This window comes from Copidosoma floridanum, unplaced genomic scaffold (assembly GCF_036245765.1).
Source record: "Copidosoma floridanum isolate Cflo_tuat_1 unplaced genomic scaffold, Cflo_Japanese_pri ptg000030l, whole genome shotgun sequence".
NCBI lineage: Eukaryota > Metazoa > Arthropoda > Insecta > Hymenoptera > Encyrtidae > Copidosoma > Copidosoma floridanum.
In genome coordinates this window covers 25,175,010-25,247,098 of record NW_028321907.1, presented here as the reverse complement: position 1 = coordinate 25,247,098, position 72,089 = coordinate 25,175,010, and positions in this window count along the sequence as shown.

Here is a 72,089-nt window from a genome sequence, read left to right as displayed (position 1 = left end):
AACAGCACAAGCGCCGATCACCCGATAACCTAGGGTGCTTACTGGTCGCTATATTAAATAATAAAGTATTAATTAATAGTACAAGCGCCTAACACCCGATAACCCAGGGTGCTAACTGGCCACTCTGTTAAATAACAAAGTGTTAATTACTAACACAAGCACCTATCATCCAATGACCCAGGGCGCTCACTAACCTTGCTATTGAATAATAAAGTATAAATTATTAACGCTAGCACCTACCACCCAATAACCCGGGGCGCCTGCTGGTTGCTTTATTAGACGATATATATTATTAATTAATATCGCAAGCGCCTATCACCCGATGACTACGAGCACTTACTGGTCGCTATAATAAATAGTAGAGTAATAATTAATAGCAGAAGCGCCCGTCACCCGATAACCCAGGGCGCTTACTGGTCGCTATATTAAATAATAAAGTATCAACTAATAGCACAAGCGCCTATCATTCGATGACCCAGGGTGCTAACTGGCCACTCTGTTAAATAACAAAGTGTTAATTACTAACACAAGCACCTATCATCCAATGACCCAGGGCGCTTACTAACCTTGCTATTAAATAATAAAGAATAAATTATTAACGCTATAGCCTACCACCCAATGACCCGGGGCGCTTACTGGTTGCTTTATTAAACGATATATATTATTAATTAATAGCACAAGCGCCTATCACCCGATGACTACGAGCACTTACTGGTCGCTATAATAAATAGTAGAGTAATAATTAATAGCAGAAGTGCCTATCACCCGATAACCCAGGGTGCTAACTGGCCACTTTGTTAAATAACAAAGTATTAATTACTAACACAAGCACCTCTCATCCAATGACCTAGGGCGCTTACTTACCTCTATATTGAATAATAGAGTATAAATGATTAACGCAAGCGCCTATTACCCAATGACCCAGGGCGCTCACTGGTCGCTTTATTAAACAATATGTATTATTAATTAATAGCACAGCAGTCATAACGTGATAAAAGCTTGTGCTGTTAATTAATATTTTATTATTTAATAGAAAGGCCAGTAAGCACACTGGGTCATCGGCTGACAGGCTCTTGTGCCATAAATGGTCGCTTTATTAAATAACAAAGTATCAATTAATAGCACAAACGCCTATCACCCGATTACTCAGACCGCTTACTGGTCGCTATGTTGAATAGTAGAGTATTAATTAATAGCAGAAGCGCCTATCACCCGATGACCCAGGGCGCTTACTAACCTTGCTATTGAATAATAAAGTATAAATTATTAACGCTAGCGCCTACCACCCAATGACCCGGGGCGCTTACTGGTTGCTTCATTAAACGATATATATTATTAATTAATAGCACAAGCGCCTATCACCCGATGACTACGAGCACTTACTGGTCGCTATAATAAATAGTAAAGTAATAATTAATAGCAGAAGCGCCTATCACCCGATAACCCAGGGTGCTAACTGGCCACTCTGTTAAATAACAAAGTATTAATTATTAACACAAGTGCCTATCACCCAATGACCGAGGGCGCTTACTTACCTCTCTATTAAATAGGTCGCTTACTGGTCGCTTTATTAAACGATATTTATTATCAATTAATAGCACAGCGATCATCAGGTAATAGGTGCTTGTGCTGTTAATGATTATTTCATTATTTAATAGAAAGGCCAGTAAGCACCTTACGTCATTAGGTTACAGGCTCTCGTGCTATATTTGGTCACATTATTAAATAATAAAGTATTAATTAATAGTACAAGCGCCTAACACCTGATGACCCAGGGTGCTAACTGGCCACTCTGTTAAATAACAAAGTGTTAATTACTAACACAAGCACCTATCATCTAATGACCCAGGGCGCTTACTAACCTAGCTATTGAATAATAAAGTATAAATTATTAACGCTAGCGCCTACCACCCAATGACCCGGGGCGCTTACTGGTTGCTTTATTAAACGATATATATTATTTATTAATAGCACAAGCGCCTATCACCCGATAACCCAGGGTGCTAACTGGCCACTTTGTTAAATAACAAAGTATTAATTACTAACACAAGCACCTATCATGCAATGACCCAGGGCGCTTACTAACCTTGCTATTGAATACTAAAGAATAAATTATTAACGCAAGCGCCTATCACCCAATGACCCAGGGTGCTAACTGGCCACTTTGTTAAATAACAAAGTATTAATTACTAACACAAGCACCTATCATCCAATGACCCAGGGCACTTACTGGTCGCTATATTTGATAAGAAAGTATTGATTAATAGCACAAGCGCCTATCACCCGATAACCCAGGGTGTTAACTGGCCACTCTGTTAAATAACAAAGTATTTATTGTTTACACAAGCGCCTATCACCCAATGACCGAGGGCGCTTACTAACCTTTTTATCGAATAGGGCGCTTACTGGTCGCTTTATTAAACGATATATATTATTAATTAATAGCACAGCGATCATTAGGTAATAGGTGCTTGTGCTGTTAATTAATATTTTTTTATTTAGAAGAAAGGCCAGTAAGCACCCTGGGTCATCAGGTGACAGGCTCTTGAGCTATAATTGGTCACTTTATTAATAATAATGTATTAATTAATAGTTTAAGCGCCTAACACCCGATGATCCAGGGTGCTAACTGGCCACTCTGTTAAATAACAAAGTAATAATTATTAACACAAGCACCTATCACCCAATGACTTAGGGAACTTACTGGTCGCTATATTGAATAATAAAGTATCAACTAATAGCACAAGCGCCTATCACCCGTTGACCCAGGGTGCCAACTGGCCACTCTGTTAAATAACAAAGTGTTAATTACTAACACAAGCACCTATCATCCAATGACCCAGGGCGCTTACTAACCTTGCTATTGAATAATAAAGTATACATTATTAACGCTAGCGCCTACCACCCAGATACCCGGGGCGCTTACTGGTTGCTTTATTAAACAATATATATTATTAATTAATAGCACAAGCGCCTATCACCCGATAACCCAGGGTGCTAACTGGCCACTCTGTTAAATAACAAAGTATTCATTGTTTACCCAAGCGCCTATCACCCAATAACCGAGGGCGCTTACTAACCTCTCTATTGAATAGGGCGCTTACTGGTCGCTTTATTAAACGATATATATTATTAATTAATAGCACAGCGATCATTAGGTAATAGGTGCTTGTGCTGTTAATTAATATTTTTTTATTTAGAGGAAAGGCCAGTAAGCACCCTGGGTCATCAGGTGACAGGCTCTTGTGCTATAATTGGTCACTTTATCAATAATAATGTATTAATTAATAGTTTAAGCGCCTAACACCTGATGATCCAGGGTGCTAGCTGGCCACTCTGTTGAATAACAAAGTGAGTATTATTAACACAAGCGCCCATCACCCGATAACTCAGAGTGCTTACTGAACTCTCTATTTAATAATAAAGTATTAATTATAAACACAAGCGCCTATCACCCAATGACCCAGGGCGCTCACTGGTCGCTTTATTAAACGATATGTATTATTAATTAATAGCACAGCAGTCATAACGTGATAGAAGCTTGTGCTGTTAAATAATATTTTATTATTTAATAGAAAGGCCAGTAAGCACACTGGGTTATCGGGTGACAGGCTCTTGTGCCATAAATGGTCGCTTTATTAAATAACAAAGTATCAATTAATAGCACAAACGCCTATCACCCGATTACTCAGACCGCTTACTGGTCGCTATATTGAATAGTAAAGTATTTATTAATAGCAAAAGCGCCTATCACCCGATAACCTAGGGTGCTAACTGGCCACTCTGTTAAATAACGGAGGATTAATTATTAACACAAGCGCCTATCACCCAATGACCTAGGGCGCTTACTAACCTCTCTATAAAATAGGGCACTTACTGGTCACTTTATTTAACGATATATATTGTTAATTAATAGCACAGCGATCATCAGGTAATAGGTGGTTGTGCTGTTAATTAATATTTTATTATTTAATAGAAAGGCCAGTAAGCACCTTACGTCATTAGGTTACAGGCTCTCGTGCTATAATTGGTCACATCATTAAATAATAAAGTATTAATTAATAGTACAAGCGCCTAACACCCGATGACCCAGGGTGCTTACTGGCTACTATGTTAAATAACAAAGTAATAATTATTAACACAATCACCTATCACCCAATGACCCAGGGCACTTACTGGTTGCTATATTTAATAATAAAGTATTGTTCAACGGCACAAGCGCCGATCACCCGATATTTCAGGGTGCTTACTGGTCGCTATATTAAATAATAAAGTATTAACTAATAGCACAAGCGCCTATCACCCGATGACCCAGGGTGCCAACTGGCCACTCTGTTTAATAACAAAGTGTTAATTACTAACACAAGCACCTATCATCCAATGACTCAGGGCGCTTACTAACCTTGCTATTGAATAATATAGAATAAATTATTAACGCAAGCGCCTATCACCCAATGACCCAGGGTGCTAACTGGCCACTTTGTTAAATAACAAAGTATTAATTACTAACACAAGCACCTATCATTCAATGACCCAGGGCGCTTACTGGTCGCTATATTTAATAATAAAGTATTGATTAATAGCACAAGCGCCTATAACCCGATAACCCAGGGTGCTAACTGGCCACTCTGTTAAATAACAAAGTATTCATTGTTTACACAAGCGCCTATTACCCAATGACTGAGGGCGCTTACTTACCTCTCTATCGAATAGGGCGCTTACTGGTCGCTTTATTAAACGATATATATTATTAATTAATAGCACAGCGACCATTAGGTAATAGGTGCTTGTGCTGTTAATTAATATTTTTTTATTTAGAAGAAAGGCCAGTAAGCACCCTGGGTCATCAGGTGACAGGCTCTTGTGCTATAATTGGTCACTTTAATAATAATAATGTATTAATTAATAGTTTAAGCGCCTAACACCCGATGAACCAGGGTGCTTACTGGCCACTCTGTTAAATAACAAAGTATTAATTATTAACACAAGCGCCTATCATCCAATGACCCAGGGCGCTTACTAACCTCTCTATTAAAAAATAAAGTATAAATTATTAACGCAAGCACCTATTACCCAATGACCCGGGGCACTTACTAGTCGCTTTATGAAACGATATATATTATTAATTAATAGCATAGCGGACATGAGGTGATAGAAGCTTGTGCTGTTAATTAATATTTTATTATCCAATAGAAAGGCCAGTGAGCACCCTGGGTCATCGGGGGACAGGCTCTTGTGCTATAAATTGTCGCTTTATTAAATAACAAAGTATTAATTATTAACACAACTGCGTATCACCCGATGACTCAGAGCGCTTACTAGTCGCTATATTAAATAATAAAGTATTAATAAATAGCACAAGCGCCAATTACCCGATAACTCAGGGTGCTAACTGGCCACTCTGTTAAATAACAAAGTATTAATTATTAACACAAGCGCCTATCACTCAATGACCGAGGGCGCTAACTAACCTCTCTATTGAATAGGGCGCTTACTGGTCGCTTTATTAAATGATATATGTTATTAATTAATAGCACAGCGATTATAAGGTAATAGGTGCTTGTGCTGTTGATTAACATTTTTTTATTTAATAGAAAGGCCAGTAAGCACCCACGGTCATCAGGTGACAGGCTCTTGTGCTATAATTGGTCACTTTATTAATAATGATGTATTAATTAATAGTTGAAGCGCCTAACACCAGATGATCCAGGGTGCTAACAGGCCACTCTGTTAAATAACAAAGTAATTATTATTAACACAAGTGCCTATCACCCGATAACCCAAAGCGCTTACTAAACTCTCTATTTAATAATAAAGTATTAATTATAAACGCAAGCGCCTATTACCCGATGACCCAGGGTGCTAACTGGCCACTTTGTTAAATAACAAAGTATTAATTACTAACACAAGCACCTATTATCCAATGACCCAGGGCGCTTACTAACCTTGCTATTAAATAATAAAGTATAAATTATTAACGCAAGCGCCTATCACCCAATGACCCAGGGTGCTAACTGGCCACTCTGTTAAATAACAGAGTATTAATTATTAACACAAGCACCTATCACCCAATGACCCAGGGCACTTACTGGTTGCTATATTTAATAATAAAGTATTAATTAATAGCACAAGCGCCTATCACCCGATGACTACGAGCACTTACTGGTCGCTATAATAAATAGTAGAGTAATAATTAATAGCAGAAGCGCTTATCATCCGATGACCCAGGGTGCTAACTGGCCACTTTGTTAAATAACGAAGTATTAACTACTAACACAAGCACCTATCATCCAATGACCCAGGGCGCTTACTAACCTTGCTATTGAATAATATAGAATAAATTATTAACGCAAGCGCCTATCACCCAATGACCCAGGGTGCTAACAGGCCACTTTGTTAAATAACAAAGTATTGATCACTAACACAAGAACATATCATTTAATGACCCAGGGCGCTTACTGGTCGCTATATTTATTAATAAAATATTGATTAATTGCACAAGCGCCTATCACCCGATAACCCAGGTTGCTTACTGGCCACTCTGTTAAATAACAAAGTATTAATTATTAATACAAGCGCCTATCACCCAATGACCGAGGGCGCTTACTAACCTCTCTATAAAATAGGGCGATTACTGGTCACTTTATTTAACGATATATATTCTTAATTAATAGCACAGCGATTATCAGGTAATAGGTGGTTGTGCTGTTAATTAATATTTTATTATTTAATAGAAAGGCCAGTATGCACCTTACGTCATCAGGTTACAGGCTCTCGTGCTATAATTGGTCACATTATTAAATAATAAAGTATTTATTAATAGTACAAGCGCCTAACACCCGATATCCCAGGGTGCTAACTGGCCACTCTGTTAAATAACAAAGTAATAATTATTAACACAAGCACCTATCACCCAATGACCCAGGGCACTTACTCGTTGCTATATTTAATAATAAAGTATTGATTAACAGCACAAGCGCCAATCACCCGATAACCCAGGGCGCTTACTGGTTGCTATATTAAATAATGAAGTATCAACTAATAGCACAAGCGCCTATCACCCGATGACCCAGGGTGCTAACTGGCCACTCTGTTAAATAACAAAGTATTAATTATCAACACAAGCACCTATCATCCAATGACCCAGGGCGCTTACTAACCTCTATATTGAATAATAGAGTATAAATTATCAACGCAAGCGCCTATCACCCAATGACCCGGAGCGCTTACTGGTCGCTATATTAAATAGTAAAGTATTAATTAATAGCAGAAGCGCCTATCACCCGATGACCCAGGGTGCTAACTGGCCACTTTGTTAATTAACAAAGTATTAATGATTAACACAAGCACCTATCACCCAATGACCTAGGGCGCTTACTGGTCGCTATATTTAATAATAAAGTATTGATTAACAGCACAAGCGCCGATCACCCGATAACCCAGGGCGCTTATTGGTCGCTATATTAAATAATAAAGTATTAACTAATAGCACAAGCGCCTATCACCCGATGACCCAGACCGCTTACTGGTCGCTATATTAAATAGTAAAGTAATAATTAATAGCAGAAGCGCCTATCACCCGATGACCCAGGGTGCTAACTGGCCACTTTGTTAATTAACAAAGTATTAATGATTAACACAAGCACCTATCACCCAATGACCTAGGGCGCTTACTGGTCGCTATATTTAATAATAAAGTATTGATTAACAGCACAAGCGCCGATCACCCGATAACCCAGGGCGCTTACTGGTCGCTATATTAAATAATAAAGTATTAACTAATAGCACAAGCGCCTATCACCCAATGACCTAGGGTGCTAACTGGCCACTCTGTTAAATAACAAAGTATTAATTACTAACACAAGCACCTACTATCCAATGACCCAGGGCGCTTACTAACCTTGCTATTGAATAATAAAGTATAAATTATTAACGCAAGCGCCTATCAACCAATGACCCGGGGCACTTAATGGTCGCTTTATTAAACGATATATATTATTATTTAATAGCACAGCAGTCATGACGTGATAGAAGCTTGTGCTGTTAATTAATATTTTATTATTCAATAGAAAGGCCAGTAAGCACCCTGGGTCATCGGATGACAGGCTTTTGTGCTATAAATGGTCGCTTTATTGAATAACAAAGTATCCATTAATAGCACAAACGCCTATCACCCGATGACCCAGGGTGCTAACTGGCCACTCTGTTAAATAACAAAGTAATAATTATTAACACAAGCACCTATCATCCAATGACCCAGGCCGCTTACAAACCTCTTTATTGAATAATTAAGTAAAAATTATTAACGCAAGCGCCTATCACCCAATGACCCAAGGTGCTAACTGGCCACTCTGTTAAATGACAAAGTATTAATTACTAACACAAGCGCCTATCACTTAATGACCCAGAGCACTTACTGGTCGCTATATTAAATAGTAAATATTAATTAATAGCAGAAGCGCCTATCACCCAATGACCCAGAGCACTTACTGGTCGCTATATTAAATAGTAAAGTATTGAATTATAGCACAAGCGCCTATTACCCGATAACCCAGGGTGCTAACTGGCCACTCTGTTGAATAACAAAGTATTAATAATTAACACAAGCACCTATCACCCGATGACCAAGGGCGCTTACTAATATCTCTATTGAAAAGGGCGCTCACTAATCCCCTTATTTAACGATATATATTATTAATTCATAGCACAGCAATCATCAGGTAATAGGTGCTTGTGCTGTCAATTAATATTCATTATTTAATAGAAAGGCCAGTATGCACCTTAGGTAATCAGATAACAGGCTCTCGTGCTATAATTGGTCACATTATTAAATAATAGAGTATTGATAAATAGTACAAGCGCCTAACACCCGATGACCGAGGGTGCTTACTGGTTGCTATATTTAATAATAAAGTATTGATTAACAGCACAAGCACCTATCATCCAATGACCCAGGGCGCTCACAAACCTCTTTATTAAATAATTAAGTAAAAATTATTAACGCAAGCGCCTATCACCCAATGACCCAAGGTGCTAACTGGCCACTCTGTTAAATGACAAAGTATTAATTTTTAACACAAGCACCTATTATTTAATAACCCAGGGCGCTTACTTACCTCTCTATTAAATAATAAAGTATAAATTATTAACGCAAGCGCCTATCACCCAATGACCCAGGGCGCTTACTGGTCACTATATATAATGATAGAGTATTGATTAACAGCACAAGCGCCAATCACCCTATAACCCAGGGTGCTAACTGGCCACTCTGTTAAATAACGGAGTATTAATAATTAATACAAGCGCCTATCACCCAATGACCTAGGGCGCTTAGTAACCGCTCTATAAAATAGGGCGATTACTGATCACTTTATTTAACGATATATATTCTTAATTAATAGCACAGCGATTATCAGGTAATAGGTGGTTGTGCTGTTAATTAATATTTTATTATTTAATAGAAAGGCCAGTAAGCACCTTACGTCATCAGGTTACAGGCTCTCGTGCTATAATTGGTCACATTATTAAATAATAAAGTATTTATTAATAGTACAAGCGCCTAACACCCGATATCCCAGGGTGCTAACTGGCCACTCTGTTAAATAACAAAGTAATAATTATTAACACAAGCACCTATCACCCAATGACCCAGGGCACTTACTGGTTGCTATATTTAATAATAAAGTATTGATTAACAGCACAAGCGCCAATCACCCGATAACCCAGGGCGCTTACTGGTTGCTATATTAAATAATGAAGTATCAACTAATAGCACAAGCGCCTATCACCCGATGACCCAGGGTGCTAACTGGCCACTCTGTTAAATAACAAAGTGTTAATTACTAACACAAGCACCTATCATCCAATGACCCAGGGCGCTTAATAACCTTGATATTGAATAATAAAGTATAAATTATTAACGCTAGCGCCTACCACCCAATGACCCGGGGCGCTTACTGGTTGCTTTATTAAACAATATATATTACTAATTAATAGCACAAGCGCCTATCACCCGATGACAACGAGCACTTACTGGTCGCTATAATAAATAGTAGAGTAATAATTAATAGCAGAAGTGCTTATCATCCGATGACCCAGGGTGCTTACTGGCCACTCTGTTAAATAACAAAGTGTTAATTACTAACACAAGCACCTATCATCCAATGACCCAGGGCGCTTAATAACCTTGCTATTGAATAATAAAGTATAAATTATTAACGCTATCGCCTACCACCCAATGACCCGGGGCGCTTACTGGTTGCTTTATTAAACAATATATATTATTAATTAATAGCACAAGCGCCTATCACCCGATAACAACGTGCACTTACTGGTCGCTATAATAAATAGTAGAGTAATAATTAATAGCAAAAGCGATTATCATCCGATGACCCAGGGTGCTAACTGGCCACTTTGTTAAATAACAAAGTATTAATTACTAACACAAGCACCTATCATCCAATGACCCAGGGCGCTTACTGGTCGCTATATTAAATAATAAAGTATTGATTTATAGCACAAGCGCCTATCACCCGATAACCCAGGGTGCTGACTGGCCACTCTGTTAAATAACAAAGTATTAATTATTAACACAAGCGCCTATCACCCAATAACCGAGGGCGCTTACTAACCTCTCTATAGAATAGGGCGCTTACTGGTCGCTTTATTAAACGATATATATTTTTAATTAATAGCACAGCGATCATCAGGTAATAGGTAATTGTGCTGTTAATTAATATTTTTTTTTTCAATAGAAAGGCCAGTAAGCACCTTAGGTCATCAGGTGACAGGCTCTCGTGCTATAATTAGGCACATTATTAAATAATAAAATATTAATTAATAGTACATGCGCCTAACACCAGATGACCCAGGGTGCTAACTGGCCACTCTGTTAAATAACAAAGTAATGATTATTAACACAAGCACCTATCATCCAATGACCCATAACGCTTACTAACCTCTCTATTGAATAATGAAGTATAAATTATTAACGCAAGCGCCTACTACCCAATGACTCGGGGCACTTACTAGTCGCTTTATTAAACGATATATATTATTAATTAATAGCATAGCGGTCATGAGGTAATAGAAGCTTGTGCTGTTGATTAATATTTTATTATTCAATAGAAAGGCCTGTGAGCACCCTGGGTCATCGGGTGACAGGCTCTTGTGCTATAAATTGTCGTTTTATTAAATAACAAAGTATTAATTATTAACACAACTGCGTATTACCGGATGACTCAGAGCGCTTACTAGTCGCTATATTAAATAATAAAGTATTAATAAATAGCACAAGCGCCTATCACCCGATAACCCAGGGTGCTAACTGGCCACTTGGTTAAATAACAAAGTAATAATTACTAACACAAGCACCTATCATCCAATGACCCAGGGCGCTTACTAACCTTCATATTAAATAATAGAGTATAAATTATTAACGCAGGCGCCTATTACCCAATAACCCAGGGTGCTAACTGAATACTCTGTTAGATAACAAAGTATTGATTCTTAACACAAGCGCCTATCACCCAATGACCGAGGGCGCTTACTAACCTCTCTATCGAATAGGGCGCTTACTGGTCGCTTTATTTAACGATATATATTATTAATTAATAGCACAGCGATCATTAGGTAATAGGTGCTTGTGCTGTTAATTAATATTTTTTTATTTAATAGAAAGGCCAGTAAGCACCTTAGGTCATTAGGTGACAGGCTTTCGTGCTATAATTGGTTACCTTATTAATAATAATGTATTAATTATTAGTTTAAGCGCCTAACACTTGATTACCCAGAGTGCTAACTGGCCACTCTGTTAAATAACAAAGTATTAATTATTAACACAAGCACCTATCACCCAATGACCCAGGGCGCTTACTATTCTCTCTATAAAATAGGGCGCTTACTGGTCGCTTTATTAAACGATATATATTCTCAATTAATAAAACAGCGATCATCAGGTAATAGGTGCTTGTGCTGTTAATTAATATTTTTTTATTTAATAGAAAGGCCAGTAAGCACCTTAGGTCATTAGGTGACAGGCTTTCGTGCTATACTTGGTCACATTATTAAATAATAAAGTATTAATTAATAGTACAAGCGCCTAACACCTGATGACCCAGGGTGCTAACTGGCCACTCTGTTAAATAACAAAGTAATAATAATTAACACAAGCACCTATCATCCAATAACCCAGGGCGCTTACAAACCTCTATATTGAATAATAGAGTATAAATTATTAACGCAAGCGCCTATCACCCAATGACCCAGGGTGCTAACTGGCCACTCTGTTAAATAACAAAGTATTAATTACTAACACAAGCACCTTTTGTCCAATAACCCAGGGCGCTTACTAACCTCTCTATTGAATAATAAAGTATAAATTATTGACGGAAGCGCCTATCACCCAATCACCCGAAGCGCTTACTAGTCGCTTTATTAAACGATATATATAATTAATTCATAGCACAGCGGTCATGAGGTGATAGAAGCTTGTGCTGTTAATTAATATTTTATTATTCAATAGAAAGGCCAGTAAGCACCCTGGGTCATCGGGTAACAGGCTCTTGTGCTATAAATAGTCATTTTATTGAATAACAAAGTATTAATTATCAACACGAGTGCGTATCACCCGATAACTCAGGGTGCTTACTGGTCACTATATTAAATAATAAAGTATTAATAAATAGCACAAAAGCCTATCACCCGATAACCCAGGGTGCTAACTGGCCACTCTGTTAAATAACAGGGTATTAATTATTGACACAAGCGCCTATCACCCAATGACCGAGGGCGCTTACTAACCTCTCTATTGAATAGGGCGCTTACTGGTCGCTTTATTAAACGATATATATTATTAATTAATCGCACAGCAATCATTAGGTAATAGGTGCTTGTGCTGTTAATTAATATTTTTTTATTTAGAAGAAAGGCCAGTAAGCACCCTGGGTCATCAGGTGAGAGGCTCTTGTGCTATAATTGGTCACTTTAATAATAATGATGTATTAATTCATAGTTTAAGCGCCTAACAACCGATGATCCAGGGTGCTAACTGGCCACTCTGTTAAATAACAAAGTAATTATTATTACCACAAGCGCCTATCACCCGATGACCCAGGGCGCTTACTGAACTCTCTATTTAATAATAAAGTATTAATTACTAACACAAGCACCTATCATCCAATGACCCAGGGCGCTTACTAACCTTGCTATTGAATAATAAAGTATAAATTATTAACGCAAGCACCTATCACCCAATGACCCGGGGCGCTTACTGGTCGCTTTATTAAACGATATATAATATTAATTAATAGCACAAGCGCCCATTACCCGATAACCCTGAGCACTTACTGGTCGCTATAATAAATAGTAAAGTAATAATTAATAGCAGAAGCGCTTAACATCCGATGACCCAGAATGCTAACTGGCCACTTTGTTAAATAACAAAGTATCAATTACTAACACAAGCACCTATCATCCAATGACCTAGGGCGCTTACTAACCTTGCTATTGAATAATAAAGTATAAATTATCAACGCAAGCGCCTATCACCCAATAACCCGGGGGGCTCGCTGGTTGCTATATTTAATAATAAAGTATTGATTAGCAGCACAAGCGCCGATCACCCGATAACCCAGGGCGCTTACTGGCCACTGTGTTAAATAACAAAGTAATAATTATTAACACTAGCACCTATCACCCGATGACCCAGGACGCTTACTGGTTGCTATATTTAATAATAAAGTATTGATTAACAGCACAAGCGCCGATCACCCGATAACCCAGAATGCTAACTGGCCACTTTGTTAAATAACAAAGTATTAATTACTAACACAAGCACCTCTCATCCAATAAACTAGGGCGCTTACTAACCTTTATATTGAATAATAAAGTATAAATGATTAACGCAAGCGCCTATCACCCAATAACCCGGGGGGCTCGCTGGTTGCTATATTTAATAATAAAGTATTGATTAGCAGCACAAGCGCCGATCACCCAATAACCCAGGGCGCTTACTGGCCACTGTGTTAAATAACAAAGTAATAATTATTAACACTAGCACCTATCACCCGATGACCCAGGACGCTTACTGGTTGCTATATTTAATAATAAAGTATTGATTAACAGCACAAGCGCCGATCACCCGATAACCCAGGGCGCTTACTGGTCGCTATATTAAATAATAAAGTATTAACTATCAGCTCAAGCTCCTATCACCCAATGACCTAGGGTGCTAACTGGCCACTCTGTTAAATAACAAAGAATTAATTACTAACACAAGCACCTATCATCCAATGACCCAGGGCGCTTACTAACCTTGCTATTGAATAGTAAAGTATAAATTATTAACGCAAGCGCCTATCACCCAATGACCCGGGGCACTTAATGGTCGCTTTATTAAACGATATATATTATTATTTAATAGCACAGCAGTCATGACGTGATAGAAGCTTGTGCTGTTAATATTTTATTATTCAATAGAAAGGCCAGTAAGCACCCTGGGTCATTGGGTGACATGCTCTTGTGGTATAAATAGTCGCTTTATTAAATAATAATGAAATAATTATTAACACAAGCGCCTATCACCCAATGACCCAGACCGCTCACTGGTCGCTATATTAAATAGTAAAGTATTAAATAATAGCAGAAGCGCCTATCACCCGATGACCCAGGGTGCTAACTGGCCACTCTGTTAAATAACAGAGTATTAATTATTAACACAAGCGCCTATTACCCAATGACCGAGGGCGCTTACTAAACTCTCTATTGAAAAGGGCCCTCACTAGTCGCTTTATTAAACGATAAATATTATTAATTAATAGCACAGCGATCATTAGGTCATAGGTGCTTGTGCTGTTAATTAATATTTTTTTATTTAATAGAAAGGCCAGTAAGCACCCTGGGTCATCAGGTGACAGGCTCTTGTGCTGTAATTGGTCACTTTATTAATAATGAAGTATTAATTATGAGTTCAAGCGCCTAACACCCGATGATCCAGGGTGCTTACTGAACTCTCTATTTAATGATGAAGTTTTAATTACTAACACAAGCACCTATCATCCAATGACCCTGGGCGCTTACTAACCTTGCTGTTGAATAATAAAGTATAAATGATTAACGCAAGCGCCTATCACCCAATAACCCGGGGCGCTCACTGGTTGCTATATTTAATAATAAAGTATTGATTAACAGCACAAGCGCCGATCATCCGATAACCCAGGGCGCTTACTGGCCACTGTGTTAAATAACAAAGTAATAATTATTAACACTAGCACCTATCACCCGATGACCTAGGACGCTTACTGGTTGCTATATTTAATAATAAAGTATTGATTAACAGCACAAGCGCCGATCACCCGATAACCCAGGGCGCTTACTGGTCGCTATATTAAATAATAAAGTATTAACTAATAGCACAAGCGCCTATCACCCAATGACCTAGGGTGCTAACTGGCCACTCTGTTAAATAACAAAGTATTAATTACTAACACAAGCACCTACTATCCAATGACCCAGGGCGCTTACTAACCTTGCTATTGAATAATAAAGTATAAATTATTAACGCAAGCGCCTATCACCCAATGACCCGGGGCACTTAATGGTCGCTTTATTAAACGATATATATTATTATTTAATAGCACAGCAGTCATGACGTAATAGAAGCTTGTGCTGTTAATTATTATTTTATTATTCAATAGAAAGGCCAGTAAGCACCCTGGGTCATTGAATGACAGGCTTTTGTGCTATAAATAGTCATTTTATTAAATAACAATGTAATAATTATTAACACAAGCTCCTATCACCCGATGACCCAGACCGCTCACTGGTCGCTATATTAAATAGTAAAGTATTAAATAATAGCAGAAGCGCCTATCACCCGATGACCCAGGGTGCTAACTGGCCACTCTGTTAAATAACAAAGTATCAATGATTTACACAAGCACCTATCGACCGATGACCTAGGGCGCTCACTGGTCGCTATATTAAATAATACGGTATTAATTAATAGCACAAGCACCTATATTCCGATAACCCAGGGTGCTAACTAGCCACTCTGTTTAATAACAGAGTATTAATTATTAACACAAGCGCCTATTACCCAATGACCGAGGGCGCTTACTAACCTCTCTATCGAAAAGGGCGCTTACTAGTCGCTTTATTGAACGATATATATTATTAATTAATAGCACAGCGATTATTAGGTAATAGGTGCTTGTGCTGTTAATTAATATTTTTTTATTTAATAGAAAGGCCAGTTAGCACCCTGAGTCATCAGGTGACAGGCTCTTGTGCTATAATTGGTCACTTTATTAATAATAAAGTACTAACTAATAGCACAAGCGCCTATCACTCGAGGACCCAAGTTGCTAACTGGCAACTCCGTTAAATAACAAAGTATTAATTACTAACACAAGCACCTACTATCCAATGACCCAGGGCGCTTACTAACCTTGCTATTGAATAATAAAGTATAAATTATTAACGCAAGCGCCTATCACCCAATGACCCGGGGCACTTAATGGTCGCTTTATTAAACGATATATATTATTATTTAATAGCACAGCAGTCATGACGTGATAGAAGCTTGTGCTGTTAATTAATATTTTATTATTCAATAGAAAGGCCAGTAAGCACCCTGGGTCATCGGATGACAGGCTTTTGTGCTATAAATGGTCGCTTCATTGAATAACAAAGTATCCATTAATAGCACAAACGCCAATCACCCGATGACCCAGGGTGCTAACTGGCCACTCTGTTAAATAACAAAGTAATAATTATTAACACAAGCACCTATCATCCAATGACCCAGGCCGCTTACAAACCTCTTTATTGAATAATTAAGTAAAAATTATTAACGCAAGCGCCTATCACCCAATGACCCAAGGTGCTAACTGGCCACTCTGTTAAATGACAAAGTATTAATTACTAACACAAGCGCCTATCACCCAATGACCCAGAGCACTTACTGGTCGCTATATTAAATAGTAAATATTAATTAATAGCAGAAGCGCCTATCACCCAATGACCCAAAGCACTTACTGGTCACTATATTAAATAGTAAAGTATTGAATTATAGCACAAGCGCCTATCACCCGATAACCCAGGGTGCTAACTGGCCACTCTGTTGAATAACAAAGTATTAATAATTAACACAAGCACCTATCACCCGATGACCAAGGGCGCTTACTAATATCTCTATTGAAAAGGGCGCTCACTAATCCCCTTATTTAACGATATATATTATTAATTCATAGCACAGCAATCATCAGGTAATAGGTGCTTGTGCTGTCAATTAATATTCATTATTTAATAGAAAGGCCAGTATGCACCTTAGGTAATCAGGTAACAGGCTCTCGTGCTATAATTGGTCACATTATTAAATAATAGAGTATTGATAAATAGTACAAGCGCCTAACACCCGATGACCGAGGGTGCTTACTGGTTGCTATATTTAATAATAAAGTATTGATTAACAGCACAAGCACCTATCATCCAATGACCCAGGGCGCTCACAAACCTCTTTATTGAATAATTAAATAAAAATTATTAACGCAAGCGCCTATCACCCAATGACCCAAGGTGCAAACTGGCCACTCTGTTAAATGACAAAGTATTAATTACTAACACAAGCACCTATCATCTAATAACCCAGGGCGCTTACTAACCTCTCTATTAAATAATAAAGTATAAATTATTAACGCAAGCGCATATCACCCAATGACCCAGGGCGCTTACTGGTCACTATATATAATGATAGGGTATTGATTAACAGCACAAGCGCCAATCACCCTATAACCCAGGGTGCTAACTGGCCACTCTGTTAAATAACGGAGTATTAATAATTAATACAAGCGCCTATCACCCAATGACCTAGGGCACTTACTGGTTGCTATATTTAATAATCAAGTATTGATTAACAGCACAAGCGCCAATCACCTGATAACCCAGGGCGCTTACTGGTTGCTATATTAAATAATGAAGTATCAACTAATAGCACAAGCGCCTATCACCCGATGACCCAGGGTGCTAACTGGCCACTCTGTTAAATAACAAAGTGTTAATTACTAACACAAGCACCTATCATCCAATGACCCAGGGCGCTTAATAACCTTGCTATTGAATAATAAAGTATAAATTATTAACGCTAGCGCCTACCACCCAATGACCTGGGGCGCTTACTGGTTGCTTTATTAAACAATATATATTATTATTTAATAGCACAAGCGCCTATCACCCGATGACAACGAGCTCTTACTGGTCGCTATAATAAATAGTAGAGTAATAATTAATAGCAGAAGCGCTTATCATCCGATGACCCAGGGTGCTACTTGGCCACTTTGTTAAATAACAAAGTATTAATTACTAACACAAGCAACTATCATCCAATGACCCAGGGCGCTTACTAACCTTGCTATTGAATAATAAAGAATAAATTATTAACGCAAGCGCCTATCACCCAATGACCCAGGGTGCTAACTGGCCACTTTGTTAAATAACAAAGTATTAATTACTAACACAAGCACCTATCATCCAATGACCCAGGGCGCTTACTGGTCGCTATATTAAATAATAAAGTATTGATTAATAGCACAAGCGCCTATCACCCGATGACCCAGGGTGCTAACTGGCCACTCTGTTAAATAACAAAGTGTTAATTACTAACACAAGCACCTATCATCTAATGACCCAGGGCGCTTACTAACCTTGCTATTGAATAATAAAGTATAAATTATTAACGCCAGCGCCTATCATCCAATGACCCAGGGCGCTTACTGGTCGCTATATTAAATAATAAAGTATTGATTAATAGCACAAGCGCCTATCATCCGATGACCGAGGGTGCTAACTGGCCACTTTGTTAAATAACAAAGTATTAATTACTAACACAAGCACCTATCATCCAATGACCCAGGGCGCTTACTGGTCGCTATAATAAATAATAAAGTATTGATTTATAGCACAAGCGCCTATCACCCGATAACCCAGGGTGCTGACTGGCCACTCTGTTAAATAACAAAGTATTAATTATTAACACAAGCGCCTATCACCCAATAATCGAGGGCGCTTACTAACCTCTCTATAGAATAGGGCGCTTACTGGTCGCTTTGTTAAACGATATATATTTTTAATTAATAGCACAGCGATCATCAGGTAATAGGTAATTGTGCTGTTAATTAATATTTTTTTATTTAATAGAAAGGCCAGTAAGCACCTTAGGTCATCAGGTGACAGGCTCTCGTGCTATAATTGGTCACATTATTAAATAATAAAATATTAATTAATAGTACATGCGCCTAACACCAGATGACCCAGGGTGCTAACTGGCCACTCTGTTAAATAACAAAGTAATGATTATTAACACAAGCACCTATCATCCAATGACCCATAACGCTTACTAACCTCTCTATTGAATAATAAAGTATGAATTATTAACGCAAGCGCCTACTACCCAATGACCCGGGGCACTTACTAGTCGCTTTATTAAACGATATATATTATTAATTAATAGCATAGCGGTCATGAGGTGATAGAAGCTTGTGCTGTTGATTAATATTTTATTATTCAATAGAAAGGCCTGTGAGCACCCTGGGTCATTAGGTGACAGGCTCTTGTGCTATAATTGGTCACTTTATTAATAATAATGTATTAATTAATAGTTAAAGCGCCTAACACCCGATGACCTAGGGTGCTTACTGGCCACTCTGTTAAATAACAAAGTAATTATTATTACCACAAGCGCCTATCACCCGATGACCCAGGGCGCTTACTGAACTCTCTATTTAATAATAAGGTATTAATTACTAACACAAGCACCTATCATCCAATGACCCAGGGCGCTTACTAACCTTGCTATTAAATAATAAAGTATAAATTATTAACGCAAGCGCCTATCACCCAATGACCCGGGGCGCTTACTGGTCGCTTTATTAAACGATATATATAATTAATTAATAACACAAGCACCTATCATTCAAGGACCCAGGGCGCTTACTAACCTTGCTATTGAATAATAAAAAATAAATTATTAACACAAGCGCCTATCACCCAATGACCCAGGGTGCTAACTGGCCACTTTGTTAAATAACTAAGTATTCATTGTTAACACAAGCGCCTATCACCCAATGACCGAGGGCGCTTACTAACCTCTCTATAAAATAGGGCCCTTACTGTTTGCTTTATTAAACGATATATATTATTAATTAATAGCAAAGCGATCATCAGGTAATAGGTGCTTGTGCTGTTAATTAATATTTTTTTATTTAGAAGAAAGGCCAGTAAGCACCCTGGGTCATCAGGTGACAGGCTCTTGTGCTATAATTGGTAACTTTATTAATAATAATGTATTAATTAATAGTTTAAGCGCTTAACACCCGATGACCCAGGGTGCTTACTGTACACTCTGTTAAATAACAAAGTATTAATTATTAACACAAGCGCCTATCACCCAATGACCGAGGGCGCTTACTAACCTCTCTATAAAATAGGGCGCTTACTGGTCGCTTTATTAAACGATATATATTTTTAAATAATAGCAAAGCGATCATTAGGTAATAGGTAGATGTGCTGTTAATTAATATTTTTTTATTTAATAGAAAGGCCAGTAAGCACCTTAGGTCATCAGGGGACAGGCTCTCGTTCTATAATTGGTCACATCATTAAATAATAAAATATTAGTTAATAGTACATGCGCCTAACACCCGATGACCCAGGGTGCTAACTGGCTACTCTGTTAAATAACAAAGTAATAATTATTAACACAAGCACCTATCATCCAATGACCCAGGGCGCTTACTAACCTCTCTATTAAATAATAAAGTATAAATTATTAACGCAAGCGCCTATCACCCAATGACCCGGGGCACTTACTAGTCGCTTTATTAAACAATATATATTATTAATTAATAGCATAGCGGTCATGAGCTGATAGAAGCTTGTGCTGTTAATTAATATTTTATTATTTAATAGAAAGGCCAGTGAGCACCCTGGGTTATCGGGTGACAGGCTCTTGTGCTATAAATTGTCGCTTTATTAAATAACAAAGTATAAATTATCAACACAACTGCGTATCACCCGATGACTTAGAGCGCTTACTAGTCGCTATATTAAATAATAAAGTATTAATAAATAACACAAGCGCCTATCACCCGATTACCCAGGGTGCTTACTGGCCACTCTGTTAAATAACAAAGTATTAATTATTAACACAAGCGCCTATCACTCAATGACCGAGGGCGCTTACTAACCTCTCTATTGAATAGGGCGCTTACTGGTCGCTTTATTAGACGATATATGTTATTAATTAATAGCACAGCGATTATTAGGTAATAGGTGCTTGTGCTGTTAATTTACATTTTTTTATTTAATAGAAAGGCCAGTAAGCACCCTCGGTCATCAGGTGACAGGCTCTTGTGCTATAATTGGTCATTTTAATAATAATGATGTATTAATTAATAGTTTAAGCGCCTAACACCAGATGATCCAGGGTGCTAACTGGCCACTCTCTTAAATAACAAAGTAATTATTATTACCACAAGCGCCTATCACCCGATAACCCAGGGCGCTTACTGAACTTTCTATTTAATAATAAAGTATTATTTACTAACACAAGCACCTATCATCCAATGACCCAGGGCGCTTACTAACCTTGCTATTAAATAATAAAGTATAAATTATTAACGCAAGCGCCTATCACCCAATGACCCGGGGCGCTTACTGGTCGCTTTACTAAACGATATATATTATTAATTAATAGCACGAGCGCCTATCACCCGATTACCCTGAGCACTTACTGGTCGCTATAAAAAATAGTAAAGTAATAATTAATAGCAGAAGCGCTTATCATCCGATGACCCAGGGTGCTAACTGGCCACTTTGTTAAATAACAAAGTAATAATTACTAACACAAGCACCTATCATCCAATGACCCAGGGCGCTTACTAACCTTGCTATTGAATAATAAAGTATAAATTATTAACGCAAGCGCCTATCACCCAATGACCCGGGGCGCTTACTGGTCGCTTTATTAAACGATATATATTATTAATTAATAGCACAGCGGTCATAAGGTGATAGAAGCTTGTGCTGTTAATTAATATTTTATTATTCAATAGAAAGGCCAGTAAGGACCCTGGGTCATCGGGTGACAGGCTCTTGTGCTATAAATAGTCGCTTTATTAAATAACAAAGAATTAATTATCAACACAAGTGCGTATCACCCGATAACCCAGGGTGCTAACTGGCCACTCTGTTAAATAACAAAGTATTAATTACTAACACAAGCACCTATCATACAATGACCCAGGGCGCTTACTGGCCACTGTGTTAAATAACAAAGTAATAATTATTAACACTAGCACCTATCACCCGATGACCCAGGGCACTTACTGGTTGCTATATTTAATAATAAAGTATTGATTAACAGCACAAGCGCCGATCACCCGATAACCCAGGGCGCTCACTGGCCACTGTGTTAAATAACAAAGTAATAATTATTAACACTAGCACCTATCACCCGATGACCCAGAGCACTTACTGGTTGCTATATTTAATAATAAAGTATTGATTAACAGCACAAGCGCCGATCACCCGATAACCCAGGGCGCTCACTGGCCACTGTGTTAAATAACAAAGTAATAATTATTAACGCAAGCGCCTATCACCCAATGACCCGGGGCGCTTACTGGTCGCTTTACTAAACGATATATATTATTGATTAATAGCACGAGCGCCTATCACCCAATAACCCAGGGCGCTTACTGGTCGCTATATTAAATAATAAAGTATTAATTAATAGCACAAGCGCCTATCACCTAATGACCTAGGGTGCTAACTGGCCACTCTGTTAAATAACAAAGTTTTAATTACTAACACAAGCACCTATCATCCAATGACCCAGGGCGCTTACTAACCTTGCTATTGAATAATAAAGTATAAATTAATAACGCAAGCGCCTATCACCCAATGACCCGGGGCGCTTACTGGTCGCTTTATTGAACGATATATATTATTAATTAATAGCACAGCAGTCATGACGTAATAGAAGCTTGTGCTGTTAATTGATATTTTATTATTTAATAGAAAGGCCAGTTAGCACCCTGGGTCATCTGGTGACAGGCTCTTGTGCTATAAATAGTCGATTCATTAAATAACAAAGTATTAATTATAAACACATGTGCGTATCACCCGATGACTCAGGGCGCTTACTGGTTGCTATATTAAATAACAAAGTATTAATTATTAACACAAGCGCCTATCACCCAATGACTGAGGGCCCTTACTAACCTCTCTATTGAATAGGGCACTTACTGGTCGCTTTATTGAACGATATATATTATTAATTAATAGCACAGCGATCATTAGGTAATAGGTGCTTGTGCTGTTAATTAATATTTTTTTATTTAATAGAAAGGCCAGTTAGCACCCTGGGTCATCAGGTAACAGGCTTTTGTGCTATAATTGGTCACTTTATTAATTAAAATGTATTAATTAACAGTTTAAGCGCCTAACAACCGATGACCCAGATTGCTAACTGGCCACTCTGTTAAATAACAAAGTAATTATTATTAACACAAGCGCCAATCACCCGATAACCTAGAGCGCTTACTGGCCTCTCTATTTAATAATAAAGTATTAATTATAAACGCAAGCTCCTATCACCCAATGACCTAAAGTGCTTACTGGTCGCTTTATCAAATAATAAAGTATTAATTATTAACACAAGCGCCTATTACCCGATGACCCAGGGTGCTTACTGGTCACTGTATATATTCAATGATAAAGTACTAACTAATAGCACAAGCGCCTATCACTCGATGACCCAGGGTGCTAACTGTCCACTCCGTTAAATAACAAAGTATTAATTATTAACACAAGCACCTCTTATCCAATGACCTAGGGCGCTTACTAACCTCTCTATTGAATAGGGCGCTTACTGGTCGCTTTATTAAACGATATATGTTATTAATTAATAGCACAGTGATTATTAGGTAATAGGTGCTTGTGCTGTTAATTAATATTTTTTTATTTAATAGAAAGGCCAGTAAGCATCCTCGGTCATTAGGTGACAGGCTCTTGTGCTATAATTGGTCACTTTATTAATTATGATGTATTAATTTATAGTTTAAGCGCCTAACACCCGATGATCCAGGGTGCTAACTGGCCATTCTGTTAAATAACAAAGTAATTATTATTACCACAAGTGCCTATTACCCGATGACCCAGGGCGCTTACTGAACTCTCTATTTAATAATAAAGTATTAATTACTAACACAAGCACCCATTATCCAATGACCCAGGGCGCTTACTAACCTCTCTATTAAATAATAAAGTATAAATTATTAACGCAAGCGCCTTTTACCCACTGACCCGGGGCGCTTACTGGTCGCTTTATCAAACGAAATATATTATTAATTAATAGCACAGCGGTCATAAGGTGATTGAAGCTTAAGCTGTTAATTGATATTTTATTATTCAATAGAAAGGCCAGTAAGCACCCTGGGTCATCGGGTGACAGGCTCTTGTGCTATAAATAGTCGATTTATAAAATAACAAAGTATTAATTATAAACACATGTGCGTATCACCCGATATTTCAGGGCTTTTACTGGTCGCTATATTAAATAATAAAGTATTAATTGATAGCACAAGCGCCTATCACCTGATAACCCGGGGTGCTAACTAGCCACTCTGTTTAATAATAAAGTATTAATTATAAACGCAAGCGCCTATCACCTAATGACCTAAAGTGCTTACTGGTCGCTTTATTAAATAATAAAGTATTAATTATTAACACAAGCGCCTATTTCCCAATGTCATAAGGTGCTTACTGGTCACTGTATATATTTAATAATGAAGTACTAACTAATAGCACAAGCGCCTATCACTCGATGACCCAGGGTGCTAACTAGCCACTTCGTTAAATAACAAAGTATTAATTATGAACACAAGCAACTCTCATCCAATGACCTTGGGCGCTTACTAACCTCTATATTGAATAATAGAGTATAAATGATTAACGCAAGCGCCTATCACCCAAGACCCGGGGCGCTCACTGGTCGCTTTATAAAACGATATGTATTATTAATTAATAGCACAGCAGTCATAACGTAATAGAAGCTTGTGCTGTTAAATAATATTTTATTATTTGATAGAAAGGCCAGTAAGCACCCTGGGTCATCAGGTGACAGACTCTTTTTCCATAAATGGTCACTTTTTCAAATAACAAAGTATTAATTAATAGCACAAACGCCTATCACCCGATTACCCAGACCGCTTACTGGTCGCTATATTGACTAGTAAAGTAATAATTAATAGCAGAAGCACATATCACCCGATGACCCAGGGTGCTAACTGGCCACTCTGTTAAATAAAAAAGTATTAATTATTAACACAAGCGTCTATCACCCAATGACTGAAGGCGCTTACTAACCTCTCTATTGAGTAAGGCGCTTAGTGGTCGCTTTATTAAACGATATATATTATTAATTAATAGCACAGCGATCATCAGGTAACAGGTGCTTGTGCTGTTAATTAATATTTTATTATTTAATAGAAAGGCCAGTAAGCACCTTACGTCATTAGGTTACAGGCTTTCGTGCTATAATTGGTCACATTATTATATAATAAAGTATTAATTAATAGTACAAGCGCCTAACACCCGATGATCCAGGGTGCTTACTGGTCACTGTATATATTCAATAATAAAGTACTAACTAATAGCACAAGCGCCTATCACGCGATGACCCAGGGTGCTAACTGGCCACTCCGTTAAATAACAATGTATTAATTATTAACACAAGCACCTTTCATCCAATGACCTAGGGCGCTTACTAACCTCTATATTGAATAATAGACTATAAATGATTAACGCAATTGCCTACCACCTGAAGACCCGAGGCGCTCTTTGGTCGCTTTATCAAACGATATGTATTATTAATTAATAGCACAGCAGTCATAACGTGATAGAAGCTTGTGCTGTTAAATAATATTTTATTATTTAATAGAAAGGCCAGTAAGCACCCTGGGTCATCGGGTGACAGACTCTTGTGCCATAAATGGTCGCTTAATTAAATAACAAAGTATCAATCAATAGCACAAACGATTACCCAGACCGCTTACTGGTCGGTATATTGAATAGTAAAGTATTAATTAATAGCAGAAGCGCCTATCACCCGATGACTTAGGGTGCTAACTGGCCACTTTGTTAAATAACAAAGTATTAATTATTAACACAAGCGTCTATAACCCAATGACTGAGGGCGCTTACTAACCTCTCTATTTAATAGGGCGCTTAGTGGTCGCTTTATTAAACGATATATATTATTGATTAATAGCACAGCGATCATCAGGTAATAGGTGCTTGTGCTGTTAATTAATATTTTATTATTTAATAGAAAGGCTAGTAAGCACCTTACGTCATTAGGTTACAGGCTCTCGTGCTATAATTGGTCACAATATTATATAATAAAGTATTAATTAATAGTACAAGCGCCTAACACCCGATGACCCAGGGTGCTAACTGGCCACTCTAATAAATAACAAAGTAATAATTATTAACGCAAGCGCCTATCACCCAATGAACCGGGGCGCTTACTGGTCGCTTTATTAAACGATATATATTATTAATTAATAGCACAGCGATCATCAGGTAATAGGTGCTTGTGCTGTTAATTAATATTTTATTATTTAATAGAAAGGCTAGTAAGCACCTTACGTCATTAGGTTACAGGCTTTCGTGCTATAATTGGTCACAATATTATATAATAAAGTATTAATTAATAGTACAAGCGCCTATCACCCGATGACCCAGGGTGCTAACTGGCCACTCTGTTAAATAACAAAGTATTAATTATTAACACAAGCGCCTATCACCCAATGACCGAGGTCGCTTACTAACCTCTCTTTTAAATAGGGCGCTTACTGTTCGCTTTATTAAACGATATATATTATTAATTAATAGCACAGCGATTATTAGGTAATAGGTGCTTGTGCTGTTAATGATTATTTTTTTATTTAATAGAAAGGTCAATAAGCACCCTGGGTCATCAGGTGACATGCTCTTGTGCTATAATTGGTCATTTTATTAATAATAATGTATTAATTAATAGTACAAGCGCCTAACACCCGATGACCCAGGGTGCTAACTATCCACTCTGTTAAATAACAAAGTATTAATTACTAACACAAGCACCTATTATCCAATGACCCAGAGCGCTTACTTACCTTTCTATTAAATAATAAAGTATAAATTATTAACGCAAGCGCCTATCACCCGATGACCCAGGGCGCTTACTGGTTGCTATATTTAATAATAAAGTATTGATTAACAGCACAAGCGCCGATCACCCAATGACCTAGGGTGCTAACTGGCCACTCTGTTAAATAACAAAGTATTGATTACTAACACAAGCACCCATTATCCAATGACCCAGAGCGCTTACTAACCTCTTTATTAAATAATAAAGTATAAATTATCAACGCAAGCGCCTTTTACCCAATGACCCGGGGCGCTTACTGGTCGCTTTATTAAACGAAATATATTATCAATTAATAGCACAGCGGTTATAAGGTGATAGAAGCTTGTGCTGTTAATTGATATTTTATTATTCAATAGAAAGGCCAGTAAGCACCCTGGGTCATCGGGTGACAGGTTCTTGTGCTATAAATAGTCGATTCATTAAATAACTAAGTATTTATTATTAACACATGTGCGTATCACCCGATAACTCAGGGCGCTTACTGGTCGCTATATTAAATAGTAAAGTATTAATTAATAGCAGAAGCGCCTATCACCCGATGACCCAGGGTGCTAACTGGCCACTCTGTTAAATAACAAAGTATTAATTATTAACACAAGCGCCTATCACCCAATGACCGAGGGCGCTTACTAACCTCTTTATTAAATAGGGCGCTTACTGTTTGCTTTATTAAACGATATATATTATTAATTAATAGCACAGCGATTATTAGGTAATAGGTGCTTGTGCTGTTAATGATTACTTTTTTATTTAATAGAAAGGCCAATAAGCACCCTGGGTCATCAGGTGACAGGCTCTTGTGCTATAATTGGTCACTTTATTAATAATAATGTATTAATTAATAGTTTAAGCGCCTAACACCCGATGACCCAGGGTGCTTACTGGCCACTCTGTTAAATAACAAATTAATTATTATTAACACAAGCGCCTATCACCCGATGACTCAGGGCGCTTACAAACCTCTATATTGAATAATAGGGTATAAATTATAAACGCAAGCACCTATCACTTAATGACCCAGGGCGCTTACTGGTCGCTTTATTAAATAATTAAGTATTAATTATTACCACAAGCGCCTATTACCCGTTGACCCAGGGTGGTTACTGTTCACTGTATATATTTAATTAAAAAGTACTAACTAAAAACAAAAGCGCCTATCACCCGATGACCCAGGGTGCTAACTGGCCACTCTGTTAAATAACAAAGTATTAATTATTAACACAAGCGCCTATCACCCAATGACCGAGGTCGCTTACTAACCTCTCTTTTAAATAGGGCGCTTACTGTTCGCTTTATTAAACGATATATATTATTAATTAATAGCACAGCGATTATTAGGTAATAGGTGCTTGTGCTGTTAATGATTATTTTTTTATTTAATAGAAAGGTCAATAAGCACCCTGGGTCATCAGGTGACATGCTCTTGTGCTATAATTGGTCATTTTATTAATAATAATGTATTAATTAATAGTACAAGCGCCTAACACCCGATGACCCAGGGTGCTAACTATTTACTCTGTGAAATAACAAAGTATTAATTACTAACACAAGCACCTATTATCCAATGACCCAGAGCGCTTACTAACCTCTCTATTAAATAATAAAGTATAAATTATTAACGCAAGCGCCTATCACCCGATGACCCAGGGCGCTTACTGGTTGCTATATTTAATAATAAAGTATTGATTAAAAGCACAAGCGCCGATCACCCAATGACCTAGGGTGCTAACTGGCCTCTCTGTTAAATAACAAAGTATTGATTACTAACACAAGCACCCATCATCCAATGACCCAGAGCGCTTACTAACCTCTTTATTAAATAATAAAGTATAAATTATCAACGCAAGCGCCTTTTACCCAATGACCTGGGGCGCTTACTGGTCGCTTTATTAAACGAAATATATTATCAATTAATAGCACAGCGGTTATAAGGTGATAGAAGCTTGTGCTGTTAATTGATATTTTATTATTCAATAGAAAGGCCAGTAAGCACCCTGGGTCATCGGGTGACAGGATCTTGTGCTATAAATAGTCGATTCATTAAATAACAAAGTATTTATTATTAACACATGTGCGTATCACCCGATAACTCAGGGCGCTTACTGGTCGCTATATTAAATAGTAAAGTATTAATTAATAGCAGAAGCGCCTATTACCCGATGACCCAGGGTGCTAACTGGCCACTCTGTTAAATAACAATGTATTAATTACTAACACAAGCGCCTATCACCCAATGACCCAGGGCGCTTACTGGTCGCTTTATTAAACGAAATATATTATTAATTAATAGCACAGCAGTCATGACGTGATACAAGCTTGTGCTGTTAATTAATATTTTATTATTCAATAGAAAGGCCAGTAAGCACTCTGGGTCATAGGGTGACAGGACCTTGTGCTATAAATAGTCGATTCATTAAATAACAAAGACTTAATTATTAACACATGTGCGTATCACCCGATAACTCAGGGCGCTTACTGGTAACTATATTAAATTATAAAGTATTAATTAATAGCACAAGCGCCTATTACCCAATAACCCAGGGTGCTTACTAACCTCTCTATTGAAAAGGGCGCTTACTGGTCGCTTTATTTAACGATATATATTATTAATTAATAGCACAGCAATCATTAGGTAATAGGTGCTTGTGCTGTTAATTAATATTTTTTTATTTAATAGAAGAGCCAGTAAGCACCCTGGGTCATCACGTGACAGGCTCTTGTGCTATAATTGGTCACTTTATTAATTAAAATGTATTAATTAATAGTTTAAGCGCCTAACACTCGATGACCCAGGGTGCTTACTGGTCACTGTATATATTCAATAATAAAGTACTAACTAATAGCACAAGCGCCTATCACTCGATGACCCATGGTGCTAACTGGCCACTCCGTTAAATAACAAAGTATTGATTATTAACACAAGCACCTTTCATCCAATGACCTAGGGCGCTTACTTACCTCTATATTGAATAATAGAGTATAAATGATTAACGCAAGCGCCTATCACCTAATGACCCGGGGCACTCACTGGTCGCTTTATTAAACGATATGTATTATTAATTAATAGCACAGCAGTCATAACGTGATAAAAGCTTGTGCTGTTAAATATTATTTTATTATTTAATAGAAAGGCCAGTAAGCACCCTGGGTCATCAGGTGACAGACTCTTGTGCCATAAATGGTCGCTTTATTAAATAACAGAGTATCAATAAATAGCACAAACGCCTATCACCCGATTACCCAGGCCGCTTACTGGTCGCTATATTAAATAGTAAAGTATTAATTAATAGCAGAAGCGCCTATCACCCGATGACTCAGAGTGCTAACTGGCCACTCTGATAAATAACAAAGTATTAATTATTAACACAAAAGTCTATCACCCAATGACTGAGGGCGCTTACTAACCTCTCTATTGAATAGGGCGCTTAGTGGTCGCTTTATTAAACGATATATATTATTAATTAATAGCACAGCGATCATCAGGTAATAGGTGCTTGTGCTGTTAATTAATATTTTTTTATTTAATAGAAAGGCCAGTAAGCACCCTGGGTCATCAGGTGACAGGCTCTTGTGCTATAATTGGTCACTTTATTAATTAAAATGTATTAATTAATAGTTTAAGCGCCTAACACCCGATAACCCAGGGCGCTTACTGGCCTCTCTATTTAATAATAAAGTATTAATTATAAACGCAAGCGCCTATCACCCAATGACCTAAAGTGCTTACTGGTCGCTTTATTAAATATCAAAGTATTAATTATTAACACAAGCGCCTATTACCCGATGACATAAGGTGCTTACTGGTCACTGTATATATTTAATAATAAAGTACTAACTAATAGCACAAGCGCCTATCACTCGATGACCCTGGGTGCTTACTGGCCACTCTGTTAAATAACAAAGTATTAATTACTAACACAGCACCTATTATCCAATAACCCAGGGCGCTTACTAACCTCTCTGTTAAATAACAAAGTATTAATTATTAACACAAGCGTCTATCACCCAATGACTGAGGGCGCTTACTAACCACTCTATTGAATAGGGCGCTTAGTGGTCGCTTTATTAAACGATATATATTATTAATTAATAGCACAGCGATCATCAGGTAATAGGTGCTTGTGCTGTTAATTGATATTTTATTATTTAATAGAAAGGCCAGTAAGCACCCTGGGTCATCGGGTGACAGGCTCTTGTGCTATAAATAGTCGCTTTATTGAATAACAATGTAATTATTATTAACACAAGCACCTATCACCCGATGACCCAGGGTGCTAACTGGCCACTCTGTTAAATAACAAAGTATTAATTACTAACACAGCACCTATTATCCAATAACCCAGGGCGCTTACTAACCTCTCTATTGAATAATAAAGTATAAATTATTAACGCAAGCGCCTATCGTCCAATGACCCGGGGCGCTCACTGGTCACTTTATTAAACGATATGTATTGTTAATTAATAGCACAGCAGTCATTACGTGATAAAAGCTTGTGCTGTTAAATAATATTTTATTATTTGATAGAAAGGCCAGTAGGCACCCTGGGTCATCGGGTGACAGACTCTTGTGCCATAAATGATCGCTTTATAAAATAACAAAGTATCCATTAATAGCACAAACGCCTATCTCCCGATTACCCAGACCGCTTACTGGTCGCTACATTGAATAGTAAAGTATTAATTAATAGCAGAAGCGCCTATCACCCGATGACCCGAGGTGCTAACTGGCTACTCTGTTAAATAACAAAGTATTGATTATTAACACAAGCGCCTATCACCCAATGACCCAGGGTGTAACTGGCCACTCTGTTGAATAACAAAGTATTAATTACTAACTCAAGAACCTATCATCCAATGACCCAATGCGCTTACTAACCTCTATATTGAATAATAGAGTATAAATGATTAACGCAAGCGCCTGTCACCTAATGACCCGGGGCGCTCACTGGTCGCTTTATTAAACGATATGTATTATTAATAAATAGCACACTAGTCATAACGTGATAGAAGCTTGTGCTGTTAAATAATATTTTATTATTTAATAGAAAGGCCAGTAAGCACCCTGGGTCATCAGGTGACAGACTCTTGTGCCATAAATGGTCGCTTTATTAAATAACAAAGTATCAATCAATAGCACAAACGCCTATCACCCGATTACCCAGACCGCTTACTGGTCGCTATATTGAATAGTAAAGTATTAATTAATAGCAGAAGCGCCTATCACCCGATGACCTATGGTGCTAACTGGCCACTCTGTTAAATAAAAAAGTATTAATTATTAACACAAGCGTCTATCACCTAATGACTGAAGGCGCTTACTAACCTCTCTATTGAATAGGGCGCTTAGTGGTCGCTTTATTAAACGATATATATTATTAATTAATAGCACAGCGATCATCAGGTAACAGGTGCTTGTGCTGTTAATTAATATTTTATTATTTAATAGAAAGGCCAGTAAGCACCTTACGTCATTAGGTTACAGGCTCTCGTGCTATAATTGGTCACATTATTATATAATAAAGTATTAATTAATAGTACAAGCGCTTAACACCCGATGACCCAGGGTGCTAACTGGCCACTCTGTTAAATAACAAAGTAATAATTATTAACGCAAGCGCCTATCACCCAATGACCCAGGGCGCTTACTGGTCGCTTTATCAAACGATTTATATTATTAATTAATAGCACAGCAGTCATGACGTGATAGAAGCTTGTGCTGTTAATTAATATTTTATTATTCAATAGAAAGGCCAGTAAGCACCCTGGGTCATCGGGTGACAGGCTCTTGTGCTATAAAAAGTCGCTTTATTAAATAACAATGTAATAATTATAGACACAAGCACCTATCGACCGATGACCCAGGGTGCTTACTGGTTACTAAATTTAATGATAAAGTATTGATTAACAGCACAAGCACCTATCTTTCAATGACCCAGGGCGCTTACAAACCTCTATATTGAATAATAGGGTATAAATTATAAACGCAAGCACCTATCACCCAATGACCCAGGGTACTGACTGGCCACTCTGTCAAATAACAAAGTAATAATTACTAACACAAGCGCCTATCACCCAATGACCCAGGGCGCTTACTGGTCGCTTTATTAAACGAAATATATTATTAATTAATAGCACAGCAGTCATGACGTGATAGAAGCTTGTGCTGTTAATTAATATTTTATTATTCAATAGAAAGGCCAGTAAGCACTCTGGGTCATAGGGTGACAGGACCTTGTGCTATAAATAGTCGATTCATTAAATAACAAAGACTTAATTATTAACACATGTGCGTATCACCCGATAACTCAGGGCGCTTACTGGTAACTATATTAAATTATAAAGTATTAATTAATAGCACAAGCGCCTATTACCCAATAACCCAGGGTGCTTACTAACCTCTCTATTGAAAAGGGCGCTTACTGGTCGCTTTATTTAACGATATATATTATTAATTAATAGCACAGCAATCATTAGGTAATAGGTGCTTGTGCTGTTAATTAATATTTTTTTATTTAATAGAAGAGCCAGTAAGCACCCTGGGTCATCACGTGACAGGCTCTTGTGCTATAATTGGTCACTTTATTAATTAAAATGTATTAATTAATAGTTTAAGCGCCTAACACTCGATGACCCAGGGTGCTTACTGGTCACTGTATATATTCAATAATAAAGTACTAACTAATAGCACAAGCGCCTATCACTCGATGACCCATGGTGCTAACTGGCCACTCCGTTAAATAACAAAGTATTGATTATTAACACAAGCACCTTTCATCCAATGACCTAGGGCGCTTACTTACCTCTATATTGAATAATAGAGTATAAATGATTAACGCAAGCGCCTATCACCTAATGACCCGGGGCACTCACTGGTCGCTTTATTAAACGATATGTATTATTAATTAATAGCACAGCAGTCATAACGTGATAAAAGCTTGTGCTGTTAAATATTATTTTATTATTTAATAGAAAGGCCAGTAAGCACCCTGGGTCATCAGGTGACAGACTCTTGTGCCATAAATGGTCACTTTATTAAATAACAGAGTATCAATAAATAGCACAAACGCCTATCACCCGATTACCCAGGCCGCTTACTGGTCGCTATATTAAATAGTAAAGTATTAATTAATAGCAGAAGCGCCTATCACCCGATGACTCAGGGTGCTAACTGGCCACTCTGATAAATAACAAAGTATTAATTATTAACACAAAAGTCTATCACCCAATGACTGAGGGCGCTTACTAACCTCTCTATTGAATAGGGCGCTTAGTGGTCGCTTTATTAAACGATATATATTATTAATTAATAGCACAGCGATCATCAGGTAATAGGTGCTTGTGCTGTTAATTAATATTTTTTTATTTAATAGAAAGGCCAGTAAGCACCCTGGGTCATCAGGTGACAGGCTCTTGTGCTATAATTGGTCACTTTATTAATTAAAATGTATTAATTAATAGTTTAAGCGCCTAACACCCGATAACCCAGGGCGCTTATTGGCCTCTCTATTTAATAATAAAGTATTAATTATAAACGCAAGCGCCTATCACCCAATGACCTAAAGTGCTTACTGGTCGCTTTATTAAATATCAAAGTATTAATTATTAACACAAGCGCCTATTACCCGATGACATAAGGTGCTTACTGGTCACTGTATATATTTAATAATAAAGTACTAACTAATAGCACAAGCGCCTATCACTCGATGACCCAGGGTGCTTACTGGCCACTCTGTTAAATAACAAAGTATTAATTACTAACACAGCACCTATTATCCAATAACCCAGGGCGCTTACTAACCTCTCTGTTAAATAACAAAGTATTAATTATTAACACAAGCGTCTATCACCCAATGACTGAGGGCGCTTACTAACCTCTCTATTGAATAGGGCGCTTAGTGGTCGCTTTATTAAACGATATATATTATTAATTAATAGGACAGCGATCATCAGGTAATAGGTGCTTGTGCTGTTAATTGATATTTTATTATTTAATAGAAAGGCCAGTAAGCACCCTGGGTCATCGGGTGACAGGCTCTTGTGCTATAAATAGTCGCTTTATTGAATAACAATGTAATTATTATTAACACAAGCACCTATCACCCGATGACCCAGGGTGCTAACTGGCCACTCTGTTAAATAACAATGTATTAATTACTAACACAGCACCTATTATCCAATAACCCAGGGCGCTTACTAACCTCTCTATTGAATAATAAAGTATAAATTATTAACGCAAGCGCCTATCGTCCAATGAACCGGGGCGCTCACTGGTCACTCTATTAAACGATATGTATTGTTAATTAATAGCACAGCAGTCATTACGTGATAAAAGCTTGTGCTGTTAAATAATATTTTATTATTTGATAGAAAGGCCAGTAGGCACCCTGGGTCATCGGGTGACAGACTCTTGTGCCATAAATGATCGCTTTATAAAATAACAAAGTATCCATTAATAGCACAAACGCCTATCTCCCGATTACCCAGACCGCTTACTGGTCGCTATATTAAATAGTAAAGTATTAATTAATAGCAGAAGCGCCTATCACCCGATGACCCGAGGTGCTAACTGGCTACTCTGTTAAATAACAAAGTATTGATTATTAACACAAGCGCCTATCACCCAATGACCCAGGGTGTAACTGGCCACTCTGTTGAATAACAAAGTATTAATTACTAACTCAAGAACCTATCATCCAATGACCCAATGCGCTTACTAACCTCTATATTGAATAATAGAGTATAAATGATTAACGCAAGCGCCTGTCACCTAATGACCCGGGGCGCTCACTGGTCGCTTTATTAAACGATATGTATTATTAATAAATAGCACACTAGTCATAACGTGATAGAAGCTTGTGCTGTTAAATAATATTTTATTATTTAATAGAAAGGCCAGTAAGCACCCTGGGTCATCAGGTGACAGACTCTTGTGCCATAAATGGTCGCTTTATTAAATAACAAAGTATCAATCAATAGCACAAACGCCTATCACCCGATTACCCAGACCGATTACTGGTCGCTATATTGAATAGTAAAGTATTAATTAATAGCAGAAGCGCCTATCACCCGATGACCTATGGTGCTAACTGGCCACTCTGTTAAATAAAAAAGTATTAATTATTAACACAAGCGTCTATCACCTAATGACTGAAGGCGCTTACTAACCTCTCTATTGAATAGGGCGCTTAGTGGTCGCTTTATTAAACGATATATATTATTAATTAATAGCACAGCGATCATCAGGTAACAGGTGCTTGTGCTGTTAATTAATATTTTATTATTTAATAGAGAGGCCAGTAAGCACCTTACGTCATTAGGTTACAGGCTCTCGTGCTATAATTGGTCACATTATTATATAATAAAGTATTAATTAATAGTACAAGCGCTTAACACCCGATGACCCAGGGTGCTAACTGGCCACTCTGTTAAATAACAAAGTAATAATTATTAACGCAAGCGCCTATCACCCAATGACCCAGGGCGCTTACTGGTCGCTTTATCAAACGATTTATATTATTAATTAATAGCACAGCAGTCATGACGTGATAGAAGCTTGTGCTGTTAATTAATATTTTATTATTCAATAGAAAGGCCAGTAAGCACCCTGGGTCATCGGGTGACAGGCTCTTGTGCTATAAAAAGTCGCTTTATTAAATAACAATGTAATAATTATAGACACAAGCACCTATCGACCGATGACCCAGGGTGCTTACTGGTTACTAAATTTAATGATAAAGTATTGATTAACAGCACAAGCACCTATCTTTCAAAGACCCAGGGCGCTTACAAACCTCTATATTGAATAATAGGGTATAAATTATAAACGCAAGCACCTATCACCCAATGACCCAGGGTACTGACTGGCCACTCTGTCAAATAACAAAGTAATAATTATTAACACAAGCACCTATTACCCGATGACTCAGGGTGCTTACTGGTTGCTATATTTAATAATAAAGAATTGATTAACAGCACAAGCACCTATCATCTAATGACCCAGGGCGCTTACAAACCTCTATATTAAATGATAGAGTATAATTTATTAACGCAAGCGCCTATCACCCAATGACCCAGGGTACTGACTGGCCACTCTGTTAAATAACGAAGTATTAATAACTAACACAAGCACCTATCATCCAATGACCTAGGGCGCTTACTAACCTCTCTATTAAATAATGAAGTATAAATTATTAACGCAAGCGCCTATCACCTAATGACCCGGGGCGCTTACTGGTCGTTTTATTAAACGATATATATTATTAATTAATAGCACAGCGGTCATGAGGTGATAGAAGCTTGTGCTGTTAATTGATATTTTATTATTCTATAGAAAGGCCAGTAAGCATTCTGGGTCATCAGGTGACAGGCTCTTGTGCTATAAATAGTCGCTTTATTCAATAACAAAGTATTAAGTATTAACACAAGTGCGTATCACCCGATGACCGAGGGCGCTTACTAACCTCTCTATTGGATGGGGCACTTACTGGTCGCTTTATTAAACGATATATATTATTAATTAATAGCACAGCGATTATTAGGTAATAGGTGCTTGTGCTGTTAAATAATATTTTATTATTTAATAGAAAAGCCAGTAAGCATTCTGAGTCATCGGGTGACAGGCTCTTGTGCCATAAATGGTCGCTTTATTAAATAACAAAGTATCAATTAATAGCACAAACGCCTATCACCCGATTACTTAGACCACTTACTGGTCGCTATATTTAATAGTAAAGTATTATTTAATAGCAGAAGCGCCGACTACCCGATGACCCAGGGTGCTAACTGGCTACTCTGTTAAATAACAAAGTATGAATTATTAACACAAGCGCCTATCACCCAATGACCGAGGGCGCTTACTAACATCTCTATTGAATAGGGCGCTTTCTGTTCGCATTATTAAACGATATATATTCTTAATTGATAGCACAGCGATCATTAGGTAATAGGTGCTTGTGCTGTTAATTAATATTTCTTTATTTAATAGAAAGGCCAGTAAGCACCCTGGGTCATCAGGTGACAGGCTCTTGTGCCATAAATGGTCGCTTTATTAAATAACAAAGTATTAATAATTAACACAAGCACCTAACACCCGAGGACCCAGGGCGCTTACTGGTCGCTATATTTAATAATAGAGTATTGATTAACAGCACAAGCGCCGATCACCCGATAACCTAGGGTGCCAACTGGCCACTCTGTTAAATAACGAAGTATTAATTATTAACACAAGCGCCTATCACCCAATGACCTAGGGCGCTTACTAACCTCTCTATAAAATAGGGCGCTTACTGGTCGCTTTATTAAACGATATATATTATTTATTAATAGCACAGCGGTCATAACGTGATAGAAGCTTGTGCTGTTAATTAATATTTTATTATTCAATAGAAAGGCCAGTAAGCACCCAGGGTCATCGGGTGACAGGCTCTTGTGCTATAAATAGTCGCTTTATTAAATAACAAAGTACTAATTATCAACACAAGTTCGTATCACCCAATGACTCAGGGCGCTAACTGGTCACTATATTAAATAATAAAGTATTAATTAATAGCACAAGCGCCTATCACCTGATAACCCAGGGTGCTAACTAGCCACTCTGTTTAATATCAAAGTATTAATTATTAACACAAGCGCCTATCACCCAATGACCGAGGGCGCTCACTATCCTCTCTATTGAATAGGGTGCTTACTGGTCGCTTTATCAAACGATATATATTATTAATTAATAGCACAGCGATCATTAGGTAATAGGTGCTTGTGCTGTTAATTAATGTTTTTTCATTTAATAGAAAAGCCAGTAAGAACCCTGGGTCATCAGGTGACAGGCTCTTGTGCTATAATTGGTCACTTTATTTATAATAATGTATTAATTAGTAGTTAAAGCGCCTAACACCCGATGACCCAGGGTGCTAACTGGCCACTCTGTTAAATAACAAAGTAATAATGATTAACACAAGCACCTATCACCTGATGACCCAGGGCGCTTACCGGTCGCTTTATTTAACGATATATATTCTCAATTAATAGCACAGCGGTCATTAGGTAATAGGTGCTTGTGCTGTTATTTAATATTTTATTATTAAATAGAAAGGCCAGTGAGCACCTTACGTCATCAGGTTACAGTCTCTTGTGCTATAATTGGTCACATTATTAAATAATAAAGTATTAATTAATAGTACAAGCGCCTAACACCCGATAACCCAGGGTGCTAACTGGCCACTCTGTTAAATAACAAAGTAATAATTATTAACACAAGCACCTATCACCCGATGACCCAGGGCGCTTACTGGCCTCTCTATATAATAATAAAGTATTAATTATAAACGCAAGCGCCTATCATTTAATGACCTGAAGTGCTTACTGGTCGCTTTATTAAATAATAAAGTATTAATTATTAACACAAGCGCCTATTACCTGACGACCCAGGGTGCTTACTGGTCACTGTATATATTAAATAATAAAGTACTAACTAATAGCACAAGCGCCTATCACTCGATGACCCAGGGTGCTAACTGGCCGATCCGTTAAATAACAAAGTATTAATTATTAACTCAAGCACCTATCATCCAATGAGACAGAGCGCTTACTAACCTCTATATTGAATTATAGAGTATAAATTATTAACGCAAGCGCCTATCACCCAATGACCCGGGGCGCTCACTGGTCGCTTTATTAAACGATATGTATTATTAATTAATAGCACAGCAGTCACAACGTGATAGCAGCTTGTGCTGTTGAATAATATTTTATTATTTAATACAATAATAGTCAGTAAGCACCCTGGGTCATCGAGTGACAGGCTCTTGTGCCATAAATGGTCGCTTTAATTAATAACAAAGTATCAATTAATAGCACAAACGCCTATCAGCCGATGACCCAGACCGCTTACCGGTCGCTATATTTAATAGTAAAGTATTATTTCATAGCAGAAGCGCCAATCACCCGATGACCCAGGGTGCTAACTGGCCACTCTGTTAAATAACAAAGTAATTATTATTAACACAAGCGCCTATCACCCAATGACCCGGGGCGCTCACTGGTCGCTTTATTAAACGATATGTATTATTAATTAATAGCACAGCAGTCATAACGTGATAGCAGCTTGTGCTGTTAATTAATATTTTATTATTTAATAGAAAGGCAAGTAAGCACCTTACGTCATCAGGTTACAGGCTCTCGTAATATTATTGGTCACATTATTAAATAATAAAGTATTAATTAATAGTACAAGCACCTAACACCCGATGACCCAGGGTGCTAACTGGCTACTCTGTTAAATAACAATGTTATAATTATTAACACAAGCACCTATCACCCGATGACCCAGGGCACTTACTGGTTGCTATATTTAATAATAGAGTATTGAATAACAGCACAAGCGCCAATCACCCGATAACCCAGGGCGTTTACTAGTCGCTATATTAAATAATAAAGTATTAACTAATAGCACAAGCGCCTGTCACCCAATGACCCGGGGCGCTTACTGGTCGCTTTATTAAACGATATGTATCATAAATTTATAGCACAGCAGTCATAACGTGATAGAAGCTTGTGCTGTTAAATGATATTTTTTTATTCAATAGAAAAGCCAGTAAGCATTCTGGGTCATCGGGTGACAGGCTCTTGTGCCATAAATGGTCGCTTTTTTAAATAACAAAGTATTAATTAATAGCACAATCGCATATAACCTGATTACCCAGACCGCTTACTGTCCGCTATATTGAATAGTAAAGTATTAATTAATAGCAGAAGCGCCTATCACCCGATGACCCAGGGTGCTAACTGGCCACGCTGTTAAATAACAAAGTAATTATTATTAGCACAAGCGCCTATCACCCAATGACCCGGGGCGCTCACTGGTCGCTTTATTAAACGATATGTTTTATTAATTAATAGCACAGCAGTCATAACGTGATAGCAGCTTGTGCCGTTAATTAATATTTTATTATTTAATAGAAAGGCAAGTATGCACCTTACGTCATCAGGTTACAGGCTCTCGTAATATTATTGATCATATTATTGAATAATGAAGTATTAATTAATAGTACAAGCGCCTAACACCCGATGACCCAGGGTGCTAATTGGCCACTCTGTTAAATAACAAAGTAATAATTATTAACACAAGCACCTATCACCCGATGACCCAGGGCGCTTACTGGCCTCTCTATATAATAATAAAGTATTAATTATAAACGCAAGCGCCTATCATTTAATGACCTGAAGTGCTTACTGGTCGCTTTATTAAATAATAAAGTATTAATTATTAACACAAGCGCCTATTACCTGACGACCCAGGGTGCTCACTGGTCACTGTATATATTAAATAATAAAGTACTAACTAATAGCACAAGCGCCTATCACTCGATGACCCAGGGTGCTAACTGGCGGCTCCGTTAAATAACAAAGTATTAATTATTAACGCAAGCGCCTATCACCCAATGACCCGGGGCGCTCACTGGTCGCATTATTAAACGATATGTATTATTAATTAATAGCACAGCAGTCATAACGTGATAGCAGCTTGTGCTGTTGAATAATATTTTATTATTTAATACAATGGCCAGTAAGCAACCTGGGTCATCGAGTGACAGGCTCTTGTGCCATAAATGGTCGCTTTAATAAATAACAAAGTATCAATTAATAGCACAAACGCCTATCAGCCGATGACCCAGACCGCTTACCGGTTGCTATATTTAATAGTAAAGTATTATTTCATAGCAGAAGCGCCGATCACCCGATGACCCAGGGTGCTAACTGGCCACTCTGTTAAATAACAAAGTAATTATTATTAACACAAGCGCCTATCACCCAATGACCCGGGGCGCTCACTGGTCGCTTTATTAAACGATATGTATTCATAATTAATAGCACAGCAGTCATAACGTGATAGCAGCTTGTGCTGTTAATTAATATTTTATTATTTAATAGAAAGGCTAGTAAGCACCTTACGTCATCAGGTTACAGGCTCTCGTAATATTATTAATCACATTATTAAATAATAAAGTATTAATTAATAGTACAAGCGCCTAACACCCGATGACCCAGGGTGCTAACTGGCTACTCTGTTAAATAACAATGTTATAATTATTAACACAAGCACCTATCACCCGATGACCCAGGGCACTTACTGGTTGCTATATTTAATAATAGAGAATTGATTAACAGCACAAGCGCCAATCACCCGATAACCCAGGGCGTTTACTAGACGCTATATTAAATAATAAAGTATTAACTAATAGCACAAGCGCCTATCGTCCAATGACCCGGAGCGCTTACTGGTCGCTTTATTGAACGATATATATTATTAATTAATAGCACAGCGGTCATGACGTGATAGAAGCTTGTGCTGTTAATTAATATTTTATTATTCAATAGAAAGGCCAGTAAGCACCCTGGGTCATCGGGTGACAGGCTCTTGTGCTATAAATAGTCGCTTTATTAAATAACAAAGTACTAATTATTAACACAAGTTCGTATTACCCGATGACTTAGGGCGCTAACTGGTCGCTATATTAAATAATAAAGTATTAATTAATAGCACAAGCGCCAATTACCCGATAACCCAGGGTGCTAACTGGCCACTCTGTAAAATAACAAAGTAATTATTATTAACACAAGCAACTATTACCCGATAACCCAGACCGCTTACCGGTCGCTATATTTAAAAGTAAAGTATTATTTAATAGCATAAGCGCCGATCACCCGATGATCCAGGTTGCTAACTGGCCGCTCTGTTGAATAACAAAGTAATTATTATTAACACAAGCATCTCTTATCCAATGACCCAGGGCGCTTACTAACCTTTATATTGAATAATAGAGTATAAATGATTAACGCAAGCGCCTATCACCCAAAAACCCGGGGCGCTCACTGGTCGCTTTATTAAACGATATGTATTATTAATTAATAGCACAGCGATCATCAGGTCATAGGTGCTTGTGCTGTTAATTAATATTTTATTATTCAATAGAAAGGCCAGTAAGCACCTTACGTAATCAGGTTACAGGCTCTCGTGCTATAATTGGTCACATTATTAAATAATAAATTATTAATTAATAGTACAAGCGCCTAACACCCGATGACCCAGGGTGCTAACTGGCCACTCTGTTAAATAACAAAGTAATAATGATTAACACAAGCACCTATCACCTGATGACCCTGGCCGCTTACTGGTCACTATATTTAATAATAGAGTATTGATTAACAGCACAAGCGCCGATCACCCGATAACCCAGGGTGCTAACTGGCCACTCTGTTAAATAACAAAGTAATAATTATTAACACAAGCACCTATCATCCAATGACCCAGGCCGCTTACAAACCTCTTTATTGAATAATTAAGTAAAAATTATTAACGCAAGCGCCTATCACCCAATGACCCAAGGTGCTAACTGGCCACTCTGTTAAATGACAAAGTATTAATTACTAACACAAGCGCCTATCACCCAATGACCCAGAGCACTTACTGGTCGCTATATTAAATAGTAAATATTAATTAATAGCAGAAGCGCCTATCACCCAATGACCCAAAGCACTTACTGGTCACTATATTAAATAGTAAAGTATTGAATTATAGCACAAGCGCCTATCACTCGATAACCCAGGGTGCTAACTGGCCACTCTGTTGAATAACAAAGTATTAATAATTAACACAAGCACCTATCACCCGATGACCAAGGGCGCTTACTAATATCTCTATTGAAAAGGGCGCTCACTAATCCCCTTATTTAACGATATATATTATTAATTCATAGCACAGCAATCATCAGGTAATAGGTGCTTGTGCTGTCAATTAATATTCATTATTTAATAGAAAGGCCAGTATGCACCTTAGGTAATCAGGTAACAGGCTCTCGTGCTATAATTGGTCACATTATTAAATAATAGAGTATTGATAAATAGTACAAGCGCCTAACACCCGATGACCGAGGGTGCTTACTGGTTGCTATATTTAATAATAAAGTATTGATTAACAGCACAAGCACCTATCATCCAATGACCCAGGGCGCTCACAAACCTCTTTATTGAATAATTAAGTAAAAATTATTAACGCAAGCGCCTATCACCCAATGACCTAAGGTGCAAACTGGCCACTCTGTTAAATGACAAAGTATTAATTACTAACACAAGCACCTATCATCTAATAACCCAGGGCGCTTACTAACCTCTCTATTAAATAATAAAGTATAAATTATTAACGCAAGCGCATATCACCCAATGACCCAGGGCGCTTACTGGTCACTATATATAATGATAGAGTATTGATTAACAGCACAAGCGCCAATCACCCTATAACCCAGGGTGCTAACTGGCCACTCTGTTAAATAACGGAGTATTAATAATTAATACAAGCGCCTATCACCCAATGACCTAGGGCGCATAGTAACCTCTCTATAAAATAGGGCGATTACTGGTCACTTTATTTAACGATATATATTCTTAATTAATAGCACAGCGATTATCAGGTAATAGGTGGTTGTGCTGTTAATTAATATTTTATTATTTAATAGAAAGGCCAGTGAGCACCTTACGTCATCAGGTTACAGGCTCTCGTGCTATAATTGGTCACATTATTAAATAATAAAGTATTTATTAATAGTACAAGCGCCTAACACCCGATATCTCAGGGTGCTAACTGGCCACTCTGTTAAATAACAAAGTAATAATTATTAACACAAGCACCTATCAACCAATGACCCAGGGCACTTACTGGTTGCTATATTTAATAATCAAGTATTGATTAACAGCACAAGCGCCAATCACCTGATAACCCAGGGCGCTTACTGGTTGCTATATTAAATAATGAAGTATCAACTAATAGCACAAGCGCCTATCACCCGATGACCCAGGGTGCTAACTGGCCACTCTGTTAAATAACAAAGTGTTAATTACTAACACAAGCACCTATCATCCAATGACCCAGGGCGCTTAATAACCTTGCTATTGAATAATAAAGTATAAATTATTAACGCTAGCGCCTACCACCCAATGACCTGGGGCGCTTACTGGTTGCTTTATTAAACAATATATATTATTATTTAATAGCACAAGCGCCTATCACCCGATGACAACGAGCTCTTACTGGTCGCTATAATAAATAGTAGAGTAATAATTAATAGCAGAAGCGCTTATCATCCGATGACCCAGGGTGCTACTTGGCCACTTTGTTAAATAACAAAGTATTGATTACTAACACAAGCAACTATCATCCAATGACCCAGGGCGCTTACTAACCTTGCTATTGAATAATAAAGAATAAATTATTAACGCAAGCGCCTATCACCCAATGACCCAGGGTGCTAACTGGCCACTTTGTTAAATAACAAAGTATAAATTACTAACACAAGCACCTATCATCCAATGACCCAGGGCACTTACTGGTCGCTATATTAAATAATAAAGTATTGATTAATAGCACAAGCGCCTATCACCCGATGACCCAGGGTGCTAACTGGCCACTCTGTTAAATAACAAAGTGTTAATTACTAACACAAGCACCTATCATCTAATGACCCAGGGCGCTTACTAACCTTGCTATTGAATAATAAAGTATAAATTATTAACGCCAGCGCCTACCACCCAATGACCCGGGGCGCTTACTGGTTGCTTTATTAAACAATATATATTATTAATTAATAGCACAAGCGCCTATCACCCAATAACAACGAGCACTTACTGGTCGCTATAATAAATAGTAGAGTAATAATTAATAGCAAAAGCGCTTATCATCCGATGACCGAGGGTGCTAACTGGCCACTTTGTTAAATAACAAAGTATTAATTACTAACACAAGCACCTATTATCCAATGACCCAGGGCGCTTACTGGTCGCTATAATAAATAATAAAGTATTGATTTATAGCACAAGCGCCTATCACCCGATAACCCAGGGTGCTGACTGGCCACTCTGTTAAATAACAAAGTATTAATTATTAACACAAGCGCCTATCACCCAATAATCGAGGGCGCTTACTAACCTCTCTATAGAATAGGGCGCTTACTGGTCGCTTTATTAAACGATATATATTTTTAATTAATAGCACAGCGATCATCAGGTAATAGGTAATTGTGCTGTCAATTAATATTTTTTTATTTAATAGAAAGGCCAGTAAGCACCTTAGGTCATCAGGTGACAGGCTCTCGTGCTATAATTGGTCACATTATTGAATAATAAAATATTAATTAATAGTACATGCGCCTACCACCAGATGACCCAGGGTGCTAACTGGCCACTCTGTTAAATAACAAAGTAATGATTATTAACACAAGCACCTATCATCCAATGACCCATAACGCTCACTAACCTCTCTATTGAATAATAAAGTATGAATTATTAACGCAAGCGCCTACTACCCAATGACCCGGGGCACTTACTAGTCGCTTTATTAAACGATATATATTATTAATTAATAGCATAGCGGTCATGAGGTGATAGAAGCTTGTGCTGTTGATTAATATTTTATTATTCAATAGAAAGGCCTGTGAGCACCCTGGGTCATTAGGTGACAGGCTCTTGTGCTATAATTGGTCACTTTATTAATAATAATGTATTAATTAATAGTTAAAGCGCCTAACACCCGATGACCTAGGGTGCTTACTGGCCACTCTGTTAAATAACAAAGTAATTATTATTACCACAAGCGCCTATCACCCGATGACCCAGGGCGCTTACTGAACTCTCTATTTAATAATAAGGTATTAATTACTAACACAAGCACCTATCATCCAATGACCCAGGGCGCTTACTAACCTTGCTATTAAATAATAAAGTATAAATTATTAACGCAAGCGCCTATCACCCAATGACCCGGGGCGCTTACTGGTCGCTTTATTAAACGATATATATAATTAATTAATAACACAAGCACCTATCATTCAAGGACCCAGGGCGCTTACTAACCTTGCTATTGAATAATAAAAAATAAATTATTAACACAAGCGCCTATCACCCAATGACCCAGGGTGCTAACTGGCCACTTTGTTAAATAACTAAGTATTCATTGTTAACACAAGCGCCTATCACCCAATGACCGAGGGCGCTTACTAACCTCTCTATAAAATAGGGCCCTTACTGTTTGCTTTATTAAACGATATATATTATTAATTAATAGCAAAGCGATCATCAGGTAATAGGTGCTTGTGCTGTTAATTAATATTTTTTTATTTAGAAGAAAGGCCAGTAAGCACCCTGGGTCATCAGGTGACAGGCTCTTGTGCTATAATTGGTAACTTTATTAATAATAATGTATTAATTAATAGTTTAAGCGCCTAACACCCGATGACCCAGGGTGCTTACTGTCCACTCTGTTAAATAACAAAGTATTAATTATTAACACAAGCGCCTATCACCCAATGACCGAGGGCGCTTACTAACCTCTCTATAAAATAGGGCGCTTACTGGTCGCTTTATTAAACGATATATATTTTTAATTAATAGCAAAGCGATCATTAGGTAATAGGTAGATGTGCTGTTAATTAATATTTTTTTATTTAATAGAAAGGCCAGTAAGCACCTTAGGTCATTAGTGGACAGGCTCTCGTTCTATAATTGGTCACATCATTAAATAATAAAATATTAGTTAATAGTACATGCGCCTAACACCCGATGACCCAGGGTGCTAACTGGCCACTCTGTTAAATAACAAAGTAATAATTATTAACACAAGCACCTATCATCCAATGACCCAGGGCGCTTACTAACCTCTCTATTAAATAATAAAGTATAAATTATTAACGCAAGCGCCTATCACCCAATGACCCGGGGCACTTACTAGTCGCTTTATTAAACAATATATATTATTAATTAATAGCATAGCGGTCATGAGCTGATAGAAGCTTGTGCTGTTAATTAATATTTTATTATTTAATAGAAAGGCCAGTGAGCACCCTGGGTTATCGGGTGACAGGCTCTTGTGCTATAAATTGTCGCTTTATTAAATAACAAAGTATAAATTATCAACACAACTGCGTATCACCCGATGACTTAGAGCGCTTACTAGTCGCTATATTAAATAATAAAGTATTAATAAATAACACAAGCGCCTATCACTCGATAACCCAGGGTGCTTACTGGCCACTCTGTTAAATAACAAAGTATTAATTATTAACACAAGCGCCTATCACTCAATGACCGAGGGCGCTTACTAACCTCTCTATTGAATAGGGCGCTTACTGGTCGCTTTATTAGACGATATATGTTATTAATTAATAGCACAGCGATTATTAGGTAATAGGTGCTTGTGCTGTTAATTAACATTTTTTTATTTAATAGAAAGGCCAGTAAGCACCCTCGGTCATCAGGTGACAGGCTCTTGTGCTATAATTGGTCATTTTAATAATAATGATGTATTAATTAATAGTTTAAGCGCCTAACACCAGATGATCCAGGGTGCTAACTGGCCACTCTCTTAAATAACAAAGTAATTATTATTACCACAAGCGCCTATCACCCGATAACCCAGGGCGCTTACTGAACTTTCTATTTAATAATAAAGTATTATTTACTAACACAAGCACCTATCATCCAATGACCCAGGGCGCTTACTAACCTTGCTATTAAATAATAAAGTATAAATTATTAACGCAAGCGCCTATCACCCAATGACCCGGGGTGCTTACTGGTCGCTTTACTAAACGATATATATTATTAATTAATAGCATGAGCGCCTATCACTCGATAACCCTGAGCACTTACTGGTCGCTATAAAAAATAGTAAAGTAATAATTAATAGCAGAAGCGCTTATCATCCGATGACCCAGGGTGCTAACTGGCCACTTTGTTAAATAACAAAGTAATAATTACTAACACAAGCACCTATCATCCAATGACCCAGGGCGCTTACTAACCTTGCTATTGAATAATAAAGTATAAATCATTAACGCAAGCGCCTATCACCCAATGACCCGGGGCGCTTACTGGTCGCTTTATTAAACGATATATATTATTAATTAATAGCACAGCGGTCATAAGGTGATAGAAGCTTGTGCTGTTAATTAATATTTTATTATTCAATAGAAAGGCCAGTAAGGACCCTGGGTCATCGGGTGACAGGCTCTTGTGCTATAAATAGTCGCTTTATTAAAAAACAAAGAATTAATTATCAACACAAGTGCGTATCACCCGATAACCCAGGGTGCTAACTGGCCACTCTGTTAAATAACAAAGTATTAATTACTAACACAAGCACCTATCATACAATGACCCAGGGCGCTTACTGGCCACTGTGTTAAATAACAAAGTAATAATTATTAACACTAGCACCTATCACCCGATGACCCAGGGCACTTACTGGTTGCTATATTTAATAATAAAGTATTGATTAACAGCACAAGCGCCGATCACCCGATAACCCAGGGCGCTCACTGGCCACTGTGTTAAATAACAAAGTAATAATTATAAACACTAGCACCTATCACCCGATGACCCAGGGCACTTACTGGTTGCTATATTTAATAATAAAGTATTGATTAACAGCACAAGCGCCGATCACCCGATAACCCAGGGCGCTCACTGGCCACTGTGTTAAATAACAAAGTAATAATTATTAACCCAAGCGCCTATCACCCAATGACCCGGGGCGCTTACTGGTCGCTTTACTAAACGATATATATTATTGATTAATAGCACGAGCGCCTATCACCCAATAACCCAGGGCGCTTTCTGGTCGCTATATTAAATAATAAAGTATTAATTAATAGCACAAGCGCCTATCACCTAATGACCTAGGGTGCTAACTGGCCACTCTGTTAAATAATAAAGTTTTAATTACTAACACAAGCACCTATCATCCAATGACCCAGGGCGCTTACTAACCTTGCTATTGAATAATAAAGTATAAATTAATAACGCAAGCGCCTATCACCCAATGACCCGGGGCGCTTACTGGTCGCTTTATTGAACGATATATATTATTAATTAATAGCACAGCAGTCATGACGTAATAGAAGCTTGTGCTGTTAATTGATATTTTATTATTTAATAGAAAGGCCAGTTAGCACCCTGGGTCATCTGGTGACAGGCTCTTGTGCTATAAATAGTCGATTCATTAAATAACAAAGTATTAATTATAAACACATGTGCGTATCACCCGATGACTCAGGGCGCTTACTGGTTGCTATATTAAATAACAAAGTATTAATTATTAACACAAGCGCCTATCACCCAATGACTGAGGGCCCTTACTAACCTCTCTATTGAATAGGGCACTTACTGGTCGCTTTATTGAACGATATATATTATTAATTAATAGCACAGCGATCATTAGGTAATAGGTGCTTGTGCTGTTAATTAATATTTTTTTATTTAATAGAAAGGCCAGTTAGCACCCTGGGTCATCAGGTAACAGGCTTTTGTGCTATAATTGGTCACTTTATTAATTAAAATGTATTAATTAACAGTTTAAGCGCCTAACAACCGATGACCCAGATTGCTAACTGGCCTCTCTGTTAAATAACAAAGTAATTATTATTAACACAAGCGCCAATCACCCGATAACCTAGAGCGCTTACTGGCCTCTCTATTTAATAATAAAGTATTAATTATAAACGCAAGCTCCTATCACCCAATGACCTAAAGTGCTTACTGGTCGCTTTATCAAATAATAAAGTATTAATTATTAACACAAGCGCCTATTACCCGATGACCCAGGGTGCTTACTGGTCACTGTATATATTTAATAATAAAGTACTAACTAATAGCACAAGCGCCTATCACTCGATGACCCAGGGTGCTAACTGTCCACTCCGTTAAATAACAAAGTATTAATTATTAACACAAGCACCTCTTATCCAATGACCTAGGGCGCTTACTAACCTCTCTATTGAATAGGGCGCTTACTGGTCGCTTTATTAAACGATATATGTTATTAATTAATAGCACAGTGATTATTAGGTAATAGGTGCTTGTGCTGTTAATTAATATTTTTTTATTTAATAGAAAGGCCAGTAAGCATCCTCGGTCATTAGGTGACAGGCTCTTGTGCTATTATTGGTCACTTTATTAATTATGATGTATTAATTTATAGTTTAAGCGCCTAACACCCGATGATCCAGGGTGCTAACTGGCCATTCTGTTAAATAACAAAGTAATTATTATTACCACAAGTGCCTATCACCCGATGACCCAGGGCGCTTACTGAACTCTCTATTTAATAATAAAGTATTAATTACTAACACAAGCACCCATCATCCAATGACCCAGGGCGCTTACTAACCTCTCTATTAAATAATAAAGTATAAATTATTAACGCAAGCGCCTTTTACCCAATGACCCGGGGCGCTTACTGGTCGCTTTATCAAACGAAATATATTATTAATTAATAGCACAGCGGTCATAAGGTGATTGAAGCTTAAGCTGTTAATTGATATTTTATTATTCAATAGAAAGGCCAGTAAGCACCCTGGGTCATCGGGTGACAGGCTCTTGTGCTATAAATAGTCGATTTATAAAATAACAAAGTATTAATTATTAACACATGTGCGTATCACCCGATATTTCAGGGCGCTTACTGGTCGCTATATTAAATAATAAAGTATTAATTGATAGCACAAGCGCCTATCACCTGATAACCCGGGGTGCTAACTAGCCACTCTGTTTAATAATAAAGTATTAATTATAAACGCAAGCGCCTATCACCTAATGACCTAAAGTGCTTACTGGTCGCTTAATTAAATAATAAAGTATTAATTATTAACACAAGCGCCTATTTCCCAATGTCATAAGGTGCTTACTGGTCACTGTATATATTTAATAATGAAGTACTAACTAATAGCACAAGCGCCTATCACTCGATGACCCAGGGTGCTAACTAGCCACTTCGTTAAATAACAAAGTATTAATTATGAACACAAGCAACTCTCATCCAATGACTTTGGGCGCTTACTAACCTCTATATTGAATAATAGAGTATAAATGATTAACGCAAGCGCCTATCACCCAAGACCCGGGGCGCTCACTGGTCGCTTTATAAAACGATATGTATTATTAATTAATAGCACAGCAGTCATAACGTAATAGAAGCTTGTGCTGTTAAATAATATTTTATTATTTGATAGAAAGGCCAGTAAGCACCCTGGGTCATCGGGTGACAGACTCTTTTTCCATAAATGGTCACTTTTTCAAATAACAAAGTATTAATTAATAGCACAAACGCCTATCACCCGATTACCCAGACCGCTTACTGGTCGCTATATTGACTAGTAAAGTAATAATTAATAGCAGAAGCACATATCACCCGATGACCCAGGGTGCTAACTGGCCACTCTGTTAAATAAAAAAGTATTAATTATTAACACAAGCGTCTATCACCCAATGACTGAAGGCGCTTACTAACCTCTCTATTGAATAAGGCGCTTAGTGGTCGCTTTATTAAACGATATATATTATTAATTAATAGCACAGCGATCATCAGGTAACAGGTGCTTGTGCTGTTAATTAATATTTTATTATTTAATAGAAAGGCCAGTAAGCACCTTACGTCATTAGGTTACAGGCTTTCGTGCTATAATTGGTCACATTATTATATAATAAAGTATTAATTAATAGTACAAGCGCCTAACACCCGATGATCCAGGGTGCTTACTGGTCACTGTATATATTCAATAATAAAGTACTAACTAATAGCACAAGCGCCTATCACGCGATGACCCAGGGTGCTAACTGGCCACTCCGTTAAATAACAATGTATTAATTATTAACACAAACACCTTTCATCCAATGACCTAGGGCGCTTACTAACCTCTATATTGAATAATAGACTATAAATGATTAACGCAATTGCCTACCACCTGAAGAACCGAGGCGCTCTTTGGTCGCTTTATCAAACGATATGTATTATTAATTAATAGCACAGCAGTCATAACGTGATAGAAGCTTGTGCTGTTAAATAATATTTTATTATTTAATAGAAAGGCCAGTAAGCACCCTGGGTCATCGGGTGACAGACTCTTGTGCCATAAATGGTCGCTTAATTAAATAACAAAGTATCAATCAATAGCACAAACGATTACCCAGACCGCTTACTGGTCGGTATATTGAATAGTAAAGTATTAATTAATAGCAGAAGCGCCTATCACCCGATGACTTAGGGTGCTAACTGGCCACTTTGTTAAATAACAAAGTATTAATTATTAACACAAGCGTCTATAACCCAATGACTGAGGGCGCTTACTAACCTCTCTATTTAATAGGGCGCTTAGTGGTCGCTTTATTAAACGATATATATTATTGATTAATAGCACAGCGATCATCAGGTAATAGGTGCTTGTGCTGTTAATTAATATTTTATTATTTAATAGAAAGGCTAGTAAGCACCTTACGTCATTAGGTTACAGGCTCTCGTGCTATAATTGGTCACAATATTATATAATAAAGTATTAATTAATAGTACAAGCGCCTAACACCCGATGACCCAGGGTGCTAACTGGCCACTCTAATAAATAACAAAGTAATAATTATTAACGCAAGCGCCTATCACCCAATGAACCGGGGCGCTTACTGGTCGCTTTATTAAACGATATATATTATTAATTAATAGCACAGCGATCATCAGGTAATAGGTGCTTGTGCTGTTAATTAATATTTTATTATTTAATAGAAAGGCTAGTAAGCACCTTACGTCATTAGGTTACAGGCTCTCGTGCTATAATTGGTCACAATATTATATAATAAAGTATTAATTAATAGTACAAGCGCCTATCACCCGATGACCCAGGGTGCTAACTGGCCACTCTGTTAAATAACAAAGTATTAATTATTAACACAAGCGCCTATCACCCAATGACCGAGGTCGCTTACTAACCTCCCTTTTAAATAGGGCGCTTACTGTTCGCTTTATTAAACGATATATATTATTAATTAATAGCACAGCGATTATTAGGTAATAGGTGCTTGTGCTGTTAATGATTATTTTTTTATTTAATAGAAAGGTCAATAAGCACCCTGGGTCATCAGGTGACATGCTCTTGTGCTATAATTGGTCATTTTATTAATAATAATGTATTAATTAATAGTACAAGCGCCTAACACCCGATGACCCAGGGTGCTAACTATCCACTCTGTTAAATAACAAAGTATTAATTACTAACACAAGCACCTATTATCCAATGACCCAGAGCGCTTACTTACCTTTCTATTAAATAATAAAGTATAAATTATTAACGCAAGCGCCTATCACCCGATGACCCAGGGCGCTTACTGGTTGCTATATTTAATAATAAAGTATTGATTAACAGCACATGCGCCGATCACCCAATGACCTAGGGTGCTAACTGGCCACTCTGTTAAATAACAAAGTATTGATTACTAACACAAGCACCCATTATCCAATGACCCAGAGCGCTTACTAACCTCTTTATTAAATAATAAAGTATAAATTATCAACGCAAGCGCCTTTTACCCAATGACCCGGGGCGCTTACTGGTCGCTTTATTAAACGAAATATATTATCAATTAATAGCACAGCGGTTATAAGGTGATAGAAGCTTGTGCTGTTAATTGATAGTTTATTATTCAATAGAAAGGCCAGTAAGCACCCTGGGTCATCGGGTGACAGGTTCTTGTGCTATAAATAGTCGATTCATTAAATAACTAAGTATTTATTATTAACACATGTGCGTATCACCCGATAACTCAGGGCGCTTACTGGTCGCTATATTAAATAGTAAAGTATTAATTAATAGCAGAAGCGCCTATCACCCGATGACCCAGGGTGCTAACTGGCCACTCTGTTAAATAACAAAGTATTAATTATTAACACAAGCGCCTATCACCCAATGACCGAGGGCGCTTACTAACCTCTTTATTAAATAGGGCGCTTACTGTTTGCTTTATTAAACGATATATATTATTAATTAATAGCACAGCGATTATTAGGTAATAGGTGCTTGTGCTGTTAATGATTACTTTTTTATTTAATAGAAAGGCCAATAAGCACCCTGGGTCATCAGGTGACAGGCTCTTGTGCTATAATTGGTCACTTTATTAATAATAATGTATTAATTAATAGTTTAAGCGCCTAACACCCGATGACCCAGGGTGCTTACTGGCCACTCTGTTAAATAACAAATTAATTATTATTAACACAAGCGCCTATCACCCGATGACTCAGGGCGCTTACAAACCTCTATATTGAATAATAGGGTATAAATTATAAACGCAAGCACCTATCAATTAATGACCCAGGGCGCTTACTGGTCGCTTTATTAAATAATTAAGTATTAATTATTACCACAAGCGCCTATTACCCGTTGACCCAGGGTGGTTACTGGTCACTGTATATATTTAATTAAAAAGTACTAACTAAAAACAAAAGCGCCTATCACCCGATGACCCAGGGTGCTAACTGGCCACTCTGTTAAATAACAAAGTATTAATTATTAACACAAGCGCCTATCACCCAATGACCGAGGTCGCTTACTAACCTCTCTTTTAAATAGGGCGCTTACTGTTCGCTTTATTAAACGATATATATTATTAATTAATAGCACAGCGATTATTAGGTAATAGGTGCTTGTGCTGTTAATGATTATTTTTTTATTTAATAGAAAGGTCAATAAGCACCCTGGGTCATCAGGTGACATGCTCTTGTGCTATAATTGGTCATTTTATTAATAATAATGTATTAATTAATAGTACAAGCGCCTAACACCCGATGACCCAGGGTGCTAACTATTTACTCTGTGAAATAACAAAGTATTAATTACTAACACAAGCACCTTTTATCCAATGACCCAGAGCGCTTACTAACCTCTCTATTAAATAATAAAGTATAAATTATTAACGCAAGCGCCTATCACCCGATGACCCAGGGCGCTTACTGGTTGCTATATTTAATAATAAAGTATTGATTAAAAGCACAAGCGCCGATCACCCAATGACCTAGGGTGCTAACTGGCCTCTCTGTTAAATAACAAAGTATTGATTACTAACACAAGCACCCATCATCCAATGACCCAGAGCGCTTACTAACCTCTTTATTAAATAATAAAGTATAAATTATCAACGCAAGCGCCTTTTACCCAATGACCCGGGGCGCTTACTGGTCGCTTTATTAAACGAAATATATTATCAATTAATAGCACAGCGGTTATAAGGTGATAGAAGCTTGTGCTGTTAATTGATATTTTATTATTCAATAGAAAGGCCAGTAAGCACCCTGGGTCATCGGGTGACAGAATCTTGTGCTATAAATAGTCGATTCATTAAATAACAAAGTATTTATTATTAACACATGTGCGTATCACCCGATAACTCAGGGCGCTTACTGGTCGCTATATTAAATAGTAAAGTATTAATTAATAGCAGAAGCGTCTATTACCCGATGACCCAGGGTGCTAACTGGCCACTCTGTTAAATAACAATGTAATAATTACTAACAAAAGCGCCTATCACCCAATGACCCAGGGCGCTTACTGGTCGCTTTATTAAACGAAATATATTATTAATTAATAGCACAGCAGTCATGACGTGATAGAAGCTTGTGCTGTTAATTAATATTTTATTATTCAATAGAAAGGCCAGTAAGCACTCTGGGTCATAGGGTGACAGGACCTTGTGCTATAAATAGTCGATTCATTAAATAACAAAGACTTAATTATTAACACATGTGCGTATCACCCGATAACTCAGGGCGCTTACTGGTAACTATATTAAATTATAAAGTATTAATTAATAGCACAAGCGCCTATTACCCAATAACCCAGGGTGCTTACTAACCTCTCTATTGAAAAGGGCGCTTACTGGTCGCTTTATTTAACGATATATATTATTAATTAATAGCACAGCAATCATTAGGTAATAGGTGCTTGTGCTGTTAATTAATATTTTTTTATTTAATAGAAGAGCCAGTAAGCACCCTGGGTCATCACGTGACAGGCTCTTGTGCTATAATTGGTCACTTTATTAATTAAAATGTATTAATTAATAGTTTAAGCGCCTAACACCCGATGACCCAGGGTGCTTACTGGTCACTGTATATATTCAATAATAAAGTACTAACTAATAGCACAAGCGCCTATCACTCGATGACCCATGGTGCTAACTGGCCACTCCGTTAAATAACAAAGTATTGATTATTAACACAAGCACCTTTCATCCAATGACCTAGGGCGCTTACTTACCTCTATATTGAATAATAGAGTATAAATGATTAACGCAAGCACCTATCACCTAATGACCCGGGGCACTCCCTGGTCGCTTTATTAAACGATATGTATTATTAATTAATAGCACAGCAGTCATAACGTGATAAAAGCTTGTGCTGTTAAATATTATTTTATTATTTAATAGAAAGGCCAGTAAGCACCCTGGGTCATCAGGTGACAGACTCTTGTGCCATAAATGGTCGCTTTATTAAATAACAGAGTATCAATAAATAGCACAAACGCCTATCACCCGATTACCCAGGCCGCTTACTGGTCGCTATATTAAATAGTAAAGTATTAATTAATAGCAGAAGCGCCTATCACCCGATGACTCAGGGTGCTAACTGGCCACTCTGATAAATAACAAAGTATTAATTATTAACACAAAAGTCTATCACCCAATGACTGAGGGCGCTTACTAACCTCTCTATTGAATAGGGCGCTTAGTGGTCGCTTTATTAAACGATATATATTATTAATTAATAGCACAGCGATCATCAGGTAATAGGTGCTTGTGCTGTTAATTAATATTTTTTTATTTAATAGAAAGGCCAGTAAGCACCCTGGGTCATCAGGTGACAGGCTCTTGTGCTATAATTGGTCACTTTATTAATTAAAATGTATTAATTAATAGTTTAAGCGCCTAACACCCGATAACCCAGGGCGCTTACTGGCCTCTCTATTTAATAATAAAGTATTAATTATAAACGCAAGCGCCTATCACCGAATGACCTAAAGTGCTTACTGGTCGCTTTATTAAATATCAAAGTATTAATTATTAACACAAGCGCCTATTACCCGATGACATAAGGTGCTTACTGGTCACTGTATATATTTAATAATAAAGTACTAACTAATAGCACAAGCGCCTATCACTCGATGACCCAGGGTGCTTACTGGCCACTCTGTTAAATAACAAAGTATTAATTACTAACACAGCACCTATTATCCAATAACCCAGGGCGCTTACTAACCTCTCTGTTAAATAACAAAGTATTAATTATTAACACAAGCGTCTATCACCCAATGACTGAGGGCGCTTACTAACCTCTCTATTGAATAGGGCGCTTAGTGGTCGCTTTATTAAACGATATATATTATTAATTAATAGCACAGCGATCATCAGGTAATAGGTGCTTGTGCTGTTAATTGATATTTTATTATTTAATAGAAAGGCCAGTAAGCACCCTGGGTCATCGGGTGACAGGCTCTTGTGCTATAAATAGTCGCTTTATTGAATAACAATGTAATTATTATTAACACAAGCACCTATCACCCGATGACCCAGGGTGCTAACTGGCCACTCTGTTAAATAACAAAGTATTAATTACTAACACAGCACCTATTATCCAATAACCCAGGGCGCTTACTAACCTCTCTATTGAATAATAAAGTATAAATTATTAACGCAAGCGCCTATCGTCCAATGACCCGGGGCGCTCACTGGTCACTTTATTAAACGATATGTATTGTTAATTAATAGCACAGCAGTCATTACGTGATAAAAGCTTGTGCTGTTAAATAATATTTTATTATTTGATAGAAAGGCCAGTAGGCACCCTGGGTCATCGGGTGACAGACTCTTGTGCCATAAATGATCGCTTTATAAAATAACAAAGTATCCATTAATAGCACAAACGCCTATCTCCCGATTACCCAGACCGCTTACTGGTCGCTATATTGAATAGTAAAGTATTAATTAATAGCAGAAGCGCCTATCACCCGATGACCCGAGGTGCTAACTGGCTACTCTGTTAAATAACAAAGTATTGATTATTAACACAAGCGCCTATCACCCAATGACCCAGGGTGTAACTGGCCACTCTGTTGAATAACAAAGTATTAATTACTAACTCAAGAACCTATCATCCAATGACCCAATGCGCTTACTAACCTCTATATTGAATAATAGAGTATAAATGATTAACGCAAGCGCCTGTCACCTAATGACCCGGGGCGCTCACTGGTCGCTTTATTAAACGATATGTATTATTAATAAATAGCACACTAGTCATAACGTGATAGAAGCTTGTGCTGTTAAATAATATTTTATTATTTAATAGAAAGGCCAGTAAGCACCCTGGGTCATCAGGTGACAGACTCTTGTGCCATAAATGGTCGCTTTATTAAATAACAAAGTATCAATCAATAGCACAAACGCCTATCACCCGATTACCCAGACCGCTTACTGGTCGCTATATTGAATAGTAAAGTATTAATTAATAGCAGAAGCGCCTATCACCCGATGACCTATAGTGCTAACTGGCCACTCTGTTAAATAAAAAAGTATTAATTATTAACACAAGCGTCTATCACCTAATGACTGAAGGCGCTTACTAACCTCTCTATTGAATAGGGCGCTTAGTGGTCGCTTTATTAAACGATATATATTATTAATTAATAGCACAGCGATCATCAGGTAACAGGTGCTTGTGCTGTTAATTAATATTTTATTATTTAATAGAAAGGCCAGTAAGCACCTTACGTCATTAGGTTACAGGCTCTCGTGCTATAATTGGTCACATTATTATATAATAAAGTATTAATTAATAGTACAAGCGCTTAACACCCGATGACCCAAGGTGCTACCTGCCACTCTGTTAAATAACAAAGTAATAATTATTAACGCAAGCGCCTATCACCCAATGACCCAGGGCGCTTACTGGTCGCTTTATCAAACGATTTATATTATTAATTAATAGCACAGCAGTCATGACGTGATAGAAGCTTGTGCTGTTAATTAATATTTTATTATTCAATAGAAAGGCCAGTAAGCACCATGGGTCATCGGGTGACAGGCTCTTGTGCTATAAAAAGTCGCTTTATTAAATAACAATGTAATAATTATAGACACAAGCACCTATCGACCGATGACCCAGGGTGCTTACTGGTTACTAAATTTAATGATAAAGTATTGATTAACAGCACAAGCACCTATCTTTCAATGACCCAGGGCGCTTACAAACCTCTATATTGAATAATAGGGTATAAATTATAAACGCAAGCACCTATCACCCAATGACCCAGGGTACTGACTGGCCACTCTGTCAAATAACAAAGTAATAATTATTAACACAAGCACCTATTACCCGATGACTCAGGGTGCTTACTGGTTGCTATATTTAATAATAAAGAATTGATTAACAGCACAAGCACCTATCATCTAATGACCCAGGGCGCTTACAAACCTCTATATTAAATGATAGAGTATAATTTATTAACGCAAGCGCCTATCACCCAATGACCCAGGGTACTGACTGGCCACTCTGTTAAATAACGAAGTATTAATAACTAACACAAGCACCTATCATCCAATGACCTAGGGCGCTTACTAACCTCTCTATTAAATAATGAAGTTAAATTATTAACGCAAGCGCCTATCACCTAATGACCCGGGGCGCTTACTGGTCGTTTTATTAAACGATATATATTATTAATTAATAGCACAGCGGTCATGAGGTGATAGAAGCTTGTGCTGTTAATTGATATTTTATTATTCTATAGAAAGGCCAGTAAGCATTCTGGGTCATCAGGTGACAGGCTCTTGTGCTATAAATAGTCGCTTTATTCAATAACAAAGTATTAAGTATTAACACAAGTGCGTATCACCCGATGACCGAGGGCGCTTACTAACCTCTCTATTGGATGGGGCGCTTACTGGTCGCTTTATTAAACGATATATATTATTAATTAATAGCACAGCGATTATTAGGTTATAGGTGCTTGTGCTGTTAAATAATATTTTATTATTTAATAGAAAAGCCAGTAAGCATTCTGGGTCATCGGGTGACAGGCTCTTGTGCCATAAATGGTCGCTTTATTAAATAACAAAGTATCAATTAATAGCACAAACGCCTATCACCCGATTACTTAGACCACTTACTGGTCGCTATATTTAATAGTAAAGTATTATTTAATAGCAGAAGCGCCGACTACCCGATGACCCAGGGTGCTAACTGGCTACTCTGTTAAATAACAAAGTATGAATTATTAACACAAGCGCCTATCACCCAATGACCGAGGGCGCTTACTAACATCTCTATTGAATAGGGCGCTTTCTGTTCGCTTTATTAAACGATATATATTCTTAATTGATAGCACAGCGATCATTAGGTAATAGGTGCTTGTGCTGTTAATTAATATTTCTTTATTTAATAAAAAGGCCAGTAAGCACCCTGGGTCATCAGGTGACAGGCTCTTGTGCCATAAATGGTCGCTTTATTAAATAACAAAGTATTAATAATTAACACAAGCACCTAACACCCGAGGACCCAGGGCGCTTACTGGTCGCTATATTTAATAATAGAGTATTGATTAACAGCACAAGCGCCGATCACCCGATAACCTAGGGTGCCAACTGGCCACTCTGTTAAATAACGAAGTATTAATTATTAACACAAGCGCCTATCACCCAATGACCTAGGGCGCTTACTAACCTCTCTATAAAATAGGGCGCTTACTGGTCGCTTTATTAAACGATATATATTTTTAATTAATAGCACAGCGATCATCAGGTAATAGGTGCTTGTGCTGTTAATTAATATTTTATTATTGAATAGAAAGGCAAGTTAGCACCATACGTCATTAGGTTACAGGCTCTCGTAATATTATTGGTCACATTATTAAATAATAAAGTATTAATTAATAGTACAAGCGCCTAACACCCGATGATCCAGGGTGCTAACTGGCCACTCTGTTAAATAACAAAGTAATAATTAATAACACAAGCACCTATCACCCGATGACCCAGGGCACTTACTGGTTGCTATATTTAATAATAGAGTATTGATTAACAGCACAAGCGCCAATCACATGATAACCCAGGGCGCTTACTGGTCGCTATATTAAATAATAAAGTATTAACTAATAGCACAAGCGCCTATCACCCAATGACCCAGGGTGCTAACTGGCCACTGTGTTAAATAACAAAGTATTAATTACTAACACAAGCACCTATCATCCAATGACCCAGGGCGCTTACTAACCTCTCTATTGAATAATAAAGTATAAATTATCAACGCAAGCGCCTATCACCCAATGACCCGGGGCGCTTACTGGTCGATTTATTAAACGATATATATTATTTATTAATAGCACAGTGGTCATGACGTGATAGAAGCTTGTGCTGTTAATTAATATTTTATTATTCAATAGAAAGGCCAGTAAGCACCCAGGGTCATCGGGTGACAGGCTCTTGTGCTATAAATAGTCGCTTTATTAAATAACAAAGTACTAATAACAACACAAGTTCGTATCACCCAATGACTCAGGGTGCTAACTGGTCACTATATTAAATAATAAAGTATTAATTAATAGCACAAGCGCCTATCACCCAATGACCGAGGGCGCTCACTATCCTCTCTATTGAATAGGGCGCTTACTGGTCGCTTTATCAAACGATATATATTATTAATTAATAGCACAGCGATCATTAGGTAATAGGTGCTTGTGCTGTTAATTAATGTTTTTTCATTTAATAGAAAAGCCAGTAAGAACCCTGGGTCATCAGGTGACAGGCTCTTGTGCTATAATTGGTCACTTTATTTATAATAATGTATTAATTAGTAGTTAAAGCGCCTAACACCCGATGACCCAGGGTGCTAACTGGCCACTCTGTTAAATAACAAAGTAATAATGATTAACACAAGCACCTATCACCTGATGACCCAGGGCGCTTACCGGTCGCTTTATTTAACGATATATATTCTCAATTAATAGCACAGCGGTCATTAGGTAATAGGTGCTTGTGCTGTTATTTAATATTTTATTATTAAATAGAAAGGCCAGTGAGCACCTTACGTCATCAGGTTACAGTCTCTTGTGCTATAATTGGTCACATTATTAAATAATAAAGTATTAATTAATAGTACAAGCGCCTAACACCCGATAACCCAGGGTGCTAACTGGCCACTCTGTTAAATAACAAAGTAATAATTATTAACACAAGCACCTATCACCCGATGACCCAGGGCGCTTACTGGTCACTGTATATATTAAATAATAAAGTACTAACTAATAGCACAAGCGCCTATCACTCGATGACCCAGGGTGCTAACTGGCCGCTCCGTTAAATAACAAAGTATTAATTATTAACTCAAGCACCTATCATCCAATGAGACAGAGCGCTTACTAACCTCTATATTGAATTATAGAGTATAAATTATTAACGCAAGCGCCTATCACCCAATGACCCGGGGCGCTCACTGGTCGCTTTATTAAACGATATGTATTATTAATTAATAGCACAGCAGTCACAACGTGATAGCAGCTTGTGCTGTTGAATAATATTTTATTATTTAATACAATAATAGTCAGTAAGCACCCTGGGTCATCGAGTGACAGGCTCTTGTGCCATAAATGGTCGCTTTAATTAATAACAAAGTATCAATTAATAGCACAAACGCCTATCAGCCGATGACCCAGACCGCTTACCGGTCGCTATATTTAATAGTAAAGTATTATTTCATAGCAGAAGCGCCAATCACCCGATGACCCAGGGTGCTAACTGGCCACTCTGCTAAATAACAAAGTAATTATTATTAACACAAGCGCCTATCACCCAATGACCCGGGGCGCTCACTGGTCGCTTTATTAAACGATATGTATTATTAATTAATAGCACAGCAGTCATAACGTGATAGCAGCTTGTGCTGTTAATTAATATTTTATTATTTAATAGAAAGGCAAGTAAGCACCTTACGTCATCAGGTTACAGGCTCTCGTAATATTATTGGTCACATTATTAAATAATAAAGTATTAATTAATAGTACAAGCACCTAACACCCGATGACCCAGGGTGCTAACTGGCTACTCTGTTAAATAACAATGTTATAATTAATAACACAAGCACCTATCACCCGATGACCCAGGGCACTTACTGGTTGCTGTATTTAATAATAGAGTATTGAATAACAGCACAAGCGCCAATCACCCGATAACCCAGGGCGTTTACTAGTCGCTATATTAAATAATAAAGTATTAACTAATAGCACAAGCGCCTGTCACCCAATGACCCGGGGCGCTTACTGGTCGCTTTATTAAACGATATGTATCATAAATTTATAGCACAGCAGTCATAACGTGATAGAAGCTTGTGCTGTTAAATGATATTTTTTTATTCAATAGAAAAGCCAGTAAGCATTCTGGGTCATCGGGTGACAGGCTCTTGTGCCATAAATGGTCGCTTTTTTAAATAACAAAGTATCAATTAATAGCACAATCGCATATAACCCGATTACCCAGACCGCTTACTGGCCGCTATATTGAATAGTAAAGTATTAATTAATAGCAGAAGCGCCTATCACCCGATGACCCAGGGTGCTAACTGGCCACTCTGTTAAATAACAAAGTAATTATTATTAGCACAAGCGCCTATCACCCAATGACCCGGGGCGCTCACTGGTCGCTTTATTAAACGATATGTTTTATTAATTAATAGCACAGCAGTCATAACGTGATAGCAGCTTGTGCCGTTAATTAATATTTTATTATTTAATAGAAAGGCAAGTATGCACCTTACGTCATCAGGTTACAGGCTCTCGTAATATTATTGATCATATTAATGAATAATGAAGTATTAATTAATAGTACAAGCGCCTAACACCCGATGACCCAGGGTGCTAACTGGCCACTCTGTTAAATAACAAAGTAATAATTATTAACACAAGCACCTATCACCCGATGACCCAGGGCGCTTACTGGCCTCTCTATATAATAATAAAGTATTAATTATAAACGCAAGCGCCTATCATTTAATGACCTGAAGTGCTTACTGGTCGCTTTATAAAATAATAAAGTATTAATTATTAACACAAGCGCCTATTACCTGACGACCCAGGGTGCTCACTGGTCACTGTATATATTAAATAATAAAGTACTAACTAATAGCACAAGCGCCTATCACTCGATGACCCAGGGTGCTAACTGGCGGCTCCGTTAAATAACAAAGTATTAATTATTAACGCAAGCGCCTATCACCCAATGACCCGGGGCGCTCACTGGTCGCATTATTAAACGATATGTATTATTAATTAATAGCACAGCAGTCATAACGTGATAGCAGCTTGTGCTGTTGAATAATATTTTATTATTTAATACAATGGCCAGTAAGCAACCTGGGTCATCGAGTGACAGGCTCTTGTGCCATAAATGGTCGCTTTAATAAATAACAAAGTATCAATTAATAGCACAAACGCCTATCAGCCGATGACCCAGACCGCTTACCGGTTGCTATATTTAATAGTAAAGTATTATTTCATAGCAGAAGCGCCGATCACCCGATGACCCAGGGTGCTAACTGGCCACTCTGTTAAATAACAAAGTAATTATTATTAACACAAGCGCCTATCACCCAATGACCCGAAGCGCTCACTGGTCGCTTTATTAAACGATATGTATTCATAATTAATAGCACAGCAGTCATAACGTGATAGCAGCTTGTGCTGTTAATTAATATTTTATTATTTAATAGAAAGGCAAGTAAGCACCTTACGTCATCAGGTTACAGGCTCTCGTAATATTATTAATCACATTATTAAATAATAAAGTATTAATTAATAGTACAAGCGCCTAACACCTGATGACCCAGGGTGCTAACTGGCTACTCTGTTAAATAACAATGTTATAATTATTAACACAAGCACCTATCACCCGATGACCCAGGGCACTTACTGGTTGCTATATTTAATAATAGAGAATTGATTAACAGCACAAGCGCCAATCACCCGATAACCCAGGGCGTTTACTAGACGCTATATTAAATAATAAAGTATTAACTAATAGCACAAGCGCCTATCGTCCAATGACCCGGAGCGCTTACTGGTCGCTTTATTGAACGATATATATTATTAATTAATAGCACAGCGGTCATGACGTGATAGAAGCTTGTGCTGTTAATTAATATTTTATTATTCAATAGAAAGGCCAGTAAGCACCCTGGGTCATCGGGTGACAGGCTCTTGTGCTATAAATAGTCGCTTTATTAAATAACAAAGTACTAATTATTAACACAAGTTCGTATTACCCGATGACTTAGGGCGCTAACTGGTCGCTATATTAAATAATAAAGTATTAATTAATAGCACAAGCGCCTATTACCCGATAACCCAGGGTGCTAACTGGCCATTCTGTGAAATAACAAAGTAATTATTATTAACACAAGCGCCTATCACCCGATAACCCAGACCGCTTACCGGTCGCTATATTTAAAAGTAAAGTATTATTTAATAGCATAAGCGCCGATCACCCGATGATCCAGGTTGCTAACTGGCCGCTCTGTTGAATAACAAAGTAATTATTATTAACACAAGCATCTCTTATCCAATGACCCAGGGCGCTTACTAACCTTTATATTGAATAATAGAGTATAAATGATTAACGCAAGCGCCTATCACCCAAAAACCCGGGGCGCTCACTGGTCGCTTTATTAAACGATATGTATTATTAATTAATAGCACAGCGATCATCAGGTCATAGGTGCTTGTGCTGTTAATTAATATTTTATTATTCAATAGAAAGGCCAGTAAGCACCTTACGTAATCAGGTTACAGGCTCTCGTGCTATAATTGGTCACATTATTAAATAATAAATTATTAATTAATAGTACAAGCGCCTAACACCCTATGACCCAGGGTGCTAACTGGCCACTCTGTTAAATAACAAAGTAATAATGATTAACACAAGCACCTATCACCTGATGACCCTGGCCGCTTACTGGTCGCTATATTTAATAATAGAGTATTGATTAACAGCACAAGCGCCGATCACCCGATAACCCAGGGTGCTAACTGGCCACTCTGTTAAATAACGGAGTATTAATTATTACCACAAGCGCCTATCACCCAATAACCTAGGGCACTTACTAACCTCTCTATAAAATAGGGCGCTTACCGGTCGCTTCATTTAACGATATATATTCTTAATTAATAGCACAGCGGTCATCAGGTAATAGGTGCTTGTGCTGTTAATTAGTATTTTATTATTTAATAGAAAGGCCAGCAAGCACCTTACGTCATCAGGTTACAGGCTCTTGTGCTATAATTGGTCACATTATTAAATAATAAAGTATTAATTATTAACACAAGCGCCTATTACTCGACAACCCAGGGTGCTTACTGGTCACTATAATAAATAATAAAGTATTAACTAATAGCACAAGCGCCTATCACCCAATGACCCAGGGTGCTAACTGGCCACTCTGTTAAATAACAAAGTATTAATTACTAACACAAGCACCTATCATCCAATGACCCAGGGCGCTGACTAACCTCTCTATTAAATAATAAAGTATAAATTATTAACGCAAGCGCCTATCACCCAATGACCCGGGGCGCTTACTGGTCGCTTTATTAAACGATATATATTATTAATTAATGGCACAGCGGTCATTACGTGATAAAAGCTTGTGCTGTTAAATAATATTTTATTATTCAATAGAAAGGCCAGTAAGCACCCTGGGTCATCGGGTGACAGGCTCTTGTGCTATAAATAGTCGCTTTATTAAATAACAAAGTACTAATTATTAACACAATTTCGTATCACCCGATGACTCAGGGCGCTAACTGGTCGCTATATTAAGTAATAAAGTATTAATTAATAGCACAAGCGCCTATCACCCGATAACCCAGGGTGCTAACTAGCCACTCTGTTTAATAACAAAGTATAAATTATTAACACAAGCCCCTATTACCCAATGACCAAGGGCGCTTACTAACCTCTCTATTGAATAGGGTGCTTACTGGTCGATTTATTAAATAATAAAATATTAATTATTAACACAAGCGCCTATTACCCGACGACCCAGGGTGCTTACTGGTCACTGTATATATTAAATAATAAAGTACTAACTAATAGCACAAGCGCCCATCACCCGATGACCCAGACCGCTTACCGGTCGCTATATTTAATAGTAAAGTATTATTTAATAGCAGAAGCGCCGATCACCCAATGATCCAGGTTGCTAACTGGCCACTCTGTTGAATAACAAAGTAATTATTATTCACACAAGCGCCTATTACCCGATGACTCAGGGCGCTTACTGAACTCTCTATTTAATAATTCAGTATTAATTATAAACACAAGCGCCTATTACCCGATGACCCAGGGTGCTTACAGGTCACTGTATATATTCAATAATAAAGTACTAACTAATAGCACAAGCGCCTATCACTCGATGACCCAGGGTGCTAATTGGCCACTCCGTTAAATAACAAAGTATTAATAATTAACACAAGCACCTCTCATCCAATGACCCAGGGCGCTTACTAACCTCTATATTGAAAAATAGAGTATAAATGATTAACGCAAGCGCCTATCACCTAAAAACCCGGGACGCTCACTGGTCGCTTTATTAAACGATATGTATTATTAATTAATAGCACAGCAGTAATAACGTGATAGAAGCTTGTGCTGTTAAATAATATTTTTTTATTTAATAGAAAAGCCAGTAAGCATTCTGGGTCATCGGGTGACAGGCTCTTGTGCCATAAATGGTCGCTTTATTAAATAACAAAGTATCAATTAATAGCACAAACGCCTTTTACCCGATTACCCAGTTCGCTTACTGGTCGCTATATTGAATAGTAAAGTAATAATTATTAGTACAAGCGCCTAACACCCGATGACCCAGGGTGCTAACTGGCCACTATGTTAAATAACAAAGTAATAATTATTAACACAAGCACCTATCACCTGTTGACCCAGGGCGCTTACTGGTCGCTATATTTAATAATAGAGTATTGATTAACAGCACAAGCGCCGATCACCCGATAACCCAGGGTGCTAACTAGCCACTCTGTTAAATAACGGAGTATTAATTATTAACACAAGCGCCTATCACCCAATAACCTAGGGCGCTTACTGACCTCTCTATAAAATAGGGCGCTTACTGGTCGCTTTATTAAACGATATATATTTTTAATTAATAGCACAGCGATCATCAGGTAATAGGTGCTTGTGCTGTTATTTAATATTTTATTATTCAATAGAAAGGCCAGTGAGCACCTTACGTCATCAGGTTACAGTCTCTTGTGCTATAATTGGTCACATTATTAAATAATAAAGTATTAATTAATAGTACAAGCGCCTAACACCCGATGACCCAGGGTGCTAACTGGCCACTCTGTTAAATAACAAAGTAATAATGATTAACACAAGCACCTATCACCTGATGACCCAGGGCGCTTACCGGTCGCTTTATTTAACGATATATATTCTCAATTAATAGCACAGCGGTCATTAGGTAATAGGTGCTTGTGCTGTTATTTAATATTTTATTATTTAATAGAAAGGCCAGTGAGCACCTTACGTCATCAGGTTACAGTCTCTTGTGCTATAATTGGTCACATTATTAAATAATAAAGTATTAATTAATAGTACAAGCGCCTAACACCTGATAACCCAGGGTGCTAACTGGCCACTCTGTTAAATAACAAAGTAATAATTATTAACACAAGCACCTATCACCCGATGACCCAGGGCGGTTACTGGCCTCTCTATATAATAATAAAGTATTAATTATAAACGCAAGCGCCTATCATTTAATGACCTGAAGTGCTTACTGGTCGCTTTATTAAATAATAAAGTATTAATTATTAACACAAGCGCCTATTACCTGACGACCCAGGGTGCTTACTGGTCACTGTATATATTAAATAATAAAGTACTAACTAATAGCACAAGCGCCTATCACTCGATGACCCAGGGTGCTAACTGGCCACTCTGTCAAATAACAAAGTAATAATTATTAACACAAGCACCTATTACCCGATGACTCAGGGTGCTTACTGGTTGCTATATTTAATAATAAAGAATTGATTAACAGCACAAGCACCTATCATCTAATGACCCAGGGCGCTTACAAACCTCTATATTAAATGATAGAGTATAATTTATTAACGCAAGCGCCTATCACCCAATGACCCAGGGTACTGACTGGCCACTCTGTTAAATAACGAAGTATTAATAACTAACACAAGCACCTATCATCCAATGACCTAGGGCGCTTACTAACCTCTCTATTAAATAATAAAGTATAAATTATTAACGCAAGCGCCTATCACCTAATGACCCGGGGCGCTTACTGGTCGTTTTATTAAACGATATATATTATTAATTAATAGCACAGCGGTCATGAGGTGATAGAAGCTTGTGCTGTTAATTGATATTTTATTATTCTATAGAAAGGCCAGTAAGCATTCTGGGTCATCAGGTGACAGGCTCTTGTGCTATAAATAGTCGCTTTATTCAATAACAAAGTATTAAGTATTAACACAAGTGCGTATCACCCGATGACCGAGGGCGCTTACTAACCTCTCTATTGGATGGGGCGCTTACTGGTCGCTTTATTAAACGATATATATTATTAATTAATAGCACAGCGATTATTAGGTAATAGGTGCTTGTGCTGTTAAATAATATTTTATTATTTAATAGAAAAGCCAGTAAGCATTCTGGGTCATCGGGTGACAGGCTCTTGTGCCATAAATGGTCGCTTTATTAAATAACAAAGTATCAATTAATAGCACAAACGCCTATCACCCGATTACTTAGACCACTTACTGGTCGCTATATTTAATAGTAAAGTATTATTTAATAGCAGAAGCGCCGACTACCCGATGACCCAGGGTGCTAACTGGCTACTCTGTTAAATAACAAAGTATGAATTATTAACACAAGCGCCTATCACCCAATGACCGAGGGCGCTTACTAACATCTCTATTGAATAGGGCGCTTTCTGTTCGCTTTATTAAACGATATATATTCTTAATTGATAGCACAGCGATCATTAGGTAATAGGTGCTTGTGCTGTTAATAAATATTTCTTTATTTAATAGAAAGGCCAGTAAGCACCCTGGGTCATCAGGTGACAGGCTCTTGTGCCATAAATGGTCGCTTTATTAAATAACAAAGTATTAATAATTAACACAAGCACCTAACACCCGAGGACCCAGGGCGCTTACTGGTCGCTATATTTAATAATAGAGTATTGATTAACAGCACAAGCGCCGATCACCCGATAACCTAGGGTGCCAACTGGCCACTCTGTTAAATAACGAAGTATTAATTATTAACACAAGCGCCTATCACCCAATGACCTAGGGCGCTTACTAACCTCTCTATAAAATAGGGCGCTTACTGGTCGCTTTATTAAACGATATATATTTTTAATTAATAGCACAGCGATCATCAGGTAATAGGTGCTTGTGCTGTTAATTAATATTTTATTATTGAATAGAAAGGCAAGTTAGCACCATACGTCATTAGGTTACAGGCTCTCGTAATATTATTGGTCACATTATTAAATAATAAAGTATTAATTAATAGTACAAGCGCCTAACACCCGATGATCCAGGGTGCTAACTGGCCACTCTGTTAAATAACAAAGTAATAATTAATAACACAAGCACCTATCACCCGATGACCCAGGGCACTTACTGGTTGCTATATTTAATAATAGAGTATTGATTAACAGCACAAGCGCCAATCACCCGATAACCCAGGGCGCTTACTGGTCGCTATATTAAATAATAAAGTATTAACTAATAGCACAAGCGCCTATCACCCAATGACCCAGGGTGCTAACTGGCCACTGTGTTAAATAACAAAGTATTAATTACTAACACAAGCACCTATCATCCAATGACCCAGGGCGCTTACTAACCTCTCTATTGAATAATAAAGTATAAATTATCAACGCAAG